The sequence below is a fragment of the Anomaloglossus baeobatrachus genome, chromosome 7, assembly GCF_048569485.1.
Source record: "Anomaloglossus baeobatrachus isolate aAnoBae1 chromosome 7, aAnoBae1.hap1, whole genome shotgun sequence".
NCBI lineage: Eukaryota > Metazoa > Chordata > Amphibia > Anura > Aromobatidae > Anomaloglossus > Anomaloglossus baeobatrachus.
The window spans coordinates 260990998-261061550 of record NC_134359.1 but is presented as its reverse complement, the minus strand read 5'-3'; the positions used below and the strand labels follow the sequence as shown (position 1 = coordinate 261061550).

Sequence of the window (70553 nt, the reverse complement as noted above, 5' to 3'; positions counted from 1 at the left end):
GTAAATTTCGATCACATAGAGGAAAAAAAATTGTCATTTCTTTTTCGCTCTATTGGGAGACCCAGACAATTGGGTGTATAGGCTATGCCTCCGGAGGCCGCACAAAGTACTACACTTAAAAGTGTTAGGCCCCTCCCCTTCTGCCTATACACCCCCCGTGCTCCCACGGGCTCCTCAGTTTTTTGCTTTGTGCGAAGGAGGTCAGACACACACAGCACAGCTCCACAGATTAGTCAGCAGCAGCTGCTGACTATGTCGGATGGAAGAAAAGTGGGCCCATATAGGGCCCCCAGCATGCTCCCTTCTCACCCCACTCTTGTCGGCGGTGTTGTTAAGGTTGAGGTATCCATTGCGGGTACGGAGGCTGGAGCCCACATGCTGCTTTCCTTCCCCATCCCCCTCTGGGCTCTGGGTGAAGTGGGATCTTACCGGTCTCCAGGCACTGAGACCGTGCTCCATCCACAACTCCTGTGGAGCCTGATGGATAGGAGCCGAGTATCGTTCAGGGACATGGCCCTGCATCTTGGAGGTACTCTGTATCCCTGTGGGGACCGCGCACGGCATCGCCTCAGCTTTGCTGGGTGTGCTAGTGCACCGGGGACCGCGGCGCTGACCGGGTCTATATGTGCCATTACACACTCAGCGTCGCTGAGTGTGTTTATATGTAAGGGCTACCGCACTAACCGCCGCTGCCATGGGACACTGCGGCGCGGCTGGGACTTGTAGTTCGCCGGGGACTTTCACGCCGGCCGCGCTTTTACGGCGGCCGCGTTTATTACTAGAGTCCCCGGCTTCCTTGCGGCCTAGTTTACTTTTCTCCCGCCCTCAGCCCTGACAGGCAGGGGGAAGGGCGGGACGCTGCACGGAGCGAGCAGCTCTGAGGGCTGGAGTATGATTTACATACTCCACCCCCCTCACTGTGCACGGTGTGAGCACCAGTTCGCGCTCTTTCTCGGCCACGCCCACAGCTCCCTCATCTCGTCAGGACGCCGCAGCCATTCCTGTCAGCTCCACCGACGCTGCAGAAGAGGGACAAGTCCTGGGAGACCCAGACACGGTCTCTTGTGGCCTCACAACCGCTTTAGGCGGCTGGTAAGCAGCACCTGTTGGTGCTAGCCCCATGGTGCTGTAGTGTATTGGTACATTATTTGTGTATCATATATACTTTACACTGTATGAGCACAGTGCATTCTGGCTATATACCCTTTTGTGTAACTCAAGGAAAACTATAGCATGGCGCCCACAAAAGGCAGGGGTGCCAAAACACAGGCTTATTATGCTGCCTGCGCCGCTTGTAAGACCCCACTACCGGCAGGTTCCACTGACCCTCATTGTGTGCAGTGTTCGACCCCTGTGCCACTTCTTCAGCCGGAGCCTATGCTAAGAGGGGCCCAGGGGGAGACACCTGTTGACACTGTCCAGGTGACGGGGACTGAGTTTGCTAAACTCTCTGAGACTATGGCTAAGATACTAGAAGCCTTGCAGTCCAGGCCGGTATCTCAGCAACGGGACCCTGTTGAATCGTTGTTCCCGGGCCTCCCTCAGTTGGACCAACAATGTCCTCCCGGGGTATCTCCTACATCCCAGTCTGAGGGTTCTGACTTAGACCCCAGCCCCAGATTGACTAAGCGTGCTCGCTTAGAATTTCCCTCGACATCATATTGTTTAGGGTCTCAGCGGGGGGAATCTTTGGTTGATGATGCGGAGACAGCTGATCAGGATTCTGATCCTGAGAGCGCTCTCAATCTTAATACTCCAGACGGGGACGCCATAGTGAACGATCTTATTGCGTCCATCCATCAGTTGCTGGATATTTCTCCCTCAGCCCCTCCGGCGGAGGAGTCAGCTTCTCAGCAGGAGAAAATTCGTTTCAGGTTTCCCAAGCGGACACAGAGTATGTTTCTAGACCACTCTGATTTCAGAGAGGCAATCCAGAATCACCATGCTTGTCCAGATAAGCGTTTTTCTAAGCGCCTTAAGGATACACGTTATCCTTTCCCCCCGGACGTGGTTAAAGGTTGGACTCAATGTCCCAAAGTGGATCCTCCAATCTCCAGACTGGCGGCTAGATCCATACTTGCAGTGGAAGGTGGGGCCTCGCTCAAAGATGCCACTGACAGGCAGATGGAGCTCTGGTTGAAATCCATCTATGAAGCTATCGGAGCTTCTTTTGCCCCAGCATTCGCAGCCGTATGGGCGCTGCAAGCTATCTCAGCAGGTCAAGCGCAAATTGAAGCAGCCACTTGCACGGCCGCGCCACAAGTGGCATCCATTACCACCCAGACCTCGGCATTTGCGTTTTACGCTATTAATGCTGTCCTGGACTCTGTGAGCCGTACGGCGGTGGCGACCGCCAATTCGGTGGTACTCCGCAGGGCCTTGTGGCTACGGGAATGGAAGGCAGATTCTGCTTCCAAAAAGCGCTTAACCAGTTTGCCAATTTCTGGCGACAGGCTGTTTGGCGAGCGTCTGGATGAAATCATCAAACAATCCAAGGGAAAGGATACATCCTTACCCCAGCCCAAACCGAACATACCCCAACAGAGGAGAGGGCAGGCGAGGTTTCGGTCCTTTCGGGGCGCGGGCAGGTCCCAATTCTCCTCGTCCAAAAGGTCTCAGAAAGAACAAAGGAACTCTGATGCATGGCGGTCTAAGTCACGTCCTAAAAAGAACATTGGAGGCACCGCTAACAAGGCGGCTTCCTCATGACTTTCGACCTCCTCTAGTAGCATCCTCGGTCGGTGGCAGGCTCTCCCGCTTTTGCGACGCCTGGCTGCCACAAATAAAAGACCGCTGGGTGAGAGACATTCTGTCTCACGGTTACAAGATAGAGTTCATCTCTCGTCCCCCGACTCGATTCTTCAGGTCTTCTCCGCCTCCCGAGAGAGCCGAGGCTCTTCTGCAGGCGCTGGGCACTCTGAAGGCAGAAGGAGTGGTGGTCCCTGTTCCTCTTCATCAACAGGGCCACGGTTTTTACTCCAACTTGTTTGTGGTCCCAAAGAAGGACGGGTCTTTCCGTCCTGTCCTAGACCTGAAACTTCTCAACAAACACGTAAAGACCAGGCGGTTCCGGATGGAATCCCTTCGCTCCATCATCGCCTCAATGTCCCAAGGAGATTTCCTTGCATCGATCGATATCAAAGATGCTTATCTCCACGTTCCGATTGCCCCAGAGCACCAGCGCTTCTTGCGCTTCGCCATAGGAAACGAACACCTGCAGTTCGTGGCACTGCCATTCGGCCTGGCAACAGCCCCACGGGTTTTCACCAAGGTTATGGCTACTGTAGTAGCGGTCCTCCATTCTCAGGGTCACTCGGTGATCCCGTACTTGGACGATCTGTTGATCAAGGCACCCTCTCAAGAGGCATGCCAACACAGCCTCGACGCTACCCTGGAGACTCTCCAGAGTTTCGGGTGGATCATCAATTTTCCAAAGTCAAATCTGACACCGGCCCAATCGCTCACATACCTTGGCATGGAGTTTCATACCCTCTCAGCGATAGTGAAGCTTCCGCTGATCAAGCAGCGGTCACTACAGACAGGGGTACAATCTCTCCTTCAAGGCCAGTCACACCCCTTGAGGCGCCTCATGCACTTCCTGGGGAAGATGGTGGCAGCAATGGAAGCAGTCCCTTTCGCGCAGTTTCACCTGCGTCCCCTTCAATGGGACATCCTACGCAAATGGGACAGGAAGCCGACGTCCCTCGACAGGACCGTCTCCCTCTCTCAGGCGACCAAAGCTTCCCTTCGGTGGTGGCTTCTTCCCACTTCATTATCGAAGGGGAAATCCTTCCTACCCCCATCCTGGGAGGTGGTCACGACGGACGCGAGTCTGTCAGGGTGGGGAGCGGTTTTTCTCCACCACAGGGCTCAGGGTACGTGGACCCAGCAAGAGTCCTCGCTTCAGATCAATGTTCTGGAAATTCGGGCAGTGTATCTTGCCCTGAAAGCGTTCCAGCAGTGGCTGGAAGGCAAGCAGATCCGAATTCAGTCGGACAATTCCACAGCGGTGGCATACATCAACCACCAAGGCGGCACACGCAGTCGACAAGCCTTCCAGGAAGTCCGGCGGATTTTGATGTGGGTGGAAGCCACGGCCTCCACCATATCCGCAGTTCACATTCCAGGCGTGGAAAACTGGGAAGCAGATTATCTCAGTCGCCAGGGCATGGACGCAGGGGAATGGTCCCTTCACCCGGACGTGTTTCAGGAGATCTGTTGCCGCTGGGGGGTGCCGGACGTCGACCTCATGGCGTCCCGGCACAACAACAAGGTACCAACGTTCATGGCACGGTCTCAAGATCCCAGAGCTCTGGCGGCAGACGCCTTAGTTCAGGATTGGTCGCAGTTTCAGCTCCCTTATGTGTTTCCTCCGCTGGCACTGTTGCCCAGAGTGTTACGCAAGATCAGGGCCGACTGCCGCCGCGCCATCCTCGTCGCTCCAGACTGGCCGAGGAGGTCGTGGTACCCGGATCTGTGGCATCTCACGGTCGGCCAACCGTGGGCACTACCAGACCGACCAGACTTGCTGTCTCAAGGGCCGTTTTTCCATCTGAATTCTGCGGCCCTCAACCTGACTGTGTGGCCATTGAGTCCTGGATCCTAGCGTCTTCAGGGTTATCTCAAAAAGTCATTGCCACTATGAGACAGGCTAGGAAACCAACGTCCGCCAAGATTTATCACAGGACGTGGAAAATTTTCCTGTCGTGGTGCTCTGCTCAGGGTTTTTCTCCCTGGCCATTTGCATTACCTACTTTTCTGTCCTTCCTTCAATCTGGACTGGAAAAGGGTTTGTCGCTCGGTTCCCTTAAGGGACAAGTTTCAGCGCTCTCTGTGTTTTTCCAGAAGCGCCTAGCTAGACTTCCACAGGTACGCACGTTCCTGCAGGGAGTTTGTCACATCGTTCCACCTTACAAGCGGCCGTTAGAACCCTGGGATCTAAACAGGGTGCTGATGGTTCTTCAGAAACCACCATTCGAGCCAATGAGAGATATCTCTCTCTCACGACTTTTGCAGAAAGTGGTTTTTCTAGTAGCAGTCACTTCTCTTCGGAGAGTGTCTGAGCTAGCAGCGTTGTCGTGCAAAGCCCCTTTTCTGGTTTTTCACCAGGACAAGGTGGTTCTACGTCCGGTTCCGGAATTTCTCCCTAAGGTGGTATCCCCCTTTCATCTCAATCAGGATATTTCCTTACCCTCTTTTTATCCTCATCCAGTTCACCAATGTGAAAAGGATTTGCACTTGTTAGATCTGGTGAGAGCACTCAGACTCTACATTTCTCGTACGGCGCCCCTGCGCCGCTCGGATGCACTCTTTGTCCTTGTCGCTGGCCAGCGTAAAGGGTCACAGGCTTCCAAATCAACCCTGGCTCGATGGATCAAGGAGCCAATTATCGAAGCTTACCGTTCGGCTGGGCTTCCGGTTCCCTCAGGGCTGAAGGCCCATTCTACCAGAGCCGTGGGAGCGTCCTGGGCTTTGAGGCACCAGGCTACGGCTCAATAGGTGTGTCAGGCGGCTACCTGGTCGAGCCTGCACACTTTCACGAAGCACTATCAGATGCATACCTATGCTGCGGCGGATGCCAGCCTAGGTAGACGAGTCCTTCAGGCGGCGGTTGCCCACCTGTAGGAAAGGGCCGTTTTACGGCTCTCTTACGAGGTATTATTTTACCCACCCAGGGACTGCTTTTGGACGTCCCAATTGTCTGGGTCTCCCAATAGAGCGACAAAGAAGAAGGGAATTTTGTTTACTTACCGTAAATTCCTTTTCTTCTAGCTCTAATTGGGAGACCCAGCACCCGCCCCTGTTTTTTTGTGTACACATGTTGTTCATGTTGAATGGTTTCAGTTCTCCGAGTTTTCCTTCGGATTGAAGTTACTTTAAACCAGTTTATAATTATTTTTCCTCCTTCTTGCTTTTGCACCAAAACTGAGGAGCCCGTGGGAGCACGGGGGGTGTATAGGCAGAAGGGGAGGGGCCTAACACTTTTAAGTGTAGTACTTTGTGCGGCCTCCGGAGGCATAGCCTATACACCCAATTGTCTGGGTCTCCCAATTAGAGCTAGAAGAAAAGGAATTTACGGTAAGTAAACAAAATTCCCTTCTTTGGCGACAGATTCTCTTTAATCCCCCTTTATAACCCTGGATATACTAGTACGTCATAGTCTGTGTCCCTTTTTGATGTGGGCTCACATACCGAGTGGAAAAAAAATCAAGAAGTGAGTGTCTCATATTTATTAGGCCTAGGGGCTAGTGTGAAAATTTAAATTTATTTTTTTTTTAATTCCAGATCATGATCTTAAATTATCAACATTCTCTCAAACCAAACACATTCAACATACAAACTTGACTTAAACAATAGATAATTTTCTTAAAACACAAAATGTCTTGTCATGGAAAAAGAAGCTCTCTAAATGGAATCTGTCAGCAGGTTTTTGCTACCTCATCTGAGAGCAGCATAATGAATACCCAGAGTTCAATGATGTATCACTTAGAGTACCATCTCACGTAGCGACGCACCCAACGATCCCACCAGAGATGCGACCTGGCAAGGATCATTGGTGCATCGCTACATGGTCGCTGGTGAGCTGTCAGTCATGCAGCTCTCACCAGCGACCAGCCACCAGCGACTCGTGTAACTATGCTGTGCTTGGTAACCAGGGTAAATATCGGGTAACTAAGCAAAGCGCTTTGCTTGGTTACCCGATATTTACCCTGGTTACCAGCGTACGCTGCTTACAGAGTCGGTGCTCGTTGGTCTCCCACCGTCAAACACGCCGATGTGTGCTGCACAGTGGGAGACCAACAAGCAAAAAATGAACCAGAACAGTCTGTAACAATCAGCGATTTCACAGCAGGGGCCAGGTCGCTGCTTAGTGTCACACACCGCAAGATCGCTGATGAGGTCACTGGAACGTCATAAAACCTGTGACTCAGCAGGGATCTCGCTATGTGAGAAGTACCCCTTAGCTTAAGGTACTGTCACACTAAGCAACATCGCTGCTGAGGCACGACTTGCTAGTGATGTTGCAGTGTGTGACATCCAGCAACAACCTGGCCCCTGCTGTGAGGTCGCTGGTTGTTGCTGAATGTCCTGGGCCATTTTTTAGTTGTTGTTCTCCCGCTGTGAAGTGCACATAGCTGTGTGTGACAGCGACAGAGCAACAACTGAATGTGCAGTGAGCAGGGAGCCGGCTTCTGCGGACGCTGGTAACCAATGTAAATATCGGGTAACCAAGAAGCCCTTATCTTGGTTACCCGATATTTACCTTCGTTACCAGCGTCCGCCGCTCTTCGCGGTCAGTGCCGGCTCCCTGCTCCCTGCACACGTAGCTGGAGTACACATCGGGTAATTAACCCGATGTGTACTGTGGCTATGTGTGCAGGGAGCAGGGAGCCGGCACTGGCAGTGTGAGAGCGGTGGACGCTGGTAACGAAGGTAAATATCGGGTAACCAAGGGAAGGGTTTCTTGGTTACCTGATGTTTACCATGGTTACCAGCGTCCACAGAAGACGGCTCCCTGCTGCCTGCACACGTAGCAGAGTACACATCGGGTAATTAACCCGATGTGTACTGTGGCTAGGTGTGCAGGGAGCCAGCGCTAAGCGGTGTGCGCTGGTAACCAAGGTAAATATCGGGTTGGTTACCCGATATTTACCTTAGTTACCAAGCGCAGCATGCTTCCACGTGTAGCGACGCTCCAGCGATCCCTGCCAGGTCAGGTTGCTGGTGGGATCGCTGGAGCGTCGCTTAGTGTGACATCTCACCAGCGACCTCCTAGTAACTTACCAGCGATCCCTTTCAGGTTGTATCGTTGTTGGGATCGCTGGTAAGTTGTTAAGTGTGACTGGGCCTTTAATGGCTGTTCTGACACAGTGAAAGGATTTTAGGTTTTGCATGTAGCAGAGCTCTGAGAGCTGCCCCCATCCACACCAGGCTCTCAGTCCACATTTCCACAGAAGTCCAGAAGACACACAGAAGACAGAAGTTGCTAATCACAGAGGGGGCGGAGTTTGACTACTACTGCTGAGACCCACTAATGATAAAGATAAGAGGCTTAAGCTAACAGTACAGGTGAACAAAAAAAAAAGACTGAGATAACAGACAGAATTATCTGTTTTAACACTTGCAGTATGTGGTCTTCAGGTCACATTGCAGAAATCTGCAGACAGAATCCCTTTAATGGCATGATTACCGGGGTTTGTTTGTTTGCTGTGCCGTAACCACAGGCCTGATTTTCCTCTTATTTTTTTCTATTAACATTTCCATATTACCTCTGCAGCCTAACCGAACATATTACCTGATGGACCCTAGCGGAAACGCACACAAGTGGTGCAAAAAAATCCAGGAAGTTTGGCGGCACAGATACCAGAATCACCAAAACAGCAGCATCTAGCGCCGTCTCTTCCACGTCTTCGCAAGCTTCCCTCGTGCTGCTAGAGTCCCTGATCCAACAGATGTGCTTTTACATAGCGGAGCAGAAGACAAAACCCTTCTCCACTCACCTCTCCTCCATCAGAAAGCGGAACACAAACATGAAGACAAACAAACACGTGGACAATAATGGAATCCAGGGTTTACCTCGCTTCTTCTCTGTGCTTCTGTTGAGTTACAACATGACATGCATATCGTTGCTGTGGTGATAATTATTATTTTTTTTTTTTATTTTTTATTTTTTTTTTTGCTTTTGTGCACACCAGCTCTATATCTTCTGCAACCTTAGTGGGTAGGCCTCGCTATGCCAGCTTAACGTACAGTCGGTAGAAAACAAAAAACAAACAAAAACACAAATCGTTGTACTCGTGCACATGTTGAGAATCTCATATACAGTAGACCGTGGGACCTTCATCTTGCCTATTTTTTTTAATTTTTTTTGGTTTTTTTTTGGCAGTGAGCTAGTCTGATCAGGGAGCTTTGTACAGTACGGAAACGATAAAATGCGCAGCCTTGGCTCGAAGCAAGGATCGTCTTTACTTCCGTTCATAGTGCGTTTCGATACGGTCGAGCACGTCGCTTCCAAACCTTCTCATCTTAGGTGGTACTTCTACTTTTTAGTATATGAACTGTGCGCCACACAGACTTTAGAAATAATGAGAAGCAGGGTAAAAAAAAAAAAAAAAAGTGTCGACCATAGCACTGAATATATCATCGTACATTTTATTTATACATATATATATATAGATAAATATAAAATTGTAAAGAAGAAAATCCTATATCCTAGATTTTATCTTCGGACTGAAAGTGCGTCCTGATGTAGCCGTAGCGCTCCCGACCAATCGAAAAGGGGATCTCGTCTGTCACCATGTGAAAAAAAACACTTTGTGGATTTTAGGAGGCCGGTCATTTTTGGGGGGGGTGGAGGGGGGGCTTATATGTATAATATAGGAATGCTACAGACTGTTCTGCTGACTACAGTAACCCACAGAGAGATGTTACCATGGAACGGCGCCCGTTCATTGGCTTTATGTGATATCTGCCTGCTGCTATTCAAACCCACATGTATATTATATTTCTGTTAATTCAAGGGATATATATATATATCTATATATACATATATCTATATATATATATATATATATATATATATATATATATATATATATATATATATATATATACACATATATATACATACACACACACACACACACACACACACACACACACACACACACATATATATATATATATATATATATATATATATATATATATATATATATATATATATATATATATAATGTGTGTGTATGTATATATATGTGTGTGTGTATATATATATATGTGTGTGTATATGTATGTATATATATATATATATATATATATATATATATATATATATAATTTATTTCATATTCTCGTAGAAACTGATCACTTAGACTTTTTAATTCTCTAAAAGGATTTACGGTACTTGTCACATCCCAAAATATCAGTTCATGAATCGCTTCCATTTAGGAGGTCAAAACATTTCTGTAAATAGGCAAAAAAAAAATGGAAACAAAATTTAATGTTGGTGGTGGCGGTAGATCAGTCGTCGTTTGTATGGAGTTTTAGACAGATGTGTGATATAGTATGGGTGCAGCTGGTGTGACTGGCGCATTAGAGGCTGCAATCTTCAGTCCTGGTCTTTTATTCTTTAAAGAGGTTGCATGAAGCTGGGGGAGAGGAACGAAGGTGTGTGAAGTTTTTCGGTGCCACGTGTGTGTGTATATTGGTTATTCTTGATATTTCAGCTTAGCCACATACAAAGTAAATAAGGCTGAGCTGCAGTACTTAAAGCAGCCAATAGGGGTAGTATGAAAATAGCGCCACTCCAGTGTATTGGCGGCTTCTGGTATTGCGGATAAGCTCCAATTTAAGTGAACAAGGCTTAGTTGCAGTACCTGAAGCAGCAAATAGGGGAAAACAGTGCCACTCTTGTATATTGGCGGCTTCTGGTATTGCAGCTGAGCTGCAGTTCCTTGAAGCAGCCAATAGGGGTAGTATGAAAATAGCGCCACTCCCTATGTATTGGTGGTTTCTTAAATTGGAGCTTAGCTGCAATGCCTATGAACAAGGCTGAGCTGAAGTACCTGCAGCAGCCTATAGGGGTAGTATGCAAACAGTGCCACTCTTGTGTATTGGCTGCCCCTGGTATTGGCACTCAGCTGCAGTACCTAAAGCAGCCAATAGGGGTTGTATGAACACAGTGCCACTTCTGTGTATTGGCTGATTCTGGTATTGCACCTAAGGCCCAGGTTAAGTGAGCAAAGCTGAGTTACAGTACCTGAAGCAGCCAATAGGGGTTGTGTGAAAATAGCGCCACTGCTGTGTATTGGCGGCTTCTGGTATTGCACCTAAGCTCCAGTTTGTGAACAAGGCTGAGCTGCAGTACCTGAAGCAGCCAATAGGGGTAGTATGAAAATAGCGCCACTCCTTTATATTGGCTGCCTCTGGTGTTGCAGCTAAGCTCCCATTTAAGTGAGCAAGGCTCAGTTGCAGTACCTGAAGCAGCCATTAGGTGTAGTATGAAAACAGCGCCACTCCTGTGTATTGGCTGCTTCAGGTATTGCGGCTAAGCTCCACCTTAAGCAAACAAGGCTGAGCTGCAGTAGCAGACAATGGACAGCAGTGTCGCCTTTTTCAATTATTAATCACATACATCCTATTTAAGGGTATAAACGTCTCGGTATAGAGGGGCAAAGATGGAAAAAGTAGTCTAAAGACCGGTTTTAGTCGATGGGTATCATGGATCAAATGCACAGCCGGCTGTGCTGGCTTTCCGTAATGTAAATCAATGAAAAGCCTGTCCCTGGGCTCCTTATATCCGTCTCTTCCCTGTTTTTTTGGAAAGGCCATTTATAGTGGTAATTCATCATCCATCATGGCCTAAGGATAAGGTCGGATTTTTGACACGAAAGTGATGAGGTCTCTACAGTACTTGGATACATTTTTGGCACCCAAATCCGAACGCTGGTTAATGTTGACATTACCCACAGCTAGACGCGTAGCTATTAGACTACTTTTTAGGATCTACCCGGAGCGCCGCGCTCCGTGATACTACGTCTGGTGACATTGACGCCTATGCTGCTCTACGGAACGCACACGCAACTTGCACAGTGACCTTATAAGACGATAGATAATTGTTCTAATTTTTTTTTTATTATTTTTTTTTTTATTGTTATTATATTCTGTGATGCAGCTAGTCTTCACGCCCGGGCGGGGGAGGGGGGACGGAGAAATAAAACGCTTCAATGACCACAGTTTAGGGGTTAACACAATGTCTGCTAATAACGCCTCGATTGGTGGCACTGCTGAAAATTAGTTACAGAATTTAAATAAAAAATTGTAAAAAATATTTCTTGATAGTAAGTTGGCTTTCCTTTCAGGTTGGTGGCAGTTTTTTTTTTTAGTTTTTTTTTTTTATTATTTTATTTTTTTTCTCTCCTTTTTCTGGTTTGTTGCTGACTGTAACTGTGATGTACAGGCTAAGCTTAAAATAAAAAAAAAATAAAAATAAAAAATCCTGAAAAAAAAAATATGATGAAAACAGATAATGCAATGATAGGATATTCACTTTTTTTTGTATTTTTATTCTTGTATAAGGTTATTTGCTGGCTAAATGTTTGGCCTCTAGTTCAGTCTGTGTTATTTAAATTCTAATATATGAATTATTTGGATTGAATTCATGTTCTGGGCCACGATGTTGTATGTATTGATGTACAGCCATGAATGTGAATAATTATTGTAAACTATATTTTACAACTTTTTTTTTTTTTTTTTTTTTTTTCCTGGCTTTATTATTATATAAATTTTCTATTTGGTCAATGATTTAATCATATTTCTCATAATTTAATGATTTATTTTAATTTTTTTTTTTTTTTTTGTTCTTTCCAAATATTTGTGCCCCTAGATGTAGTAACTGAATGAGAAATTTTTCACATATGCTCGATTTTAGTCTTGTAATAAAAAGCATGTAGGGTTATAGGTGTACATGTGGTCTGTTTCTTTATTTATTTATTGGGGGGGTAAGGTGGTCTTTTATGATCTCCGACCATAGATACTTATGAGGCTGTTGATTTCGGGTCAGGAGACAGTGCTGTCCATGCTCAGTTCATGAATGGCAGATATGTACGTCTGTCTTCCGTCTAGAAAGAAAAAAATAAGACGGCGGCACACGTATGACCTTCACGCTGTCCGGTTTCTCTTTTATTTTCCCTACAGACTCATTTCTTTGAATGGACCACTTTCATCCTTAAATTCAGACCAGATTAGCACCATAGAATGGAAATAAAGCCTTAATGTATGTTGTATGTTGTGGGTCATACACCGTATTTTCCAGATTATAAGATGCACTTTTTTTCCCCCAATGAGGGTGCGTCTTATAATCCAGATATGGCTTACCGGTGCAGCGGTGTTGAAGCGGGGGTCACAGGAGGTAGGGTCGGCGATACTGAGGGCTCGGAAGAGGGGGTGTCACTTTAGTGGTACAGCTCAGGAGGGTCACAGGATGGAGGGTTAGCGATACTGCAGGCTCGGGGGTTTTGTGGCGGCGGGCTCCAGTGGACTGCCAGCAGGTGACGAGGTGGACTTCAAGAAAATGGCTGCAGAGGCCAATATGCGCATGCGCCGCCTCCACGGCCATTTTCATGAAGTCCATTGTTTCAACTGCTAGTAATTCAATGGAGCCCGCAGCCCACCGGCAGATCAATGGTGCCTGCTGCCGCGACACCCCCTCCTCTGAGCCCGCAGCATCGCCGACCCTCAGTCCACTGACCCTCCTGAGCCGCGACACCCCCTCCAAGCCCGCAGCATCGCCGACCCTACCTGCTGTGACCCTTTGAGTCTGCAGGATTACCGACCCTCCATCCACTGATCCCCCTGAGCCACGACACCCCCTCCTCTAAACCCGCAGCATCGCCGACCCTCAGTCCACTGACCCTACCGAGGCCCGGCACCCTTTCCTCCGAGCCTGCAGCATCGCCGACCCCTGCCTCCTGTTACCCTTCGAGTCCGCAGGATTGCCAACCCTCCGTCCACTGACCCCCGAGCAACGACACTCCCTCTTCCAAGCCCGCAGTATTGCCGACCCTCTGTCCACTGAGCCCCGACAGCCCCTCCTCTGAGCCCGCAGCATCGCCAACCCTACCTCCTGTCACCCTTCGAGTCTGCAAGATTGGCAACCCTCCGTCCACTGATCCCCCTGAGCCACGACACCCCCTCCTCTGAACCCACAGCATCGCCAACCCTCCGTCCATTGACCCTACTGAGCCCTGGCATCCCCTCCTCAGAGCCCGCAGCATCGCCGACCCTGCATCCTGTGACCCTCCGAATTTTCGCTGACCCTACCTCCTGTGACCCTCATAAGCCACTCCACCGCCACTCCCCTCTGGTGAGCTAATAAGAGACCCCCCACCCCCCAAAAGAATAGTACTCAAAAGTAATAAGGGTTGACAAGTGCAAGGCGCTCACACAACCCTTAGGTCGCTTTCACACTTTGTTCCTCTCCCTGTTCAGTCGTCCAGTCGGGGCTTCTGACCGAACTCCCTGCAAAATGGGTTTCGGACACATGCGCCGACGGGACCAATGGCTATAATGGTGCAGATGGAGTCACCGTGTTCTCTGTTGTGCACCGTTTTCGGGAGTATACGCTTTCTGGAGGCGGACACCGATGCAGTCTACGAAGTCTTTGTGGTGTCCACCTCCAATAGGCGTATACGTCCGAAAATAGTGCACAATAGAGCACACGGTGACTTTATCTGCACCATTCGAGTCAGTGGCAGCATCAGCGCATGTGTCCAAAACACGTTTTGCTTTTGACGGAAGCCCTGACTGGACCAGTGAACGGTAAGAGGAACGCAGTGTGAAAGAGGCCTTATTGTTTTGGGTCTTTTGAGAGCGATTCTTTTTTTAGGGTAAAACAAAGAAAGGCGGAAACACTGGCACCATTCAGCGAGCTAACCGCTCAATCTTCCTATTTCAGGTTTATACACGCATTATACGGCTTGTAAATTTCTTAGCATTCTGGCCACGGTGCTCATTCTAAAAGACAACAATCCATACAGTCCATGTGAAAAGAGACGGAAGGCACTTACCAGATATGCGATAAAAAAAGCTGTTTTATTTGATCATCAAGTCAGGGGGGGAAAGGCGTGAGGGAGGTGGGTACACACAATCTGTCGGACGACTGCCGTTTCGCGTCTTTACAACCGACGTTTCCACGAGTCCATGATAATCCGCCGGACGACGGCCGTTTCACGTCTTTACAACCAACGCTTCCACGAGTCCATCATGGACTCGTTGAAGTGTTGGTTGTAAAGACGCGAAACGGCCGTCGTCTGACGGATTGTGTGTACCCACCTTCCTCACGCCTTTCCCCCTTACCTGATGGTCGAATAAAACAGCTTTTTTTTACCGCATATCTGGTGAGTGCCTTACGTCTTGGTTTACAATAAAAAAGTGAAGGTATAGGATGCTGTATGTACCTGGTTTGTCGTGTGTGAGGTATAGGTTGCTGTATGTACCTGGTGTCGTGTGTGAGGTATAGGATGCTGTATGTACCTGGTGTCGTGTATGAGGTATAGGATGCTGTATGTACCTGGTCTGCCGTGTATGAGGTATAGGATGCTGTATGTACCTGGTCTGTCATGTGTGAGGTATAGGATGCTGTATGTACCTGGTCTGTCGTGTGTGAGGTATAGGATGCTGTATGTACCTGGTGTCGTGTGTGAGGTATAGGATGCTGTATGTACCTGGTGTCGTGTATGAGGTATAGGATGCTGTGTGTATGAGGTATAGGATGCTGTATGTACCTGGTCTGTCATGTGTGAGGTATAGGATGCTGTGTGTATGAGGTATAGGATGCTGTATGTACCTGGTCTGCCGTGTGTGAGGTATAGGATGCTGTATGTACCTGATTTGTCATGTGTGAGGTATAGGTTGCTGCATGTACCTGGTGTGTCGTGTGTGAGGTATAGGTTGCTGTATGTACCTGATCTGTAGTGTGTATGAGGTATAGGATGCTGTATGTATCTGGTGTTTCACGTGTGAGGTATAGGTTGCTGCATGTACCTGGTGTGTCGTGTGTGAGGTATAGGTTGCTGCATGTACCTGGTGTGTCGTGTGTGAGGTATAGGATGCTGTATGTACCTGGTGTGTCATGTGTGAGGTATAGGTTGCTGCATGTACCTGGTGTGTCGTGTGTGAGGTATAGGATGCTGCATGTACCTGGTGTGTAGTGTGTGAGGTATAGGATGCTGCATGTACCTGGTGTGTCGTGTGTGAGGTATAGGTTGCTGTATGTATGTGGTGTGTTGTGTGTGAGGTATAGGATGCTGTATGTACCTGGTGTGTCGTGTATGAGGTATAGGATGCTGTATGTATCTAGTCTGTCGTGTGAGGTATAGGATGCTGTATGTACCTGATCTGTAGTGTGTATGAGGTATAGGATGCTGTATGTACCTGGTCTGTAGTGTGTATGAGGTATAGGATGCTGTATGTATCTGGTCTGTCATGTGTGAGGTATAGGATGCTGTATGTACCTGATTTGTAGTGTGTATGAGGTATAGGATGCTGTATGTACCTGATTTGTAGTGTGTATGAGGTATAGGATGCTGTATGTATCTGGTGTTTCACGTGTGAGGTATAGGATGTTGTATGTACCTGGTCTGTCGTGTGTGAGGTATAGGATGCTGTATGTACCTGGTCTGCTGTGTGTGAGGTATAGGATGCTGTATGTACCTGGTCTGCCGTGTGTGAGGTATAGGATGCTGTATGTACCTGGTCTGCCGTGTGTGAGGTATAGGATGCTGTATGTACCTGGTCTGCCGTGTGTGAGGTATAGGATGCTGTATGTACCTGGTCTGCCGTGTGTGAGGTATAGGATGCTGTATGTACCTGGTCTGCCGTGTGTGAGGTATAGGATGCTGTATGTACCTGGTCTGCCGTGTGTGAGGTATAGGATGCTGTATGTACCTGGTCTGCCGTGTGTGAGGTATAGGATGCTGTATGTACCTGGTCTGCCGTGTGTGAGGTATAGGATGCTGTATGTACCTGGTCTGCCGTGTGTGAGGTATAGGATGCTGTATGTACCTGGTCTGCCGTGTGTGAGGTATAGGATGCTGTATGTACCTGGTCTGCCGTGTGTGAGGTATAGGATGCTGTATGTACCTGGTCTGCCGTGTGTGAGGTATAGGATGCTGTATGTACCTGGTCTGCCGTGTGTGAGGTATAGGATGCTGTATGTACCTGGTCTGCCGTGTGTGAGGTATAGGATGCTGTATGTACCTGATCTGTAGTGTGTATGAGGTATAGGATGCTGTATGTATCTGGTGTTTCACGTGTGAGGTATAGGTTGCTGTATGTACCTGGTGTGTCGTGTGTGAGGTATAGGTTGCTGTATGTACCTGGTGTGTCGTGTGTGAGGTATAGGTTGCTGCATGTACCTGGTGTGTCGTGTGTGAGGTATAGGATGCTGTATGTACCTGATCTGTAGTGTGTATGAGGTATAGGATGCTGTATGTATCTGGTGTTTCACGTGTGAGGTATAGGTTGCTGTATGTATCTGGTGTTTCACGTGTGAGGTATAGGTTGCTGTATGTACCTGGTGTGTCGTGTGTGAGGTATAGGTTGCTGCATGTACCTGGTGTGTCGTGTGTGAGGTATAGGTTGCTGCATGTACCTGGTGTGTCGTGTGTGAGGTATAGGTTGCTGCATGTACCTGGTGTGTCGTGTGTGAGGTATAGGTTGCTGCATGTACCTGGTGTGTCGTGTGTGAGGTATAGGTTGCTGCATGTACCTGGTGTGTCGTGTGTGAGGTATAGGTTGCTGCATGTACCTGGTGTGTCGTGTGTGAGGTATAGGTTGCTGCATGTACCTGGTGTGTCGTGTGTGAGGTATAGGTTGCTGCATGTACCTGGTGTGTCGTGTGTGAGGTATAGGTTGCTGCATGTACCTGGTGTGTCGTGTGTGAGGTATAGGTTGCTGCATGTACCTGGTGTGTCGTGTGTGAGGTATAGGTTGCTGCATGTACCTGGTGTGTCGTGTGTGAGGTATAGGTTGCTGCATGTACCTGGTGTGTCGTGTGTGAGGTATAGGTTGCTGCATGTACCTGGTGTGTCGTGTGTGAGGTATAGGTTGCTGCATGTACCTGGTGTGTCGTGTGTGAGGTATAGGTTGCTGCATGTACCTGGTGTGTCGTGTGTGAGGTATAGGTTGCTGCATGTACCTGGTGTGTCGTGTGTGAGGTATAGGTTGCTGCATGTACCTGGTGTGTCGTGTGTGAGGTATAGGTTGCTGCATGTACCTGGTGTGTCGTGTGTGAGGTATAGGTTGCTGCATGTACCTGGTGTGTCGTGTGTGAGGTATAGGTTGCTGCATGTACCTGGTGTGTCGTGTGTGAGGTATAGGTTGCTGCATGTACCTGGTGTGTCGTGTGTGAGGTATAGGTTGCTGCATGTACCTGGTGTGTCGTGTGTGAGGTATAGGTTGCTGCATGTACCTGGTGTGTCGTGTGTGAGGTATAGGTTGCTGCATGTACCTGGTGTGTCGTGTGTGAGGTATAGGTTGCTGCATGTACCTGGTGTGTCGTGTGTGAGGTATAGGTTGCTGCATGTACCTGGTGTTTCACGTGTGAGGTATAGGTTGCTGCATGTACCTGGTGTTTCACGTGTGAGGTATAGGATGCTGCATGTACCTGGTGTTTCACGTGTGAGGTATAGGATGCTGTATGTACCTGGTCTGCCGCGTGTGAGGTATAGGATGCTGCATGTACCTGGTGTTTCACGTGTGAGGTATAGGATGCTGTATGTACCTGGTCTGCCGCGTGTGAGGTATAGGATGCTGCATGTACCTGGTCTGCCGCGTGTGAGGTATAGGATGCTGCATGTACCTGGTCTGCCGCGTGTGAGGTATAGGATGCTGCATGTACCTGGTCTGCCGCGTGTGAGGTATAGGATGCTGCATGTACCTGGTCTGCCGCGTGTGAGGTATAGGATGCTGCATGTACCTGGTCTGCCGCGTGTGAGGTATAGGATGCTGCATGTACCTGGTCTGCCGCGTGTGAGGTATAGGATGCTGCATGTACCTGGTCTGCCGCGTGTGAGGTATAGGACTGGGCCGTTCATTTCAGAACAGTTTAGGGCCGTTCATGTAGCTCCAGTTAAATCACCGGCGGCCGCGGCTTGTCTTGTAGCTCAGGATGTGGCCGCGTGCCCTGCCGCACGTGTCACCTCTGACATGCGTGTGATAGGTTAGCCATCACTGATGTAACTGAAAAATCTACTTCTGGCTTCTCAGCCTGCAATACAGGTCAAGATTACCAAATCCTCCCATGCATCTCAGTACAGGTAGTGGCTCTATGGTAGAGCTGCATCTTATGGACACTGAGTTCATGAGTTCTAGGCCCTGCTGGAAAGCCAGAATTTAATTTATGCACTGAGAGGAGGAGCCGGGACAAGGGAAGTGACAAGCGGGACTGCGAGAGAGAGCCCTCAAATCGGGACAGTTCTGCTGAATCCGGGACAGTTGGAGGTATGTACTGTTTGGACTTCTTGTAGCTTTATACATAAACATGGGACACCCGTGCAGTCTTTGGTGTGGACTTCCTCTTCTAAGAGCAATGAATATATGAAGTTCGCAGCTTCACTGTGGACGCGTTATTATTACCCGTTTTCTACACGTACCAGTGTTTACTTCCGGTCAGTGTAACGCTGAATACTGCCCCCTCCCTGCGCTGATGTCACTTCCACTTCCGGTATAGCGTCATCAACGCGCCCAGCCCGAAGGAGGGGGAAGCTATTAAAAGCCGGACACTTCCGGGGCTGTCAGTGGCAGGCTGCGGACGGATATGGCGGAGAACAGTTGCGAGTTGGTGAACGGCTCCGGAGCGGCGGTTTGTCGGCGGTGTACGGCAGTGACGACCCCGGGAGAGAGGGGCAGCACACCAGGAGGCGTGTCCAAGTGGGTCCGGCTCAATGTGGGGGGGACGTGTTTCCTGACCACACGGCAGACCCTCTGCAGGGACCCCAAATCCTTCCTGTACCGGTTATGTCAGGCGGATCCAGACCTGGACTCTGATAAGGTTTGTACACGGGCAGGGGGCATGTTGGGGTGATTATACACCCTTTATTGGCCGGTGCTGGGGGCATCTGGGTGCTGAATGCCAGTGGGACGCTGGTGACAGAGCTAAGCTGCCCTCAGGAGCCTTATTGAGTAGTGCAAGTGGTTCTGAGTCGTCCTGGAATATCCCGGGGTTCAGGTCACTTCTATACACTTGGCTTTGGCACCAAACCATGTATAATCCACGCTAAACCTTAAAGGAATTGTCCACCTTTTTATGCAGAAGTTTTCTGTATTTTTTTTTTCCAACCATTGTTCTTATTTGGTTGCAAGAATCACCTTTACAATTGTGTTCTATTAATTACCTGCTTTACTGGCTGCAGAATGAGTTAACGGAGAATCTGTCAGTGAGCTCAGCTTGCTCGTTCCGACTGGTCTGTGTGTGTTTGTATATGTGTATACATGTATGTGTGTATGTATATATATGTGTGTATGTATATATGTGTGTATGTATATATGTGTGTATGTATATATGTGTGTATGTATATATGTGTGTATGTATATATGTGTGTGTGTGTGTGTATGTATGTGTGTATATATATATGTGTGTGTGTATATGTATGTATGTATATATATATATATTATATTCTGATGACCACAGGCCACAAAAGTGCAGTTTTTGAAGGAATCCGAGTGCAAAAATTACTTTTAAGTGTATGCAATAACAAGATTCTTCAATCCTCTATCTAGTTGGCTATTACTGTGGGTGTTCCTAATGTGCCTAATTTCCAGACTTATGCCTCCATCTTGGTGACGATAGTGGAGTACGTCTTTTTGGGTGATCTCCCACCCTTGTCTGGCAAGTGTGAGGACAGTGTGGGGCTGCTGCCTGTCATTTATGGAGCTGTCCGCCTATGATCTGTCTTCTTGATGGGTGTAATTTGCACTGTATTTATCCATTGCTTTAGCAACGTGATTTTTTTTTTTTTAGGACAATTTCTTTATTGCACACCTTTGCACTGCAGTCTTGTGGTGGCTCAGTGGTTAGCACTGCAGTCTTGTGGTGGCTCAGTGGTTAGCACTGCAGTCTTTCAGCGCTGGGGTCCTGGGTTCAAATCCCACCAAGGACACAATCTGCAAGGAGTTTGTATGTTCTCCCCGTGTTTGCAGGGGTTTCCTCTGGGTTCTCTGGTTTCCTCCCACACTCCAAAGACATACTGATTGGGAATTTAGATTGAGCCCCAATGGGGACTGTTGCCAATGTATGTAAAGCGCTGTGGAGTGTGTGTGTGTGTGTGTGTGTGTGTGTGTGTGTGTGTGTGTGTGTGTGTGTGTGTGTGAGATCTGGAAGTGTTGCATTGTGCCGCATTGCGTTCGGTTTATGCCGGATGCGGCATATTTAGCCCATGCGGCGGCCGGATGGAACGTTGCCTGGCACGTTTTTTGTGCGGCAAAAAAACCGCATTGCGCCGGATTTGGCGTGATGCGGCGCAATTTACAATGCAGGCCTATGGATGCCGGATGCGGGTTTTTTTGCACTGCGCATGCTCAGTATCAAGCCGCATCTGTCAAAAAATGGACGGGCCGCATGGAAAAACTTATGCAACTGATCCGTTTTTTTCGCGCATCCGTTGCATAGGTTTTTGAGCCGCACTGCAAACACCGGATGTGTGAAAGCAGCCTTAGCCCTGCCATGCCCTGTACTTGTAACCAGCGGTCAGTTGGGTGGGTGCGATTTGTGTACGGAGTGTAATGGAAGACAGTGGTGAAGTCTTCCAGAAAAAAATTCCAAAAATTCCAAGGCACCAAGAAGCTCCTATCCGTTTATAAATATATAATAATAATCTTTATTACTATAGCGCCAACATATTCCGCAGCGCTTTACAATTCAGGAGGCTCATATACATATACATATCATATACATATACAAACAAGTAACCATTATAGAAGATACAATATTTAAAGGGAAAAATGGCAACTCTGCTCGTGAGCTTACAATCTACAATGAGATGGGAGGGGCAAGGTACAAGTGCTTATTTACAATGACAATCCAGCCATCTCATGGGGGATAGATAATGGCTTCCTGGACCAGTTGGCCAGAGCCTTGAGATGCATTTGGGTGCCATGGAGTTTGACGTGGGGTTATGTTCTGAGAAGTTGTAGAGGGATTAGGTGAAATTAGTTTGGCTAGGGAGTGTGATAGGCCGCCCTAAAAAGATGCGTTTTTAGGGTGCGCCTGAAGCTGAGTAAGTTGTGATTTGTCCTAACTTCTTGGGGTAGAGCGTTCCAGAGGATTGGTGCAGCTCGGAAGAAGTCTTGGATCCGGGAGTGGGAGGTTCGAATTAGTGTGGATGTTAATCTTTTTTTGTTCCTGCATACAGAAGGTAAAAGTGCAAAAAAATCCCCCACTTTTTCCTTCTGTATGCTGGCAGGAGCTTCTTGGCGCCTTGGAATTTTTTGGATTCTTTACAAAGTTGCAGCATGACTGGTGGAGTGATGCATGGGATACTGTTCTTCCAGAAAAAAAAAAATCCTAGAGCTCCCCATTGACTATTACTCCAGTCGTGCCTATCTGGGCATCCAACTGCTGGTTAGGAGTACTCGATAGTACATGATAGTACTCGCTCATATAGTGTTGACGGCGTAGCCACTTGGTCACCTGAGGCCACTGGTTTCCAGTGAGGGGCCTGATGCTTGTGACCTGATTACCTCTTGTCAGTGGAGACAACCAAAGCACAGGGGTTGGAGTGAGAAGTAACACTTATTTTACAGTGATCTTTCCTTTTACACGAGATCCTTCTAAAGGAATCTTCCCGGATCTGGGTTATGGCATAGTGCTGATATCTGACCTGACCCTTAGGCTATGTGCGCACGTTGCGTCCTTGCAGAAATAAACGCATCCTCTGACAGAATTTGACAATGTCAAATTTGGCTTTGACCGGAAAAATTGCATGTGTTTTTTTTTTCTTGCGTTTTGACCGCGTTTTACAGGCTTTTTCAGTGCTTAAAATGGGATGAGCTTTCAATACAAAGACACTACTAAATAAAGTTTAAACATTCAAATACTGGAATAAAAGGAAAAAAAATGCTTTAAATCATACATTATAATAATGATTTTCAAAAAAGATTGAGATTTAATATTTAAGTTGAAAATAAATTTTTCTTATTGTTTGACTTTTTTTTTTCTTTTTTTTATTTGATTTTTTTTAAGTTGGGTTGCATGTGAGGGCTAAAGGAAACCTCTTGACCTCACTATGCCAAAAACGCATGCTTAAATTTTGACAAAAAAAGCAAGCGGTTTGCATCAAAAAATGCATGTAAAACGCTTGGATTTTGATTTTGGATGCATTTTCACAACGGTCATTGACTTCAATGTTGGGTAAACGCTCAAAACAATTGACATGTTACTTCTTGAAACGCAGAGATTTTGACAAATTTTTGGCACAAGACGCTGCATTTTTGGACGCGTAGTGCGCACAAAATATGCCTATTTCCCATAGACTTTGCCTGGAAATCAAAACGCATGCATTTTTGCATTAAAACACTGCGGAAACGCATGAAAAAACTCAACGTAAAAGGAATCTGTTACCAGGTTTCTGCTGCCCCACCTGAGAGCAGCATAATATAGAGACCCGGATTCCAGTGATGGGTCACTTACTGAGCTGTTTGCTGTCATTTTAATGAGATCTTATTTTTTTGTTTTTTTTTTTTCTGCAGATCTAGCAGTTATACAAAGCTCATACAGCTGGTTACCTGGCAGCATCTAATGATCTACTTCCTAAACAGTGATTTTATAAAAGCTACACTGTGCATCCCAGTAAGTGACACATCACTGGAATCAGGGTCTCTGTCTCTGCACTACGCTGTTCTCAGATTAGATAGCAAATACCTGGAGACAGATTCCCTTTAACCAATCCTGAGTGCACTGCATCTCATTTACTGTTTAGAGAAACTGCAGAATATTCCAATTCACCGGTGATGCACAGATTTTGCCCCCACAGATCTTAGAAATGGAGCGGCAGAGATGCGGCCTCCCCTGTACAGCGCCTCTGTCACTTGTTTGTGGCGCACAGCCCCATTTGAGCCATTAGGTGGATTCTGCCGTTGCTTGCAAAATCGGGGCCCGGGTCGCCCTATACAGCGGCTGAGGGCTCACACGTCTGTGCAGTTTGGTTTGATATCGGCTCACAATGCACAGACTGGCCGCGGCTCTCCCGCCCCAGGGTGCAACAGTTTCATATGTCTATGAAATTGCAACAGCCAGTCTGTGCATTGACCGGACATAAGACTGAATTGTACAGATGTGTGAAAGAGACACAATCTCTCTACGGTCTCTTTATTCTTGGACAATTCTGTAGTTTGGAGAGACCGTAGGGTTGGGGTCTCTGCAGCGGGGGTGGGGAGACATGAAATGGGTGCAGCGCAGCTCCAACTTCATATTTGCAAAAAGTATCTCTAAAGTTTCTCTAGTTTTGTGTCCTATTTGGTACAAGGTTCTAAAAATAAAAAAAGCTCCTTCCTCACGCACTGTAACAGCTTCTAGCAGCGACCTTGGGGTGACGCTGAGTGGAGGAATGCGGAGAACCACCGCGGTATCGGAACAGGCGCGCACAACTACAGATCTCCCTGGATCCGCATCTGTCCGAATCGCAGGAAGAAAGCGCAGGGCAAGTCCATGTGTAACATGTCAGGGTATGAATTGTGAAGAATCGCACCCCACCCTGCCGTGTATCACACCCAGTCATGAGCACTCCATTCACAGCAGAAATGATATAATCCTGCATCATAGAAGAACTACAGGGGGTGCTTACAGGTAATCTCATTTTATTATCAAGGCCATTCAATGGCTGCTTAAAGGGAACTTGGCATCAGGATTTACTCCTAAGAGATATTGGGGATAATAGAGGCCTTCTAAAAGTCTTATTCTGAGGCTGATAGTGTGGCTAAGTGTGTGTTTAATCCTCCGCGCTTTCTCTGCCTAGGAGTAGTGGACTAGTCCAGGACAGCCATCATTGCTAATCCTCACTGGTTGAATGCCCACAGCAGTGTGTACAGGGAGGAGGATGACTACTTTTCCCTTCTGCTCTCCCTGCACACACTAGGACGCCAGTCACACCGCTGTGGGCATGCTACCAGCGAGCAGCAGCATTGACAGATGGCAATCCTGGTCTGGTCAGCTACCTCATTTGCTGTATCGTGTAGGCACCAAACCTGTGTAGGCACCAAACCTGTGTAGGCACCAAACCTGTGTAGGCACCAAACCTGTGTAGGCACCAAACCTGTGTAGGCACCAAACCTGTGTAGGCACCAAACCTGTGTAGGCACCAAACCTGTGTAGGCACCAAACCTGTGTAGGCACCAAACCTGTGTAGGCACCAAACCTGTGTAGGCACCAAACCTGTGTAGGCACCTTTGCTGTTCGGCTCCATAGCTTTTTACATTTTGCCACTGATGGAGCTGATAGCTAGAATCCCCATTGATTAGCTGCTATCAGACCCCATCAATATAAAATACTGAACAACCCCTTTAATTCCCCCTCCTGTCAATATACCCGATTCGGAAACTATAGCAACTCTTCTCTGGCTGAATGTGAGGGAACCCTACATAGTGTCACAGAACGGTTCTGTGCCTTGGTTCACATGGGTATCGCAGTCTAAGCTGTGATGTCTGGATCGGCCTCAACTCCTCTCCTGACCTGATCTCCACATCCTCATAGGTATATATGAGGTATGTGAATGTGTGAATCTAGCCTAGAGGTGGCCATACATGTTCAGTAGCTTTTTGCCTGAAATGTCCACCCATCATTGATGTGTATGCTGCTCACAGGCGAGCATTCTCTGACCGAGGTGTGCACACTTGACATACGCTCCATTCATTGTCTGATTGCCGGGGAAAGTGCTCGGGTATATCTGACAGGACACAATGGTTGGGTATACTGAAATCCCACAGCCCAAGCAACAGCTTCCATCCTGGAAGGAGTGTCCGCTCTCATACACACGGCACGTTTTCTGTGCATAGTAGTCAGTTTTATTTTTTGTACTAGTGTACATAGTATATGTATGGTGTATTCTTTCACAAAGTAAAAGACAAATTTTGTTTTCTTAGTCACATAAATGACATAATCTTGAGAGTTCACAATTTGTTTAACCAGAAAGTGAAGACCTGAGTGCGCTTTTAAAGTTGTGATTGAGTAAAGTATAATCATGGGATAGGTCGGGGGATCCGCTAAGAGTGCAAGGAGGATGAGGCGACTCTGGGAATACGATACTTAGACCATGCATATGGCTGACTTACAAGCCATTAGGCTCTCCGCACAAAGTGCACGTGAATAATTTATCCTGATCAATATTCCTGTATAATGTGCATGAGTGGAAATGCAGAGCTTGTGTGTGGGGCTTCACAGTGGCTGCTGCTTTGGCTAGTAGAGCAGTTACATATTTATCCAATAGGCACTGATCGCCCCTAAGCATCTGCCACCAAGGGGGAGCATCTGAGGAAAAAGGGGTCACCAGCTAAGGATCTGCTAAAGTATACAGTGTGTCCACCCATATCCTGTCCACGGCCATTAACTTGAGAACGGCAGCAGCTATAGGCATAGAAGTGGTGTCTAGGTATAGTAAAGTAGCCATGCGCTACGCAATGAAACCACCTATAGCGCCACCTGGTGGAAAACAACGGAGATAGCATTTTTATCTCGAACGAGAGAGAGCAAAAAAGTGAATTACAAAGTTGTAGGGCATCATCAATTCAATACGAATCGACACCTTGCATACAGAAATGCTATGATTAGAACGTGTAAAACTCACAAGGCTGCGGACGTGAAGCGATACCTCATGGAGACCTTCCTACAAGTCATTGGGTATGGTGGCTGCATGGAGTGGCCTCCACGCTCACCTGACCTGACCCCATTGGACTTCTTTCTGTGAGGTCACATCAAACAGCAGGTGTATGTGACCCCTCCACCAACATTGCAGGACCTACGACGACGTATCACAGATGCTTGTGCAAACGTGTCACCTACCATATTTTCACAACGTGCAGCAAGATACAGTATGCTGTGCAGAGTCCAGATGTGCATTGCAACTGACGGGGGACACTCCGAGCATCAGTTAAATGAGCGCCATATGCGTAGCCAGCATTCAATGTTTTGAGGGGGTCATGGGTTTCATATTATAGCATTTCTGTATGCAAGGTGTCAATTCGTATTGAATTGATGACGCCCTACAACTTTGTAATTCACTTTTTTTTTTTCTCTCGTTCCGTTTTCGAGATAAAAATGCTAACTCCGTTGTTTTCCACCAGGTGGCGCTATAGGTGGTTTCATTGCGTAGCGCATGGCTACTTTACTTTACCTAGACACCACTTCTATGCCTATAGCTGCTGCTGTTCTCAAGTTAATGGCGGTGGACAGGATATGGGTGGACACACTGTATAATGTAGGTTTTGGTGGTCTAGTATCATATTCGTGGCTCTCTGCCGGTGCTCCCTGATTAGTGGCTTGGGCTATTGGCATTTCGCTCCCTTGCTATACGGGGGATTGCTTTTGGCATTTTCCTTTCTCTTCACTTCTGCGTACATATTTGGCTGCATATGAACTGAGTTGCGGAAACCCATTCATGCATGTGTGACTCTGGGTATGTTTTGGTACAGAATCTATCCCATCTGACCCATGTGAACATGTCCATGTTTGGCCCTACACAATCTATTGTCTTTGTAGGTCATAAGTCTCTTAAAGGTTACTTACTCCTTGTCCAGTGTCTTCAAGAAATTGCTCTCGAGGGCCACGATTTTGATATTGCATTTGGAGACACTGACAAGCTACACATCTCGTTGTGGAGTCTTTTTTTAAAGGGGTTGTCCACTACTTTTAACCTAGATGGCCGATCTCTAGGATAGGTAATCGATGTCTGATCAGCAAGGTTTCGACACCCGTCACCCCTGCCGATCAGCTTGTCTGGGTGCTGGAGTTGCTGTGTCAACTGATAGTGGCCATGGCTGGGTTGTGCACATCCATCACCTATTGACTTGAGTGGGAGGCCGATGTGCAGTATCTGGCCCTGGTCGTTATCAGAAAACTGAGTAGCTCTGGCGCTGAGCACAGAGAACTGATTGGGGCGTGTACTGGGTGTCGGACCCTTTGTAATCAGATATAGATGACCTATCCTGACGACAGGCCATCAATGTTAGAGCAGTGGACACACTCTGGTTGAAATGTATGACTAAGGCCCGTTTTATGTCAGTTAAAAACAGACGCTCTTCACTGTCGTATAAAACACGCACATGTCCCTCTGTGATTCACGGCACACGTGGGTTGTCTATGTGCCCTCCGGGCTCTGTTCTCTGTGATTGCACATAGATTAACTCGCCTGTGCCTGCTCCGTAGTGCTTAACGCTCCTGCGGTGCAGCATCTGGCCAGCGCTGACCCCGTAGCAGCTGCTTCCGGGTCGGCTGTGTCGTGCATTCATGAATATGCACGACAGTAATGAGCCAACTCAGAAGCAGCAGGCTGCACAGAGAATCGCTGGAGCCGGGTGAGTATAAAATGATTATTTTATATGCATGTTTTTGTTTTTTGTTTTTTTTCTGGTACGTGTTTCACGGATCACACCATAGTGTGGTCCGTTGGACATCAGTGAGGCCAGAACAAAACGGACATTTCTTCGTGCGGCAATCATGGAGACACATTCAGTGAAAAATCACTGTGTGCGCAGATCCATTGATTATAATGGGTCTGCGTATGCCAATGATTTTGGTACGTATAAAAAAAAAGCACAAACTTACCAGAATCACTGACATGTGAAACGGGCCTAAAGGGAACCGGTCACCTTTTTCCCTTAGAGCTGCAGCCACCACCGGTGAGCTCTTATATACAGCATTCCAGAATATTGTATATAACAGCCCAGGCCGCTGTAGAAAAACACCTTTATAATACTCACCTAGGGGGCCGTCAGGTCCAATAGGTGTCGCTGGTCTTGGGTCCGGTGCTTCCGGTCTTCTTGTGATCACTGTCCAGCCCTATCTGCATGATGCATTTTGCATCATTCACAGGGAGGCGCTATTGCACTAATGCGCATACGCACTTTGAGGTGCCCTGCTGAGAGCAAAGTATTGTAAAGCGCAGACACGAGAAAAGGTCAGACCGCATGCGCACTACAGAACTTTAATCTGCCATCAGCCGGGTAGATGAAGGCGCAGATGTGCAGGAGAGCAATGGAGGGGTCTATGCGAATGGCAACAGACGCATCATGCACACTGAGCTGAGAAGGACAGTGATTGCGAGGAGAGAGGAGGCACCAGACAGACCAGCGGTGCCCATCGGACCGGACCACCCCCTAGGGGAGTATTATAAAGGTGTTTTTTACATTCTACACAGCGACCTGGGCTCTTGTATACAGTATTCTGGAATGCTATATATGAGCTCACTGGTGTTGGCCGCAGCTTGTAAGGGAAAAACCTGGTGACAGGATCCCTTTAAAATCGTCTGAGATTCTGCTTTAAAACCAGTGTGCTTCATTTTGCAGCTTTAGTGGGCCTCTCCTTTTAAAAGTAGGTCTCCATCAGAATAGGTCAGATTGTCTATTGACATGAACTCAGACACCTGGATCTTCATAATGAAAGTCAAGTCTTTTACATGTAGGATGGAAATGTCTGTTTTGGGAAATATATTAGTTTAGATATGCAAAGTCAAGAGTCTCCCCTTTTGCATATTTCCGACGTGGAGATATATTTGAGATGCGCTGCTTTGATTGAATATGCAGTATTTTTGGATCGTCTCCTTTTGTGCAAAGGCAAATTGGCTCCATTGATTTGCCTTTTCAGAGTATTCTGATTCCGAGCCGAAAAGCGATCTTATTTATAGCGTGTGCCGTTTCTATATCCAGTTGTGCATGAGCCCATACAATAGTCTTTTCCAATCGCCACGACAGCACCCTTTATACCCTCTCGTGGGTGCTGTCGTGGACTCCGGAAAATCCCATTACCGGTAAGTAATTTAGTCTTTTCCATTTGCCACGACAGTACCCACGAGAGGGTGTAAAGGGTGCTGTTGTGGACTCTGGAAAATCCCATTACCGGTAAGTAATTTAGTCTTTTCAATTTGCCACGACAGTACCCACGAGAGGGTGTAAAGGGTGCTGTCGTGGACTCTGGAAAATCCCATTACCGGTAAGTAATTTAGTCTTTCATATTAAATGCAACTACTGATTTACACGATGTGGAGAGCCTACCAGATCTCTAATTATCACCATCAATGGGAATAGTCTTAGGAGTCCTTTTTAGGAGTTGATCGCTTTGTAAAGGGGGGGTCACACCCCTGGCAAAATATGTCCAGGAATCGTTCAGCTACATATGGCACACATTACGCCAGAGCAGCCTGGGCCAAGCAATAAGGATCTGTGATCAGATTTCAGTGTATAAAGTGCATTACCGAATATCCCCAGAATTCCTGTAATCTAGTGGGTACAAAGGTTTTCAACAATTGGGTCTTTTAATGGAGTAACTGCTGAGTAGGGGATAATGGACTGGACTTTCAGCCTCTCCCACTACCTCCTCATCCCACTCTCTGTTGGTGTCCCCCCAAGGTTTACTTGTTGGACCCCTGCTGTTCTCAATCTACATCTTCAGCCTGGGACATCTGAGTCTGACAGCTTTCAGTATCCTCTACACTGATATGGCAGATCTACCTCTCTAGACCTGACATAACCTTCTTACTAACCAAAATCCCACAATGTCTTTCATCCTTCTTTTCTGCTCAATTTCTAAAAACGGAACATGGACAAAACAGAATTCATCATCTTTCCCCCATCTCACTCTACCACTCCATCTAACCTATCCATCAAAGTCTATGGCTGCTCACTCTCCCCCCGCACGTGTGGTCACTGCCTGGTGATAACCCTTGACTCTGCTCTCTTCTTCAAGTCACATATACAAGCCCATTCCACCTTCTGATTACTCAAACTCCTAAATATTTCCCAGATCCATACATTCCTAGTGCATGTCCTTATCTCCCGGCTTGACTACTGGAACCTCCTGCTCTTTGGTCTCCCTTCTCACACTCCTACAATCTACCCTAACTACGCTGCCTGGCTAATCCACCTCTTCCCCTGCTATTCCCCAGCCTCTCCTCTCTGCCAATCTCCACTGGCTTCCCATTACCCAAAGAATCTGTTTTAAAACTCTAGCCATGACCTACAAAGCCATCCACAACCTGTCTCATCCATACATCTGTGACCTAGTCTCCCGGTACCTACCTGCACGTAACCTCAGATCCTCACAAGATCTTATTCTCTGCTCTTATTGCCTCCTCCCACAATTGCATACAAGATTTCTCCCGTGTGTCCCCCATACTCTGAGACGCTCTACCCCAGCATATCAGACTCTCACCCACCGTGGAAACCTTCAAAAGGAACCTGAAGACCCAACTCTTCCATCAAGCCTACAGTGACCCTCAGTCCACTATACCGCTGCATGACCAGCTGTACACTCACCTACTGTATCTTCACCCATACCTTGCAGACTGTGAGCCCTCGTGGGCAGCGTACTCTCCTCCTGTACCAGTCTGTGCCTTGTATTGTACTTGGTTTTTTCATGTATACCTTTTTCACATGTAAAGCGCCATGGAATAAATGGTGTAGTGATGACTAAGACTATAACGACTAGCATGGAGGCGGGCCGGCGGCCCGGCTTGGAGGCGGGCCGGCGGCCTAAATAGGAAGTGTAATGTTCACCGAAGCTAAATATTTTTAGTTTTTGGAGCCTGGTAGGTCATCCATATGCTTCGCGTGCTTCTTGTGGCTTCAGTGGGCCTTTTCTCTAGGTTCCTGAACTTTAGTGTTATGACCTCTCTAGATATAGAAGTTTTAGTAAAGCTTAGAAGTGATGTGCATCCGTGTGGCTCAGCTGGTGGCTGCTGCACAATATCTGTGTTTGTCAGGCTTCTTCTCACAGAACATGGTGATTATTCTGGAGTAGATGCCTACGAGGTACACAGGGGAAACGCCGTGTCTCGGGAATACTTGATTTATTTAGATGCCCTTAGCAAGATGTTAGCAGCCGCTAAATGAAAATAATTACATGACCGCATCTGTTCTGGACTAATTTCCTAGCACGTTAGATGCTCGTGTATCATGTGCATATAGAGCGCACACGAGATGGGACCCGATATTCAGCAGTTCGTTAGATGTGATGTGTGATCTCTGCCCTTATCACATTGATAACAGATCACGCGGCTAGATTCCGCTCTGTGATTAGGGCGTTTCTCCTTTTTTAGGCCTTTAATTCTTAGGTCACCTAAGTTCTTTTCCGCCATTATTGGCTTCTGGGAGAGCTGGATGATAGCCGGTGTGGCCTCCTTGATTCCTGAATGACCCATTCTGCTTTAGCTCTCCTAAAATCTCAAGAAAATGGCATACCCAAACCGTGCAATCTCTGCTTCATCTGTTATTCCTGGAAACGTGTGAATAAATTGATTACTTCACATTACCAATCATTGTCAGGGAATGGAATTAAATAATGCCAATGTAATCTGAGCTTTTAATCAGTACTTCCCTTTCAGTAGAACGCCATATTGCTGAGCGAGCTCAAAGTTCTGCAGTCATTTGGGGAATTGCTATTTATGCGTGTGCTGTCTGATATGCAGCTGAATTGAGGTGCACATCCAACATTGGGCAGGAGCTAAGCTGATTCATATGGCTTTTCATTAAAATTCAATGGCCTTGACTGCTTTTTATGCTTGGTAGTCCAGTGGGCGGTCCTAAATAGTGATTGACAGCCTTGCACGAGTGCATGGAGAGATCTGCCAGTCACTGATTAGGACCATCCTTTTTTTTCCTATAAAATTACGGTGTATATACCTCTCTGCTCAGCTCCTCCTGTATATCAGACTGCCTGCAGAATAGTCATTGTTCTACGTGACCTAATTTCTAATTTTGTCCATTATATCCAAGGCTATATCCAGGCTTTAAAGGGAACCTGTCAGCAGAAATTTCCCCTAAAACCTAACAGATTCCCCCTCTGCAGCTCCTGGGCTGCATTCTAGAAAGGTCCCTGTTATTATTGGGCCCCCTTTCTGACCAAAAAAAGTTTATAAAGAGGTACCTTTTTGGCTTTGGATTCTATAAATGTGACACGGGGGCGGGCAGCCTGATGGCCGTTATTCTGCCCCCTGGTCCTGTATGCCGCCCCCATCGCTGATTTCCATACTTTTGGACGCCGCCCACTGCTCCAGCCATCCCCACGCATGCCCAGTGCCAGTCTCACGGGACTGAGCAGTGTGACCGCTGGTGACGTGTGCGCAGGCAAGTGATTATGGGCGGGACTCTGACTGTTATCAGCAAGTACCCGCCCATAATCTCGTGAGCGCACAAACCTCACCAGCGGTCACACTGTGCTCAGTGTAGATGCTAGACTGTATGGGCTGCTTCCAGGGATGACGTCCCTTTGTCACGTGATAGGGGCGTGTTCAAAATACTATCACGTGACAAAAGGGACGTCATCCCTGGAAGCAGCCCATACAGTCTAGCATCTACACTGAGCACAGTGTGACCGCTGGTGAGGTTTGTGCGCTCACGAGATTATGGGCGGGTACTTGCTGATAACAGTCACAGTCCCGCCCATAATCACTTGTCTGCGCACACGTCACCAGCGGTCACACTGCTCAGTCCCGTGAGACTGGCACTGGGCATGCGCGGGGATGGCTGGAGCAGTGGGCGGCGTCCAAAAGTATGGAAATCAGCGATGGGGGCGGCATACAGGACCAGGGGGCAGAATAACGGCCATCAGGCTGCCCGCCCCCGTGTCACATTTATAGAATCCAAAGCCAAAAAGGTACCTCTTTATAAACTTTTTTTTTTTTTTGGTCAGAAAGGGGGCCCAATAATAACAGGGACCTTTCTAGAATGCAGCCCAGGAGCTGCAGAGGGGGAATCTGTTAGGTTTTAGGGGAAATTTCTGCTGACAGGTTCCCTTTAACACTCAGTCCTAACTTCTGGCAGATATGGAGCAATTTTCCCTTTCCAGGTTTTTAATATAAAAAGTAAATCCATGATTAGTATAAAAAGACAAATAAAAAAAATTAAATAATAAATTAAATAAATAAAAATTAAATAAAAAAATAAATAAAAATTCCCATACTGGCCCACCAGAGTCCCACTTACCTACACTCTTCCATTCCTGCCAAGCTGAAAGTCTCCTGGCCTCCCGGCTCAAACAAGTGACCGCTGCTTCCAGTTAGTGGTCGCTGAATGCCTGCTGCCATTGCTTGGCATCCTTTGCTAGAAAAGGAAGCTCAGGGGAGTCCAAAACAAAGACAAATTCACAGCAAAAAAAAAGCAAGTGGGGTGTGGTGTTTTTTGTTTTGTTTTTTTTTGTTTTTTTGGGGGTTTTTGTTTGAGGGGGGGGGGAGATTGTTAACCTGCCCAGGGCACAGAATCAAATGCACTTACAGGATGCAGCAAAACTTCTTAAAGATGGAGGCAACAGGTGCAAAACACTGATGGAGCATTCCACTCACACACTGCCGCTCCATTGAGGGTGAAATTGCTTGGTGTTAAAATTGCACACAAGTGGCTTGTATAGGGCGCCATTCACACGTGTAGGTGCACAGTGTCTGGCTTACAACCTATTGATGACACCCGTACTATTAGACTAGGCAGGCTGCCCAGCACTATATAAGCGCACCACACAGAGCCCAGCATCATGTAAAAAATGTGCATAGAATATGAAATATATATTATACATTATAATCATATTTTATTTTAATTAGTTTTTTGGGAGGTTAAGTATTTTTTATATTTAATATAATATATATTTTTTATTGTTTAATATATTATATTTATTACACAAGCACGCAACCCAAACCTCAAGTGTCCTAAAAAGTCCAAAACCAAACGGCAATGGCAGAATTGTGGTGGTTTTTTTTTGTTTTTTTTTTTTTTTTTACCATTGTTTGGTTAGATGAGTGGTGTTAATTCAAGTCTACAACTCTCCTCTCAAAAAAAAGCAAGCCCCCCCCCCAGCTATGTTAAAGGAAAAGTAAAAAGTTGCGTCCTTTGGAAAAAGGTGAAGGTGAGGGAAACTGTGTGAAATGGCTCTATTAATTCTGCAGGATCATGCGTCAAACTTGCACAAAAATAGTGGATAACGCCGTGAGTACCGTACATGTTAATGGTGAACAGAGGGGGTCACTCATTTAAAGGCCTACAAGCTGCGGCCACCACCACCGGGCTCCTATATACAGCATTCTAACATGCTGTATATAAGAGCCCAGGCCGCTGTGACCACATAAACACTTACCTACAGCAGCACGCATGGTGATCCCGAGATACTGGAGATCGACTGGGGTGCCATCTGTGAGGGAGTGGTTTGCGGAGATGGTCATCATTCACAAGATGGAGTCCCTAATGGCAGAAACCAATGACTCAGTGGATACATTTCTTAGGATCTGGACCCCCTGGACCCTGGCTCTTGATTCCCTAGTATTTCAGAACCTTATTGGTAACTCATAACCTGGGTTACGTTAGTCCAATGTAGCGGTCCGAGTACTGGGGAAGTAATCCCTACCATGCCTTCCCCTCCCTCTTTCTACTGCTCCCCCCCCCCCCCCCTTTTCTTCTCCCTATCTTTCCCTCTTACTACTTTCTTTTCTTTCTGGTTCTAGCTAAATCTTCTAAAATTTTTTATGGCAGTGGCCTCATTTTGGTTGAGGCGTATTTCTTCTTTGGAAGGAGACTGTTCGTATTATCAAATATGGTTACATGTCCTCTGCGTGCCTTATGGTAGTTAGTAAGGGAGGATGTATTAGTTAGGACGTGGCTTATATTTTTCTGTAAGTTGACACGTAGTAATCACTTATTTGAATCTTTTTTTTTTTTTTTTTCTGTAAATTGTCTTCACTTTAATAAAAGATTAAACATAATAATTAAACGGTTGCTGCTGTGGATGTGGCTCAGATGGGTGTCTTCGTCCTCCGGTGCCAGCGCCGCCTCTTTCGGCCATGTTTGTCGCCGCTTCTGTCGTTCTTCTGAAGCCGCAGTGCATGACGCATCTGTAATACACTCACCGGCATTCCGGTCCTGAGCAAGGCAGATCAAAGTATTGTGCGCTTGCGCAGGACCGGCGGGTGTGTATGATGTAGATGTGGCTTCAGAAGGAGGACGAAGATGGCCAAAAGAGGCGGCGCCGGCACTAGAGGACGAAGACTCCCATCTGTGCCACATCCACCGCAGCGACTGGTTTAGGTAAGTATCATAAAGTGTTTATGTTCTACACTGCGGCCTGGGCTCTTATAGAAAACATGTTAGAATACTGTATATAAGAGCCCAGTGGTGGTGGCTGCAGCTTATAGGCCGAAAAACCGGTGACCGGTTCCCTTTTAAGGGCTGACGGCAGTGTACAAAGCCTGTGGCTCCGCGGGCGCTCGCTGGATTCGTCAGGGGTGTTGTACCTGTGACACCCAGATATGAATACCCTCCATGCGCCCATCTGTATAGGATTTGTACACCCTATCAGTGGATGCACAATCACTTGTAGCCATAAAGGAGCCACCACTCTCCCCCTCATCACTGTATTGCAATGTCATTTGCATTGATGATCTATGGCCTGATAAGTGACTATAGGAGGAGTCTGCAGACTATAGCATTACCACACGTGCTGCACTATGACCTAATCCGCTTTCCCGTCTTGCAAATGATGTTTCCATTCAATTATACAGCACTTCCCTGTATTCACTATTCAAAGAGCCTGGAAACATGGAGATTTGCATGTCTGAACGTGTCTATTATGTAAATGTTCTATTTCTTCTGCCCGGGTCCCACATGTTGAGCGTCTCGGGTGTTTTATAGCTTTGGCTCTTCCTTATGATACTTTGATGTTACTTCCCCATTGATGTGATAATAAACTGATGTCTTGTGTCTAATCTGCTTTTCAGGATGAAACCGGTGCCTATTTAATAGACAGAGACCCCACATACTTCGGTCCAGTATTGAATTATTTGAGGCATGGGAAACTAGTCATCAATAAAGATCTAGCAGAGGAAGGTGAGTCCTGAAGCCGTACCCACGCTGTGTATTGGGGGCCTACACTGGTAGAACATTCAGTGGAGGACACTATCTTTATTTGACACATGATTATCCTCGATAGCATGAGGCCACATCAAAACGTCAGTACCAGGGGTCTAAACTGTCCTTGCCATTTTGGAAAGAAGTCCAAAAAGCAACATATGATCCCACCCTGAAGGATCTGGAACGTCTTGGCAGGACATCTGCGAGGTTGATGGGTAGGGCCGGCCAATTTGGGCCTGTCCCTCCTCATTACTTAGTGATGCATCAAGACGATACGGCACCGGATAGGCTCTGACCGTCCATGTAGCTGCAGTTGTAACTATCCTCCCTGCAGATGCCTCCCATGATTGCTCCTAAAGTCGGAGAACCTGTTGGTCCTGGTTGTTTTCTTAGGTGTGACCGTTTCATGTGAGCGGCTCCTGTGACTGACAGAGGAGCCGATCAGTCACGTCCGGCTGTAATCTCCTACATTACACATCAATGGTACTTGATACTTTTCAGAATGTTGCAGCAAACGACACTTTAAACAGAACTTCTACAACTTTTCAGATACATATGGGTTTTTTTTTGTGTATATGACATATTTTCTTTCTTTTGCAGGTGTTCTTGAAGAAGCAGAGTTCTACAATATCACATCATTAATTAAACTGGTAAAGGATAGAATAAGGGAAAGGGACAGTAAAACCTCACAGGTAAGGCAGGTCTGTGGGTACTCGGCCTTGGTTACTCATGAGTGTCTGTCTGCCATTAGTGGCACTGACTCATCGGAGCCTGCCCCTTTCGGATGTTGGCGCCCTAATCCTGATTTCCCTTAGATCCCAGCGCCTCACGTCGGAGGCTCCCAGTCTGTCATGAATGATATCCTTATCCCATAATGATTCCTGAGGACTCAGGTTGTCTTGATGAGATGACTTGAGATGAACAGATCAGGCAAAACTTGATTTTAGCTGTTAGTGTTTTTGGTTTTTGTCCCCAGGAAATTTGGTTCATGGAGAAGTTATTGTATGCAAATTGATGGTGCCTCATTATGCTTTAAGCTCCATCCAGATCCTAGAGTATAATAAGACGTAATGTGTAAAAAAAAAAACCAAAAAAAAAAACCCATACTTTTCAGTTCATAAGACGTACCCCAAATTTGGAGGGGGGGGGGGTTATGGGGTCTGTTTTTTTAGAATATGGTGGTGTCTTACCGGAGGGTAGTGGTGGAGCGGGATCACAGGAGGCATGGGTGGCGGTGGAGCAGGGCGATGCTGCGGACGGTGCAGCAGGTGTCCCATATGCTGGCCCAGAAATTGTCAGCGGTGGCGGCTGTGCTGGGGCAGCTATGCGGGGCAGGGTGGTGCGACGAGCGTCAGACACTGTCGCGGTACGGGCTTCAAAGAAATGGCAACCGGAGTCGGCGCATGCGCAGATTGAGCTCTCGGCTCAATGACAAGCCAAGATCTCATCTACACATGCGCCGCCTCCGGGCGCCATTTCCCCTAAGTCTGCTGCTGGGAGATCAGTGGACCGGAGGCGGTGCGTGGACAGATGAGATCTTGAGCAGAGAGCTAAATCGGCACATGTGTTGGCTCCGGGCACCATTATTTGAAACTCTCCCCTGCCTCCTGCTACCCCTCTACTCCACAACCTGATAATTACATTTGAATTTTAAGACTCACCCCTCACTTTCTCCCAAATTTTTGTGACATAGTGCGTCTTATAATCCAAAAAGTATGGTATATATTTAAATACTTGGCTGTGCTCCCCTCTGGACCATCAGCTCCTCAGTCACCTGTCCGGTCCATGTCTCTTGATCTCTCACCACTTACGCTGAAATTCCCTGTTCTTTCACTCTGAGCTGGGATTTTAAAGCTCCGATGAGGCTCGGGAGGGTTCTGCACCAGGTCATGGGGTCTCCTTGCATGTGCAGAACACAGCAGAGCCGTGGGGATCATAGCATTCAACGAAGAACCAGACTGGCGACAGTGAGGAGCGGAGGAAACTGAAGTGCGAGTAGAAGGGTTTTTCTCTTTTGGGTGTTTTTTCTTTTTGGGTTTTTCTTTCTTTTGGGGTGTTTTTTTTCTCTTTTGGTGTTTTTTTGTTTTTGTTTTTTAATTTCAATTCCTTCTCAAATTTGTCATCTTTAGAGGTGACCTCTTTAACCCTCAACTGGTGAGGTGGGATTTTTGTCACGTAATTGGTGATATGGGGCTTCCTATACCCCACTGTTTAGAAACCTCTATTTTTTTTACAGAAAATGCAAAGATCTCGTTTGTTTCAATCCGTTTTCTTATTGGCGATTGATTACACATGAGTATATCAAATTTTTGACACCCTCAAGTATCGGAAAACCTTGATTCCTAAAAGCATTTTTCAATGAATGTCAGCTGCACAAAATATCCCTGGGGTGTTGCAAACCCCACCTCACCAGTTGAGGGTTAAAGGCCTAGCCTAAAAAACTGAGACTACATACCCCCAGATGAGCAGTGACTATGGCATCTTCTGTACAGGGCTGCAGAGTATTTCAGCATTTTATAAAGGTTATAAGAATAGCTGCATCTGTTTTTTGTGGTGTTGGAAAGGGAAATACGGAGTCCTGGACTGATTTGCAAAGTGACCGTAACGTTTTCCCCCCTTGGCTAATCGCTGCTCCTGGACTTGGGATCAGCCGGTGATGAGCACGTTGCATCGGGGGATATTTTTAGCTCCGGCAGTGACTTTTGTATTTAAGTGTAAGGTCAGATTGGGATATGGGTCAGTCCCAAGCAAGAGAGCTGGGCTTGTGCCAGCGACGCCTACAAGCCAGCAGATAGTGACTTCTGCTGATGGACTTTAGTGGTGGTTGTTTTGGGAGAGGTGGAAAAAGTGAAATTCTGCATACCGGGTTACTCTCCTCATTGTTAGGACATTTGTATTCATCAGACTGGGAAGTTATATGCAGAATAAGTGACTATTACATAATGGAGTACAGTGCTTAAAGGGGTATTCAATCTGGGTACGTGAATGCCATGATTGAGGGCACAGTGGTCTGGGTGTTGGCGTATGACGAACCTGTGAGTATGGGATTACGCCTTATAGTCCTATGATAAAATTTGTATTTTCACTTTTTTGGGATTGAGTACCACCCTCCATTGCTGCCGCACCACAGATTCTGGAACAGTTTTTTTCTTTCTTTGCCCCTCCGTTCAAAAGTTATGCCCCTGAGTAATTTTATATTTTACTTTCAGCCAACTGGGCGTATATTGCACAACTTTTCTTCTGGTGTTTTGCATTTTGTCCTCTGCTGGCCAATCAAAACATGGCCGCGCCCTCCAGATTTTTGGTATACGCCCAGTTGGTTGAATGGAGAAAATGTGTATCTTTATTACCTGGGGGATAACTTTGGTTGAGCAGCTAAATTAAAGACCTTTCCAGATACGGTAGTAGCCCCAATTAATTGGGTATTACTGAGATTAAAGGGTTATTCAGGACTTGTGTATGGAGCGCTGTACAGGGACCACCTATAACATGAAGCAGAGGGATCGCCAGCAGCAGATGGCATTTTCTGGTCAACAGATCAGTGGCCTCGGCTCTCAGAGGGTGTCCCTGCCCATGTCAGGCAAAGTGCCAGCTGCTCCCCAACTGGGGTGACCCAGCTGTCAATCAGCATGGCATCCACAGAGCCGAAAAGATGCTCTTGCTCATGACTTTAATGGTAACCACAGAATCGCCATCACCGTTCTGAGCCTGCAGAAATAGTCGTCAAGCAGAACAGGCAGGTAGTCAGCAACTACCTATTCGTTCTTGGCTCCGTATGCAAAATTAGTTAGTCCTGGATAACCCTTTTAAGTTAAAAATCCAGTGAAACGCGCACCAAACACCAGGATTTTCCTATATAACCTAAAGCCAGTGCTATACTGGCACGATCAGGCTGATTCTCTACATATCTTTAGTTATCAGCTTGGTCATATAGGTTTTATAACACAAGCAAGTAAAGTTGTAAAATGAGCAGCTTTTTGAATGGCAGCAGCTGCCGATCAGCTGATGGCTGGGGTTGGTATTCATAGTGATTCCTGCCCCCCTGCCGGTCCGTCCTTCCTGTTTATGCTAATTCTATTATAGAATTGTTTTACTAAGTGACTAAAAGAATCTGTGCTGATGTCATATTAATGTCACCAAAAGGGCCGGGGCCTCAGCCAACAGAAAAATGTTTCTTCCTGGTATCAGCTATGTTGGCTGAGGCCCCGCCCATTCTGGTCACATTGATATGACATCAGCACAGATGCTTTTAGTCACTTAGTAAAACGATTCTATAATAGAATTAGCATAAATAACAGATATGGGGAGGAACAAGCATGGGGTCGAGAATCACTATGAAAACCCACCCCAGCATCAGCTGATTGGCAGCTGCTGGCATTCAAAAAGCTGTAAATTTCGCAAACTTGCTTTTTTCAAAACCTATACATCCTAGCTGACAACTAAAGGTATGTATAGAATCAGCCTGATAGTGCCAGTATAGCACTGGTTTTAGGTTACATCGGAAAATCCTGGTGATTGATGCACTTTAAGACTGTTTTAGGTAATTTATAGGATTGGTCGTTCCCAAGTATCAACCCATGTAAACATGCTAGCAATCACCCGGCAAAAGAACCTGCCGATATTTACTGATTCAGCTGATGGTGAAGTGTTTTATGGAGGAGGTCCCTGATGGTTAGGAGGGAAGAGGATCTGGCATGTCTGATTTTGGACAACTATCCCTCCTTTTGCCTTCCCCCTCTACATCTGAGATGAGGCTACTAGAGATGTGTGGCAGCTCCTTTTTAGAGGAAACAGCCGAGGGAGCGCTCCGGTGTATATAGGAAAGTTGGGCGAGACCGGGCAAACCAGCTTTCAGCCGACAGCTATCTAAGGTGTATGTAACAAAGACTGTTGCACTCTGTAATCCTAAGGTGTGTAACAATAAATCTAGAATTGGAGACATGCACTATTATGTAAAAATTGAGATACTTGGCACACAAAAATGGCCAGTTTTATGTTAGTTTTCTTAATGTTTCATGCTCAGTTTGCACCTGTTCACATTGGACAGTTGGGAGGTGCCATCAGTCTTTTTTTTTTTTTTTTTTTTAATTTTTTTTTTTTATAACCATTTCATGCTTGGTATGCACCTGTTTACATTAGGAAGTTAGGAATTGCCACCAGCCTTTCTTAGATTATAAGGTGTATGTTAGGGCCCTGCAGCCCCAACCTCCTCCAAATAGACTTCTAATCTGCTCTATACATTTAGGAGAGTGCAGTGCTTTAGTGTACGCATCCAACCTCTAATATCAAAGGCTATGCTCATGCCAACCAGCCTACACTTCTACCTGTGCTTCCCCTTGCGTTTGATGGGCGCTTGACCTGTGCTTCCCCTTGCGTTTGATGGGCGCTTGACCTGTGCTTCCCCTTGCGTTTGATGGGCGCTTGACCGGTGCTTCCCCTTGCGTTTGATGGGCGCTTGACCGGTGCTTCCCCTTGCGTTTGATGGGCGCTTGACCGGTGCTTCCCCTTGCGTTTGATGGGCGCTTGACCGGTGCTTCCCCTTGCGTTTGATGGGCGCTTGACCGGTGCTTCCCCTTGCGTTTGATGGGCGCTTGACCGGTGCTTCCCCTTGCGTTTGATGGGCGCTTGACCGGTGCTTCCCCTTGCGTTTGATGGGCGCTTGACCGGTGCTTCCCCTTGCGTTTGATGGGCGCTTGACCGGTGCTTCCCCTTGCGTTTGATGGGCGCTTGACCGGTGCTTCCCCTTGCGTTTGATGGGCGCTTGACCGGTGCTTCCCCTTGCGTTTGATGGGCGCTTGACCGGTGCTTCCCCTTGCGTTTGATGGGCGCTTGACCGGTGCTTCCCCTTGCGTTTGATGGGCGCTTGACCGGTGCTTCCCCTTGCGTTTGATGGGCGCTTGACCGGTGCTTCCCCTTGCGTTTGATGGGCGCTTGACCGGTGCTTCCCCTTGCGTTTGATGGGCGCTTGACCGGTGCTTCCCCTTGCGTTTGATGGGCGCTTGACCGGTGCTTCCCCTTGCGTTTGATGGGCGCTTGACCGGTGCTTCCCCTTGCGTTTGATGGGCGCTTGACCGGTGCTTCCCCTTGCGTTTGATGGGCGCTTGACCGGTGCTTCCCCTTGCGTTTGATGGGCGCTTGACCGGTGCTTCCCCTTGCGTTTGATGGGCGCTTGACCGGTGCTTCCCCTTGCGTTTGATGGGCGCTTGACCGGTGCTTCCCCTTGCGTTTGATGGGCGCTTGACCGGTGCTTCCCCTTGCGTTTGATGGGCGCTTGACCGGTGCTTCCCCTTGCGTTTGATGGGCGCTTGACCGGTGCTTCCCCTTGCGTTTGATGGGCGCTTGACCGGTGCTTCCCCTTGCGTTTGATGGGCGCTTGACCGGTGCTTCCCCTTGCGTTTGATGGGCGCTTGACCGGTGCTTCCCCTTGCGTTTGATGGGCGCTTGACCGGTGCTTCCCCTTGCGTTTGATGGGCGCTTGACCGGTGCTTCCCCTTGCGTTTGATGGGCGCTTGACCGGTGCTTCCCCTTGCGTTTGATATATTTTAGTGGTGGGAGGGAAGTAAAATCTGGCTAAATTTAATATTTAAATATTTCTTCTCCCACTGTCCTCCTTCTTGGTTGGAGGCCCTATCCGCCGTGTTCCTTTCCTCTCTTCAGCCCCTTCTTGTTTTGGCGCTTTGACTCGTAGCATCAACAATTTGTTCTACGGCTGCTGGCATTTCAGTAAACGCCGGGAAGGAAAATGCACAAAATGTTCCATAAAAGGAAGTCCTCCGCTGCCGCAGATACCGGACAACGCTAACAAAGTGCCCTCAGTGTATGCTTTATCTCCGCAAGAACAGACAAAACACTCATTGAGCTCAGATCATTTACGTCACCCAGATAATGAATCTCAGATCTCGCCTCGGCCGTTATTTCTGACAGCCTCTACATCTCACATTTCTACAGTCATTCCCCCTTCACACAGAGGAGGATACTTTGTGCCCTGGGATTGTGAGAGGGGAAGGAAAGTCTGCAGAAGTTACATGTGGAGTAAGCGCTGGATACCTGGCCAGGAAAGCTCATAAGCTAATTAGTGCTAAATGAGGGTCAAGGAAAAGCCCTGGGTGTAGGGCATGATGCGTATGTGCACTGATCGCCTTAATTCTGCATAGGCACAGCATATCGAAATCTCCGGCTTTTACAGACAAAGGGCTGTAGGGATACAATTTACGAATAGAAGACTTGACTGATCCTTGGAGGTGTTAAAGGGGTTGTCCACTTCTTTTACAATGATTGCCTAGCCTTAGGATAGGTCATCAATGTCTGATTGGCCAGGATCCGGCCTGCCGATCAGCTCTTTTCGGTCCTGGCAGCAGCAGACAATACTCGGTTCCGGAGCTGCTCAGTCTTCTGATACTGGCCGGATACTACAAATCCACCTCTTGTTGATTAGAATGGGAGGCGGATGTGCAGTACCCGGCCGCGGTATTATCAGAAGACGGAGCAGTGCCGGAACTAAGAATTTCCTGCTGCCGCGACTGAACAGCCCGGGGGTGCCGGGTGTTGGACCCCGGCCGATCAGACATTGACCTCTCCGAAGGATAGGCAATCAGTATAAAAGTAGTGGACAATCCTTTCAAAGTACCGTTGAAAGCGGCCATTTTTCCCTACCTGTCAATGCTTTGGGTCTAATAGAATTATTTTTCAACCCTACAAATGAACACTAAACAACCAAAAATATTGCACAAAATAATCTATACCAGCCCTCCATTAATTTCCTGCTTTCTTCTGGTATAATTTTAATCTAATTCCAATTAAAATGTAAAATATTTCAGCCTTTTAAAAAGGTGTCCAAATGAAATCAGCCCTTACAATTTTAGTATTTGACTGTTAAACCAGCTGCAGCAGGAGCCTCCCCCCTCAGGACGTTACAAAGATGCCCCATTCATTATACTAAAGGTGATGAAAATGGATGATTCAACTATGATTGTTTTGACGAGTATAATTGAACTATTTTATCTGATTAATGGAATTGTCATCTGTAATAGTCACCCATGCTATAATGGTTAACTTCTTCAATGGCATTACCCGGCCTTAAGTGATGCAGTCATTTCAGGTTGGGTATTGTGATCTGATCATGGCCCATATATCAGACACATGACCCTGATGTTCTAATTATTTGTTATAGAAGTACTTGTAGCTTTTGAGGAATATTCCTCCTGCTGTAGTCTGGACCGCCCCCTTACTGCCATAGAACACTATGAAGGAGGCGGTCCAGACTACACAGCTGAACAGTGATGCTTAATTTATATTTTGTAATTTATTTATTTTTTTTCCCTCCTTTTTATGAAGGTGCCAGTTAAACATGTTTACAGAGTACTTCAATGTCAAGAGGAAGAGCTTACCCAAATGGTGTCCACGATGTCAGACGGCTGGAAATTTGAGCAGGTGAGCTGATTAGGATAAATGCACCATTGTCGGGATGTGATTGGGACCCACCTGTCCAGAAAATCGTGCTTCATTTTCAGTGGACTGACTTTAGGGGAATTGCTTTAGGTATAATCGCGCCTAGATTTGTGCTGGTAACACGAATCTGAGCAATACAATAAGTGCAGATAAAATGGCACAGCAATTACACGTACACAGCGCTATACTAGCATCGTCCAGCCTCGTGACTGTGCATTTGCTCTGGTTGCAGTTTGTCAGCGTAGGTTCCATGTATGGATGCGGGCGGGATCACCAGTCAGAGTTTCTTCTCATTGTTTCAAGGGAAGTGAAAGTGGAGGAGACCAACCTCCAGAAATGCAGCGGCGAGGTGTGTCCCATTCTGCACACTATTCCCCCCTCCCTCCCCCCTTCTTTGCACCTCCTCTCCTGAATATTTCCTTTCTGCTCCCCCCTGCTACATATACATATGCATGGCCTTGAATACAGCACCATGGGAATACTGCCCACCGTCTGTCTCGCAGAACCCACTGATTACCTAATTTGTGGCTCGGGTATGGCGTCTTCTTCTCAGCTGATCTTTTGCTTACTTGAATATGCATTGCCTTCTTACTTGGTTACCTTGTTTAAAGTATTAACGTTACTTCTAAGTTTTTGTATCTGCCTCCCGTTTCCTCTTGTGAGACTGAAAGATGTCCATTTGGTAGAAAAATTAAGGTGGTGATCACACCGGGAGCATCGGATAATGGATTTTTCCTTCGAGATTTTATCAAATCTCATTCATTCTGCGGGAATTTGCAGTGCACATTTTAAATCTGTAAAATCTGATGTGCTGCCTTGTATAGTCTATGGTGAATCTGCATTTAAGGCGTGCAGCTTTTTGATGCAAAATCTGCAGTGGAAAAATTTAAACTGTATGTTCCCTTCATTTATGGCTCAAATTTTTTTTTTTTTTTTTTTTAAAGATTAATATCACAAATACTATGAACATATTTGGTCTCTTGAAATCAAACGCACAACCTGTTTGAGTGGAGGCAGCAGCTAAAGCCATGAGCCACGGCCTACATTACGTGTGAATATATCCATACAACTGTAGTTTAGTAGAGGTTTTTTTTTCTTCCGTTTAATGGAGTTTGTTTTAAAACTGGCTTTATTTTTATTTTTTTTCTCTTCTTCCTCCAAAATGTCTAACTTCTTGTAAGCTAGTACTGTAATATTGTCCTAAATACCATGATTAATAACTTCTCCATTCTCCTGGTATCCAAGCCTGGCCTTCTCTTTACATGTTAAGTTCCTAAAAGTATGGCTCACAAGTTGGCCTGTCCAGTGGGTCAGTGGATAAATAGATTTTAGATAAACAGCCCTGTTACACTGCCTTCCCAACAATATCCATATATTGTATCTCCAGAGCTAAAACAGGAGTCCTTGCCCCCTTTTGTATAATACAGAAGACCGATATTGAAACAAACGGTGGCCGTGTAATATTATGTTTCACGTGGGAGAAGCTGCAGGATAATTTTATGACACTCAAGATTCCACCTCTTTTATAAATGCATATCCAGACCTAGGGTGACCTCTAAAGGTCACCCGGAGTCCAGCCCTCAAGTGATATTCTGTTGTAAAAGTGTTTAATGGCCAAACTGGGTTTTTTTTTTTAGTTTTGCAAAAAGACATTTGGAAAAACAGCACTTGCCTAATGTGCACAAAAATAATCCGGCATAAAAATATGCAATGATGAGGAAATGGCACAAGATGGGTATCCTATACCTGGAGCTGCTACACTGGGGAGCTTGGTCTCTGCTGACTTTCTGCTGTGATCTACTCACTATACACATGACTGCTACAGCCCATTACTGACCTCAGGTGATGTGGGCAAGTGCAGAGTTCCCACTGAGGTAATGGACTGCACATCATGGCTGCAGGCAGTGATCTGATGCCAGCAGGACAGAATATGCCCGTACTCCTGTAGTGGAAGAAAGATTGGATGTGTGAGGTCTCCTTTTTCGGATGAGGTTGCCCCCTGGACACTTGGTCTCCTTTTTCGGATGAGGTTGCCCCCTGGACACTTGGTCTCCTTTTTCGGATGAGGTTGCCCCCTGGACACTTGGTCTCCTTTTTCGGATGAGGTTGTCCCCTGGACACTTGGTCTCCTTTTTCGGATGAGGTTGTCCCCTGGACACTTGGTCTCCTTTTTCGGATGAGGTTGTCCCCTGGACACTTGGTCTCCTTTTTCGGATGAGGTTGTCCCCTGGACACTTGGTCTCCTTTTTCGGATGAGGTTGCCCCCTGGACACTTGGTCTCCTTTTTCGGATGAGGTTGCCCCCTGGACACTTGGTCTCCTTTTTCGGATGAGGTTGCCCCCTGGACACTTGGTCTCCTTTTTCGGATGAGGTTGCCCCCTGGACACTTGGTCTCCTTTTTCGGATTAGGTTGTCTCCTGGACACTTGGTCTCCTTTTTCGGATTAGGTTGTCTCCTGGACACTTGAGGTCTCTTGTCGGCCGCATGAGGTTGTCCTCCGTCATCCACGCAGATACATTAATCTCTTATACGATTAAACAATCTAATCAAGTGAAATGTGTAATGCTACGTCCTGCGGGGAGGGGTGGCTGTTGCTGAACTTTACAGTTGCATTTATGTTCTTCCAGTAACATCTTTAATTGCATACTTTTATTTGTTTGCGGCTGATTTTTCTTTTGCTTAATTTGTTTTCTCTTGAAGCTCGTCAGCATTGGTTCTTCCTATAACTATGGAAATGAAGATCAAGCGGAGTTCTTGTGCGTGGTCTCTAAAGAGTTGCACAACACGCCTTACGGCACTGCTAGTGAACCTAGTGAAAAGGCAAAGGTAAGTTGTGCCCTTAAGGGGGGAGGTGGGGGGGGGGGGGTACGCTTGTTACACATTGAGATAGAAAGTGAAAACTTTCAGCTCACAAAGTTTCGGGACTGTGTGGAGTGCCTGCTTTCCATTGGAGAGGCAGGTCCGAACTCAGAAGCCAAGGGAAGGAGGAGGAACCCAGCACCGATTCCAGTATGATAAAATCTCAATCTTTTTATTGGGTCATATTAAGTTATGAAAGTACAAAAAAAATTCCATGATGACACCGAAGAATGGATACTTGACGCGTTTCGGACTCAGAAAATACAGTCCTTAATCATAAGCTTATGATTAAGGACTGTTTTTATTTTCTGAGTCTGAAACGCGTCAAGTAACCATTCTTTGGTGTCGTCATGGAATTTTTTTTGTACTTTCATAACTTTTTTTTAAAATGACCTAAGTTTTTTGGATTTGATCATACTGGAATCGGTGCTGGGTTCCCCCCCCCCCTTTCCTCCTTCCCTTGGCTTATTACACATTAAGGCATACCAATAAAGGCCCAACACTTACATTGACCACTTCTTAGTATAGGTCATTAATATCAGATTTTTGGTGTACGGCATCTGTCACCCTCTACAAACCGCTGTGTGCAGGGAATGGTTTATAGAGCCATAATATATCTGATCCATACACCGTGTAGTGGTCAATCTCTGGCTCTGCGCATGTATAGGGGCCAAGCTGCAGCGGCGTACAGCCAGTACACTGTATATAGCACTGGTGCTGCACACTATATCCCGCACCATGGGATCTTAGGTCCTCAATATCTCTGGGGGGGTTCCTATCAACTCCTCACAATCTAGTATACACCCCAATGTTTTCTTCGCTCTGTACGAGGCTCCTCTTTTTTCCTATTCACAGCTTTGTTTTTATCACTCACGTATCAGTGTTAGGAAAATAGACATTTGGAATATTTTTCTAATTTTTTCAAACTGACCTCTCTACATCACCTGCGATGTGGAGACACCTTGTCTTTGGGAGACGAGGTGTCCAGCACCCCCATTTACCCATTCACTACTTTATCATGGAATTCGGTGGAAGGGCTACTTGGGATAGCTGAGGGTTCTCGTGACAAAGGTTTTGTGGGAAAACCACATAACTCCTTACTACTTTGGCCTTTTAAGGATTGTTATCAAGCAGGCTCAGGAGCTGAGCCTGCTTGATAAGACAGATGCTGCCTATGTTAGATGACAGGAGCTAGCTCGGATTATTACAATTTATTTAAATGCCACTTTTAATTGCAAATAGCAGCATTTAATTTACGTCACAAGCTCCAATCATCCCCCCCCCTGTGGCAAGATCACAGGTAACAGACTGCCATGGTCGCCTGGCCCTGCTGATGGCCTTATAATTGCCATCTCTGGCATTAAATCTTAAACCTCAACATTTAGCATTGTCATGTCTGATTATAACTACCTATCAAAGCATAAAATTATTTAAACCATATGTTAAATGCCGAAAAGAGGAGAAATAAAATGAACGCCAGAATTTTTGTTATATATTTTAACTGCAGCATTTTCCCTGAAATGCAATAAGGATCAAAATGTAATTTTCACCCCATAAAAAAAAATTACATCTATTAAATTGATCAACAGAAGAATCCAAAGTTATGGTGATGGAAAAAATAATAAATATTTTATTCAAATAAATGAAAAAAATTGTTTAATTATATATAATAAAAAAAATATTTGATTTTTATTAAAATAAAATATAGTATTTAAGTATAAATATTTTTGTGTATAGATATTTTATTATAAAAAAATTATATTTAAATAATTTGATTATAAAATATAAATATATATTTAAAGATATTATACAAATATATTACATTCAAATTTAGATTTATATTATACAATTAATAAATATATTCAAAAATATATTTAAATATTTTAATAAAACATAGATTTAAATCTATTATAAATATATTTAAATCTATTATAATCAATAGTGTATATAGATATTTGTTATTATAAAAAATAGACTAATTTTTTTTATTATTATTATAATATAAAAAAAATATATATATTTTTTTTTCTTTACACTCAAAGTCCTCCTGTTATGGGGGTATAATAAGTTATGGTTCTTGGTGCAAAAGGTGGGGGATCCAAAGCCTAAAAAATGTTGGGTCTTAAGGGTTTAGGAAGAACTGTCTGTGCTGCTGGTGGGGAAAATGTATAATAATAATGTACAAATGGCTTCTTGTGTAATGGATGGTGGATAGCAGCAATAGGAAAAGCTACTGTTGGGACATTTTCCTTGCAGTTTCCTTTTTTTGGTTGCTTTTTATAATTGGTCCTTGGAAAATGGCCAATGCAGGTGTGGTTCTGTCCCACCCAAAGGTCCAGGTTGGGTCCAGTATAGCTCATGCTCTGCAGGCACACGTTGCGCTCAATGCATCCACTCCTGGGACATTTTGTGCTTTCCGCCTTTCTGTTCTTTTGTTTGCACTTACAAGTTTTCATTTTCGCTCCTTTTCTTTGCTCGTGCATGCTGCATGCTGAAATACAGAGTGAGGACGAAGAGACGGATTACGATATGAATGACTCAGATTAAGTTATAACTGACTGGTGAGCCCTAGCTTTCCTGACTCCCCTCTACTCCTGATCCTTCACCAACATCCCAGTATATGTCCCCCTCCTTCTCTAGACTCGCGATGCACCATTGGTGTAAAGGGAGGCCGTCTATACACTCCTGTCCTGCCTTGTCAGCCTCCACACTTTATGTATAGACCCTGATCTGCCTTCAGGCATCCTAAGGATTAAGCATATTAAAGGATCATTTTGCTTTGCCGGTGTCTCACATGTTGAATGCAGCGGACACGAGATTATTGCTGCTCCTCCTGCTAGCACTGAGACGATTACCTTTATTAGAATTAGTGCATCAGACCAACACAACGTGAGCCATGAGAAAGCCCCAAGATCTACTATATGCTTAGTGACACTCTCCTCGTGGTGGCTGGGGCCTAGGTCTGCTGCTCTGCTATTCCCAGCACTCTCAACTATGGGATCACTGGAACCAGTTCAGCCATGGGCATTGTAGATGCTTCTATTATCCTTGAAGCACTCATTATACACCCTAGAAAAGAGACAACAGATGACCCAAGTGGCTCCTTATTTTTAGATTTCAGGAGTGTTAAAGGGAACCTGTCACCAAATTTGTCCCCTCTAAGCTGCGGCCATCACCAGCGGGCTCTTATATACAGCATTCTGGAATGCTGTATATAAGAGCCCAGGCCGTTCTGTATAATGTAAAGAGGCGGTCCGGTCCAATGGGTGTCACTGCTCTCGGTCCGGTGCCTTCTCTGCGGCGATCAGTCCTCCCTTTGAGGCCCATGTGCATAACGCGTGTCATGTCATCCACACAGGCTGACAGGGAGGATCAAAGTATTGTAGGGCGCATGCGCGGGTGGTCTTTACCCTTTCCTCACGCCTGCGCATTATAGTAGTTTGATCTGCCCTGAGCTGGGCAGAGAAGTGCGCATGCGCAAGACCGAAATGCCTGGGCTGGATAGGAGGACCGAGATCACAGCAGAGAGGAGGCATGTGACCGGACTGCCCCCTTGATGATTAGAAGTGTTTTACGTTCTACATAGCAGTCTGGGCTCTTATATACAGCATTCTAGAATACTGTATATAGGAGCCTACTGGTGGTGGCTGCAGCTTAGTCTCCAAATGATGTGACCGATTCCCTTTAATTCAGAACGGTTAGCAGTCAGTAAGGGGTTAATATATCCTGGAGTGTTAAAACAGATTCTCTCTTCACAAGGCTGCTTTTATTTAAATATGGATGCATTTTATATGTATTTTTAATTGACTATTAGCTTTTAGTGTGTGCGTGGAATATTTCAGCGGAATGACAGGAAAGCAGATGTTTTCAGAAATATCTATTATCTGTAGATCTAACCCATTGCAAAGCTGCCGACACTCAAACCGATGCTCACTTTTGTTTTCCTCTCAATGGATTAAAAAACAGAGCTCCTGTAATACAAGAAACATTACAAAATCCCTGCATAGGTAAAGAATCTGTCACCAGGTTTTTGCCACTTAATCTGAGAGCAGCAGAACGTAGGGGCAGAGATCCTGATTCTAGCAATGGGTCACTTACTGGGTTGCTTAGTGTAGTTTTGATAATCTACTGCTGATTAAACAGTAACTATCATTACGGGACTACTTGGTGTGCTGCAGGTAGTCCAGCATATTCATGAGCTATGTATAACTGCTAGATCTGCAGCAGAGAAAACATTGATTTTTATCAAAATGACAAAAAGCTCAGTAAGTTACACATTGGTTAAAGCAGGGTCTGTCTATTTTTTTTTCTCAGATGGGTAGGAAAAACCTGGGGACAGATTCCCTTTAAAGAGAATCTGTCAGCAGATTTTTGGTACCTCATCTGAGAGCAGCATGATGAGGGCAAAGAGATCCTGAGTTCAACAGTGTCACCTAGATTACTTGCTGCAGCTGTTTTGATAGTGAAATATTTTAGACTTGGCATGTAGCAGAGCTCAGAGCTACCTACACCAGGCTTTGTGTGCATTTCCATAGACAGAAGCTCCTTATTAGGGGGGGTGGACTACAACTTGGGAGCTGCTGAGACCCACTAATGATGAAGATAACAGGCTTAAGCTAATGTTGCAGGTAAATAAAAAAAAAAAGACTGAGCTAAAACAGATTGTACCCCAGCCTCTTAACACTTGCAGCCATATTCAGCTTACATTGCAGAAATCTGCTGACCGTCCCTTTAAAAGTTTGCTTCATACTGTTACCACTAGGGGGAGCTAACTGCATACTGACTAATACTGTATCGAATAGGGTCTTATGCTCCCTCTAGTGTTGACCACAAGCAATTTTAGTGTTTGGGTGATCTTTTCTGGGGGTTGTAGTGGTCTTTTCTGTTCCCTCCATAAGATTAGCAGGCCTGTTGTGCACAATCCTATTGCAGATGTAAGCACAGTGCAAGTGATAAGTGCTAAATTAGACACGTCAGTAAATTGTTATCCTGTATTATAATCTACTGTCTAGGGAGTATTTACACTGTTTACCTCATGCACCTGAGGCACGGATGAAACTGTCTCAATCCTGGAAAGATGTCATACACGACTGCGAGAGATTGTAATAAGGATTGTGGCCCAAATCTAGTGACTGATTCCCCACCCCCGCCATGGTGGTTAACAAGGCACAGTCCATGACGTGCTTATCTCCTATGCCGGAGATAAATTTAGGATCACTAAGACCAGTACCGCTCGCGAGAGCAGGAATTGATTCCCATACCGCTCGCGAGAGCAGGAATTGATTTCCTGTAGGAAGGGATTGTCTGAGCATGTGCAACCTGTAGACATGGCTGTTGCACATGCTCACTAGCACTTTTATCAATACGGGGTGAGGGGAGAAAAAAGTGAGTGTTATGAATAGGGCTGGCTATGCACAAGACAAGAGAATAGCCTAAAGTACCACTATTTCTGCAAGGCCCTTTTATTTTTAGTTTTGGCGTATGTGCACATGTCTTTTTCAGGTGAGTCCACTCTGAATTGTGCTTGGAGACCCTTTTAAAAGAATAAGCATATGTATTCCTATGTAAAGAGGAAAAGAATTCTGGAGAGTAAATTTCATGGCAGTAAAAGACACAACTAAAAAAACTAAAAAAAACTTTGGAAACCATCTTCAGTAGACTTTTCAGCAAAAAGTCAGCGTTACCCTTGAAAAAGGCGCTATGTGCACATAGTTTTGGACGGTTCCTGTAAATGTCCGTAGCTTCCTGTAGACCAGTTTTTAGCGCTCCTGTGCTCCTTTGTGTGCTACCTCCATATTGGTCCGCTGCTCCCATGTTTCACTGTCTGTACCTAATATTGTCTTTCAGATCTTGCAAGAAAGAGGCTCCCGAATGTGAAGCGTTTTGAGAGAAGAGATATATATTTTTTGTTTTTTATATATATAATTTTATTCCAAGCGATGATCCGGCAGAGAATCTCCACTGTAAGGAGCCACCACAAAGTCTACGATTATCGGGCCGCCATGAAGAACCTGTACTGTACTTGTGGTGGACGCTTCAGTGTTTCGTTTGGGGACTGTGTTGAAGAGGACCTCTGACATGGGTTTATTATGTTTCTTCCCTTCTCCTTGTTTTTTTTTTTTTGTTTTTTGGGGTTTTTTTTCCCCTTACATTATTTTAGAACCTTTCGTACATCGGTGGTATTAACATCCTTACACTTTTGTACTTCAACACTACATAGGGTTTTTTCCATCATGTTTGGTCTCTGACTAAAACTTTTTAGCCAGTCACTTCCTCCACGTCAAATAAAAAAAAAAATGCCTAAAGCTTTTTCTTTGGTCGATCCACCCATAGTTTATCAGAAAAGGGAACGTGGAGCATGTCACATGTTATCTGCACTGGTCTATTGCTGCAAAAGGTTTCTTCCATAGAAACTCTACTTCTTCCTTGGCAAAAACTTATAAAATATATATATATTTTTTTTTTTCCTATTTCAATGTATATTATCTTTCTAGCAGATTGCATCTTGGCATATGGCATGTTTAGTTATGGTTTATAAAACTTTAATAGAAGCAAACTAATGTGTTTTTTTATCTTAATTTTTTTAATATTTAAAATATATTACACACGTACAGATACCGTATTTTTCGGTTTATAAGGAGCACCCCAAATTTAAAAAGGGGGAAAAAAAGAATAAAAAAATAAGGAACGTTTTATAATCCGGTGTCTTACTGGGGAAAGGGGGTCACCGGAGGCAGGAGCAATGCTGTGGGGGGCCCAGATGCTCTGTGCGGGGGCTGCTCTGTCAGGCACAGGCCATTCTGAAGATATTGGCAGTGCGGGCTTCAAAGAAATGGCAGCCGGAGTCTGCGTGTGCGCAGATGAGAGCTTGAGCCACGAGCTCCATCTGTACACGCGCCGACTCTGGGTGCCATTATTTGAAGTCCTCACCACCGACATCTTCAGAATGGCCCATGCCTCTCTGCCCACAACCCTGACACAGAGCAGTGCCCGTAGCACACCACATAGCATTGCCCCTGCCTCCTTTGACGCCTCTTTACCACCCCCTGCTAAGCTACATTCGGGTTTTAAGACTCACTCCTCATTTTGGGTGTGTAATAATTTGTGATTTTAAAGGAGTTGTCCGCTAATCTAACATTGATGGGCTAGTCTTAAAATAAGTAATCAATGTCTGATCAGCTGGGGGTCTGATACCCCGCACCCTTGCCGATCAGCTATTCTTGGCGGTGGCAGCCGGAGCTGCTCAGTCTTCTGATAGTGGTCGTGGCCGGGTACTTCTCATCTGCCTCCTATGGATTAGAATGGGAGGCAGATGTGCACTACCTGACCACTATCAGAAGACGGAGCAGCTCTGGAACGGTGCATTTCCGGCTGCCGCTGCGACCGAGAATAGCTGATCGGCAGGGGTGCCAAGTGTTGGACCCTGACAATCAAACATTGATGGCTTAGCCTTAGGATATGTCATCAATGTAAAAGTAGTGGGCAACCCCTTTAAGATGGCGATGTAGGGAAATTTGAGATTTTCATTGAATACACGTCCTCTGCCCATAAATCAGCTGACTAGATCCCGTTGTGATCCCTTAGATCTGCTGCTCAGCTTGGGACTCATGTATTGTTCTTCCAGACCAGTTATTTTCCTTCAATATCTTGTCTCCTCTCCATTTTTACTCCTGGAGTGTGCACCATGAAAGAGCCTGAAATATTAAAAAATAAAAAAAATAATGCAGCCATAATCTATTTTCCTCACTTGTAAAATACTTTCTACATAAAGGGCTGTAGTCCTAAAACGTCTCCTAACACACAACCCTCAAAAAATAAATATACTGTATATGTTTAAGAATTCTGTTTACTTCAGATTTTTTATATATTATATATTATATATTTAATCAAAAGCAACTAACAAGATGCCTACCATCACTGTGAGTTAATGTGTACATAAAGGAAAGGTGGAATGGGAGCTTCCTTGCTCGTCCCTCAGCCCCAATTTATTTTGGCCCTATCAGATATACCCAAAGTGTTTAGATGTGTTACTATATTGACAACACATTGGCACATAGGCCTCTGCTGCCTGTAGCAACCACAGTTCTGCTTTCATTTTTTTTTTTTTTTAAACTACTGAGGTAAAATGAAAGCAGAATGCTGATTTGTTGCTATTGGCAGTTTGGGCTTCATTTACCCAGAGCAACCAATCAGAGCTTGGCTTTCATTTTACCAGACCAATTTCAGGGATTAAAGCTGAGGGCTGATTGGTTGCTATAGACAGCAAGGCCATGTTTGTTTGTTTTTTTTCTGCAGTGGTGAAAACACATTCTTCATCATGGCAAAATAGTCTTATTGTGTTTTGTGTTATTTTTTGTTTCTTCATATGAATGAGCAATCAGTATATGTAAACAGATATAAATCAATACTCCTGGCAGTATGACAAAATAAAGGCGTTCAACTTATAAGTTGCATTTGCCCACAGATAGGGTTTATAATGAGGTCACAGTCCCCCCCCCCCCCCCCCCCTTCCTTGATGCACTTTTTGCCAAAAACTGACAGCATTGTTTACGCAGCCTTCAGATCTTTTAAAATGGCAGATAATCTTTCCATATAAGCCTTGTGAGACCGTATAGCACTCAGATGTTTGGTTCTTGTAACAAGGAGTTGAGTTGCAGCCATCCGAGCATCCAAGTAACGAGTATAATTGACGAGAATTGGGGACTCCGAGCATTTTTCTGGGAAATCTTCTAGAAAAATGCTACTTTCTCATGGTCTTCCATTATACTCTTTACTCAAGCTGTGCCCATCAGAGTCCAACTCCTTTTTAAGAGTACAGAGCATAGCAGTGCTCGCTTACCACTAGTTACGAGTACTGAGCATGGTAGTGCTCGCTTATCGTTGGTTATGAGTACCGAGCATGGTAGTGCCTGCTCATTGTTTGTAACTAATACAGAGAACCTGAGCATGGTAGTGCTCACTCATCACCAAATATGAGCATTTTAAAAGTCCAACCAAACTATTGAAATTGTTATTTCAATATCGGTCTTAACTTTGAGAGGATTATATAGTCCTTTTCAGGCCTGAGTTTTTCATATGCATGGTGGGAACAAGTACAAGCTTGGATGTGAGTGTCAGGACTAAGGTGCATGGTTCTCATAACCGTTTTAGATCTTTCTAAGCCCAATTTCACATATCATCTGACTTTCATGGTCTGAAGTCTGGATTGACCATGGGTCTGCTGCCTCAATCTCCAGACTGCCACGTCCAGCTGGTTTCCCACATCCGACCTTGACCTTTCTCGTGGTGCACCATTACCCTGCTTTTTGTTAATCGGTGCCTCTCCTTATACAGTCCAGATAAATAGCAAGAACCTGCAGGGCTGTGGAGTCGGTAAGCCAAACCTTCGACTCCGACTCCGACTCCTCAAATTCTCTTGCTCCGACTCCGGCTCCGACTCCGACTCCGGCTCCGACTCCGACTCCTACATATATTGCTTATAGTTAGGTGAAAAATTTATTGTAGTACATGAATATGTGTATGTGAACATCAGACATTTAATAATTTTTATGATACAATAATCAAGATATTTGGATAGAACATAAAATATATTTATTGGAATACAACTTTAGAACACAAACTGTAATAAATTGTAAATATGTAATACACTATGTAATATACAGTAGATTACATATATATCTTGTGTGTGTGTATATACACTGTATATATATATATTATATATATTACATATTTACAATTTATTAGTTTTTTTGTGTTCTAAAGTTGTATTCCAATAAATATTTTATGTTCTATCCAAATATCTTGATTATTGTATCATAAAAACAATTAAATGTCTGATGTTCACATTGTACTACAATAAATTTTTCACTTAAATATAAGCATTATACTAAATGTTGTTATTTAGTAAAATATTCAGCACATTCTGCATTGCACTCCTGTCCCCAATTTATTATATATTTTAGGAGTCGGAGTCGGTGCATTTTATACCGACTCCGACTCCACCAAAATGAGCTCCGACTACGACTCCACGACTCCGACTCCGACTCCACAGCCCTGAGAACCTGTGTCCCTCGCCCATACAGTACCGATATTGTGTATGCCAAGATCTGTGCACTGCTAAAGCAAGATAATATAAGCCTAGGCATCTCCACTAATCCTTGTTTTGTATTATTTTTTTTTTTTACCCTCTTTGGTAGATGTATATATTTGGTCTCTTTTTTTACTTTCCATGTTTCGAAAAGGGCTAATATAATCTCTTCTGAATTATACTGTATATTAAAACTAATGCAGTACGCAAAGGGCTAATCTGTAACTACTTTCTTTCTTGCTACATTGCAAAGCAACTTGTCGCTGTGGTCCTTTTTGTCTTGTGCCGCGTGGGAGCCGGATGCCAATTGGCGCCAATCGGTTCTAGAAACTGGCGCATGGGATTGTGCTAAAACTCCCAAGCAATCACAGGGTACCGGTGGCCTATTACAGCGTTGGTGACTGGTGGGCTAAGTCAGCAGCTATTTTTTATTTAATTTGCTTTTTTTTTGTGTACCAGTTTACATCAGTGGCCACCATGAGGACGCGTGCATGTATTATGTGGCACGTTATTATATTGCACTGAACCCGGACTATATTCTGTGCACATTACTATTGAACCACACTGACAATCTACTAAGTGCAGTTTGTTTCCTTACACTTATTATCATCCACTAATGGATTTTTGTGCTTTTCTCCCCTTTTTACCTAGTGATCTATAGTTCCATCTACTATCCTGTTCTGTGGGTATTTTTGCAGGCATGTCCTGAAAGCCTCTAGCTGTGAACTGATCCTGTTAAGTCCAGTGCATCCTCTCTACTCCTCAATAATTCAATGGCTTTTCAGTGTTTGTCACATTAAACTGGTTGTAATCTTCATCACTTGGGAAATACATCAGGACTATCCGAACTAAACGTCTGGTGTACGATTTTGCTATGAAATGCCTCGATTTAAGCATCTGGTTCATTAATACGCCTCCATGTACAGGTCCCGTCATTATGCTTATTGTGCTTTAGTCCAATCCTTTTGACTTTGTTGCACCATTTCTGATTAGTAAATGTATATGGTGTCTAGTTTTTAAAAGTTGGTCAAGCAAGGGCCACGTTTCGTTGCATATTGTTGGAAAAATCCAGCACAGGGCATTCTAGGAGTCAAAGGGATAGAAGATCTAGTCAAAGTATTTTATCATGTATGGCTTAAAGGGGTAGTCCACTTAATCTAGTTTTCCTTTTAAAGCAAGTCTCATTCCTGGCACTGAAACTTATACTTTTATCATGTATAGCCACCCAAATGTGGCAGCACGGAGAGAGCCCCCTACCTTACCTGTCCGGTGGAGGTGTGCTGCCGGCTTGAAACTATGGTGATGAGCGGGCACTACCATGCTCGGGGGCTCGGTATTCGTAACTAGTGATGAGTGAGCACTACCATGCTCGATACTTGTAACAGAGTTAGGCTGGAAACACATCTATGCGAGTAAAATCGGTCCGACTGGGCTGAAAAAAACTCGGCTGATTTTAGTTCACGTTAGGTCCGAGTGCAACGCAAGTGCGATGCTTTTTCTGAATAAATTATTGATTTTGCTCGCGTGTGCGATGTGTGTGTGTGTGTCGCGTTTGCGATGCTAGTTTCCTGCAACATCTTTACTAGATAAAAGTGATTACACATGTGTCAGTTAATTTACCTTTGGGAATGTGATGTCACATTAATCTGTTGAATATTTAATGAGCATAGTTCCTGCCACACTCGCAAATGTGAACGCTGGTGCGCGCGCACGTGTGTGTGATCCTTCTTTTAATCTGCTTCCATAGGGAATCATTGAGAAAAATGGTTCGAGAAACTCGCAAAAAAGCAGCATGCTGGGTTTTTTGTTTGTTTTTTTTTTTTGTTTTTTTTTTTCTCAGTCCGATTTGGAATGAGAAAAAAAAATCGCAGATGAGAGCTGAATCATTCACTAACATGTGTCCGATTCCAATTTGAGATTTTCTCGCATTGCACTACTGTGAGAAACTCGCAAGTGAGAATCAGCCCTTAGACACTCAGATGGGGGATACTTGAAGACCAGAGTATAATGGAAGTCAGTAGGAAACTCAAAGCATTTTTCTGGAAGAATTCCCCATTGACTTCTATTATACTCGGGAACTCGATTCGAGCCTGTCCGAGCATTTACAGACTATGGTAGTGCCTGCTCAGCACTAGTTACAAGTACCGAGCATGGTAGTGCTCGCTCATCGCTAGTCCTGATACCAACAAACTGCTGTCCTGCTTTAGACAAAGTGGAATTGGATCTGATAGTCTAGCGTTTATATTGGACAGTATAGCGTTGCTTTTTGGTTCACCTGGGTAATGTTAATTTTAACTTTTTTTTTTTTTTTTTTTTTTTTTTTTTTTTTTTTAGCTCTTCTGATAGTGCCCAACAAAGTTACACTAAGGTTGCTGTTCCAGTAACTGCAGTCTTCGACATACTAAATAATAGCTGAGGTCTTGCAATAGGGCAACAGTGAAGGTTTCAGGGCTGGTTCCCAGAGTAAGAATTCTGTTCCTTTTTCGGTTTTGCTTAAATGGGGGAGAAAATCCTGTTTGTCATTACAAAGTCTTGAAGGAATGAAAGTACAGTGTCTAAAAATAAAGATATATGGCCCATTAGAAATCCAGTAACTGGAGCTATTGATCTGTGTTTGGCATCGGAGCCATTGACAACCTAAAATCTTAAATTGGCTGTTACCCAACATCTTTGTTTTCTAATTCTCGGTCAAGTCTTGAAAAAAAGACCAATGTCTCTCTTTCACTAACATGATTTAAGAAACCCCAAACTTTATGCTTAGGTGAATGCAGCAAATACATTATGTTTTAGTCATAGAAGTGGAGCTTTTGCTGGGATCAGTCACGGTCACTCAAGTTCAGGTATTTTTTTATTTTTTTTTATTTTTTTACTTTGTCCTGACCCTAGCATTGTAATTGGTTACACCTCAGGTCCTTCACCAGCGTTTCTCTGCTGAGCTCTGCCTATTATGGTCACATGATGGTGACATCAGCACAGGTCCCTCACCACCACTTCTCCAATGCTGAGCTCCGGAGCTCAACATTGTGAAAGATCTGTGCTGATGTCACCACCACTTCTCAAATCATGTGACTATTATGGGTGGAGCTCAGCAGAGAAGCGCTGGTGAAGGACCTTTGGTGTTCTCAATTACAATGTGGGGGGTATGACTAAGTTAAAAAAAGAATCATGTCTGCACTTGAGGCTCCACCTCATAACTGACACCTAAGCATATAGGTTTTTTGTTTTATTAAACCATGTTAGTGATGCACATTCCATCATTTAAAATACATTGCGGCGGTTTATTAAAAAAATCAGGTCCTCTTTACAAGTCTTAAAGTTTAATATTGCGCAGAATCTGTATGTCTTGTAAGGTGTCCTGTTCTGGAGCTTGTATAGGCAAGTTGGTTAATTTTGATCTATATACATTAGACATGTTCAACTGTTCTTAAAGGGAACCAAACCTCAGGATTTTGGTATATAAGGTGCAGCCAGTGCAGTACTGGCACTATCTGGCACATTGTGTACATACCACTAGTGGGCAGCTTGGATGTGTAAGCTGTAAAATCCAAGTTTATAAAGTTTGAAAATTCATTGTTTTTGATTGACATGTGCACCTCTGCTGCTAATGTCCAGGCGGGTTATGCATGTGGATCCCCCCCTGCCTGTTCCTCCCTCTCACTGGCCGTATGTGAATTTCTAATCAGTTACATGGTGTCGGAGTTAGCGCTTGCTCATAGCGCTAATCTTCGGCGCTGTGTTTCTGAAGCCCATAGTATTATTGTGCATGAGAGGGCGGCGCATGCGCCCTCGCTTCTTCAGATCTGTTGTGACTGCGGGAGTGCGCTCGCGGTCACAACAGGAATGGAGAACAGCTGATCTTACCCCAATTAGCTGCAGCAGACTATATCGTAGCAGACGTCTGCTGCAGCTAATCAGGGTAAGATCAGCTGTTCTCCAGTCCTGTTGTGACTGCGCGCTTCCAACAGATCTGAAGAAGCGAGGGCGCATGCGCAACCCTCTCATGCACAATAATACTGTGGGCTTCAAAAACACGGCGCCGGAGATGAGCGCTATGCACAGGCGCTAACTCGGCCGCCGTGTAACTGAAGATTAAAATTTACATACAGCCAGAGGGAGGGAGGAACAGGCTGGGGGCCGGAAATCCACGTGCATAACCTGCCCGGGCACTAGCAGCGAGGTGTGCACGTCAATCAAAAACATGATGATTTTTCAAACTTTATAAACATGGATTTCACAGCCTACACATTGGAGCTGCCCACTAATGGTATGTACAGCCTGTGCCAGTACTGCACTGGCTGCACCTTTTTATATAGGAAAATGCTGATGTTTGGTTCCCTTTAATAACCCATTTTGCATACTGGCAGTGTAGGAGGCTTCCACCTTCCTTTATGTGGATGTAACTTTTGTATATTGTACAAAGTTTCTCTATTTTATTAGTCAAAGAATGCTGCAAACTCAACATGGGGAAATAAAGTGTGTGAAAGTCCAGTGTCTTGTATTCCTGCCGCAGACTGGTTCTTTCTACACGGTCAGCATTGGAACAATGCGCCGCATCGATCTATAATTGTTAAGCGTTCCGCACTGACTAGGTATGGGATGTCTATTATATGTATATTATTGCTTGCAACTCAAACATCAAACCAATAAATAGTTCTTACTTTCAGTATCTTCTGTTTTTTATGTAATTGGAGATTACAATACAACAAGTCAACTACTTGTGAAGGCATAAAAAAAAATGCCTCAAAATTGCGGTAAAAACAGTGTGTGGTTTCTTTCGCCAAACGATGTAAATTTTGGTGCAAACATTTCTGTAACCAAATACTGTGTATGTAGGATTAGGCTATGGAGGCAGGGACTGAAGATCATAATCTGCTGGTTCTATAGAACTTTGAGTATTGACTGTCCTTTACTAGCAATAGTAGAAGCGTCTGTAGTCCTTAAAGGGAACCTGTCAGCAGAAATTTTGCGTGAAACCTAAGTTTCCCCCTCTGCAGCTCCTGGGCTGCATTCTAGCACGGTTCCTGTACTTTGTGGCCCCTTTTAGACCAAATTAAATACTTTATAAAGTTGTACCTTTTTGGTATGTAAATCTTCTAAATTATCCATGGAGAGCGGGCTGGCTGGTGTCTGTTACTGTCTTTCCTGCCGACTTATGCTGTCCCCCAATGCTCCATTTCATACCTCCAGAGCGCTCCACAGTGTGCCTGAAGTCCCACGCATGCGCCGTGCAACTGTACCTGGACTGTGCACAGTGTGACCGCTGGTGACATTTGCGCAGGCACAAGATTATGCGTGGCGCTGTGATTGTCATCAGCAAGTGCCTGCCCTTTCCCCTCTGCCTTCAGCATTCTGCGCAAGCACTGGCCAGACGACCCGACGTCACTTCTTGTAACCGGTGGTGTCCTGCTCCACTCCTCCCATCTATTTCCTGCTCCAGGGCAAGATGGGAAAGAGGTGACGTCGGGGGTCATCTGGCCAGTGCTTGCGCAGAACGCTGGAGGCAGAGGGGAAAGGGCGGGCATGAGATTTTGGGCGGGCACTTGCTGATGACAATCACAGTGCCGCGCATAATCTTGTGCCTGCACAAACGTCACCAGCGGTCACACTGTGCACACAGTGCACAGTCCTGGTACAGTCGCATGGCGCATGCGCGGGGCATTGGGCGGTGTCCTGGAGGTATGAAATGGGGTGTTGGGGGACGGTGTAAATCGGCAGGAGGGACAGTAATGGATACTAGCCAGCTCACCCCCACCATTTACATTTTATAAGATTTGCATACCAAAAGGTACAACTTTATAAAGTATTTAATTTGGTCTAAAAGGGGGCACAAAAACTCTAGGAACCTTGCTAGAATGCAGCCCAGGAGCTGCAGAAGGGGAAACTTTTAGGTTTAATGCAAAATTTCTGCTGCCAGGTTTCCTTTTAAAGATGGATGTTACCCTAAAATTGAGAGTTCTGAGGGTGAAGGAGGAAGAAGCAGATTCCGCTGGTAAAATGTTAATGTTACTTGTCTTCATATGTTTTGTTTTATTAATATAAAAGTGTTATCCTTTTTAAGCTACATCTTGTGTAGAATCCAAGAAACATATTTTAAAAGCCTTGAATTTTATCCAAGCTGCTCAGAAAATACATACGTTGCTAAGTTAGGACTTAAGTAAAAATTGCAGAATTGTGGTCCTGGTGTCCATAGCAAGTAATAGAATTTTCTAATCTATAGAAATGGCATTCAGTAAGCAGAATTGTTGTTTAGTACCTGCAAAGAGGATATAGCTACGGTAGGACAGTTGAGATTTACCCACATGCTGCCCTAACTCAACTTTGCTCATATATGAGCAACTGGCGTAAAGAATGGGAATATTCATGGATAGTGTCGGATTAGTGAGCCAAGGACCCATAACATTGTTCAGCTACTTGCAAATGTACCACCCCTGAGCAACTCAGGGCCTACACCCAAGGACCTGGAACACCAGTGCCAAGAACATCTGCACACACCAAAATCCCAGTTCCCACTACACACCAGGGGTAATTGGCTAGTCAGAAACTAGAGGGATGGCCACCTAGAAGATGGAGCCCGTCCAGGGGACTAGACAGCTTGGTGGGAGGAGACAGCAGTCAGTCAAGAGTAGAGAGTTAAGGAGGGAGATGTGCCTAGAGCTGGGTCAAGTAAAGGTGACCCGGGATATAGGAGAGTGGTCGCCAGGGTAGGTACACCTGAGCACCACTGGGACCGGAGCATAGGGTCCTAGGTCAGGCATCAGCTTCACGCGGCCTGGCAAAGACCTGCACAGTGAGGGGACCTTCACGGATCTCACTGTCCCACAGATTCGGGGGCACCAGCAGTAAAGCAAGGATCAAGGCTCGGAATAAGGACCGGCCCTACAGGGTCCACATTGCCCGCCGTATGCACAAGGAGACTGACAAAATGAGTCAGGCCCCAAACCAGCTCCAAGCTACGGGGATCCAACCACACTGAGGGGGCCGGGGACAGAGCAACAGAGTCATCAAACTGACACTGGAACTATAGACCCCTGAACCAGCTGTCTGAGGGTTCAACCGTGAGTAGAGACTGTTAACTACAACCACGGTGTGGCTTCCCTTCTTCGGCGACAGTCTCCACCAATACATCTCCCTGGGCTCAGCACTACCTGCGGAGGACCTTCCACCATAGCTGCCATTACCACCAGCCCTAGGAGTTACCAACTCAACAGCGTCGGTTACACCATCTTAACCGCAACCCGCAGGTGCTGTCACACCAATGACTTTAATCTCCCCTGTAAATACTCCCCATTAAAAAGCCCCCAGGGACTTGGCAATGGCCACCAAAATAACATCCCTCAGTTGTAAACCGCCTGGGACAGAGTACCCCATAACCCTGGGTGACGCACAAACACATTCAGCAAAAATATAAACGCAACACTTTTTGTATTTGTCCTGTTTCATGCGCTGAATGCAAAGATCTAAGACTTTTTATGTACGGTAAAGGGCTCCCCCCCAATTGTCCACCATATGGCTCTGTGCATTATCATGTTTCAACATGAGGTGATGGTCGTGGATGAGGCACAACAATGGCCTGAGGACCTCATCATGGTATCTCTGTGCATACCAAATGGCATTAATGAAATGCACCTGTGTTTCCTATCCACAATATACGCCTGTCCATACCACAACCCCACCACCACCATGGGCCACTCAATTCACAACGGAGACATCGGCAAACTGCTCGTCTACACTAGGCCAGAATCACACTTGCTAGTGGCTCGCGTGTAACTCGCACGAGTCTCTCATGGTAGAACCCGGCTTGGCCGCACACTATGCATACAGGAGCGTCTGAGCTGCATAGAGATACATGCAACCGACCCGCTCCTGTCAGGGGAGTGTGCGGCCAAGCCGGGTTCTACCACGATACCAATAATCATGCTGGCCAGCCAAAGGCACACCTGTGCAATAATCATGCTGGCCAGCCTGAGGCACACCTGTGCAATAATCATGCTGGCCAGCCTGAGGCACACCTGTGCAATAATCATGCTGGCCAGCCTGAGGCACACCTGTGCAATAATAATGCTGGCTAGCCTGAGGCACACCTGTGCAATAATCATGCTGGCCAGCCTAAGGTGCACCTGTGCAATAATCATACTGTCTAACCTGTGAGGTGGATTATCTCGGCAAATAAACACTCACTAACTCAGATTTAGACAAATTTGTGCGCAATCAGAGAAAAAAAAAAAGTCCTTTTGTACATTAGGAAGAGTCTTAGATCTTTGAGTTCAGCTCATGAAAAACGTCAGAGAAAAGCAAGGGTTTGTTTATATTTTTGTTCAGTGTATTACATTACACACTCACAAATATACCTATGCTTTATTATTACAATAATCACCTTTGTCAGTTTGGTAAATTAATTAGTTGGTGATTTTTCCATCTACATAGTGTGAATCGAGTGTGTTGTGTATAGAGAGATGTGGGTGAGGGAGCCACTTTTGAACAGGGCTTCGCTGGAGGGGATTTACTTGTTCCCCTATGGCCCAGTCTGAGCCTATTTACGGATGTATTTGATGCAACAAACACTTTAGATATTTTGATAAAGTGGCTGATGCCTTAAAGGGAACCAGTTGCCAGGCTTTCCCCACTATAAACTAAAGCCACCACCCTTAACTGCTCTATTACCACAGTCCATCGACCTGATCCCCCATATACAAGTGCTTCTCAGTAAATTGGAATATCCTCAAAAAGTTAATTTATTTCAGTAATTCAATACAAAAAGGGAAACGCATATATTATATAGTCATTACACACAGAGGGATCTATTTCTGTATATTGCATACAGTGTGTCCACCCATATCCTGTCCACCACCATTAACTTGAGAACGGCGGCAGCTATAGGCATAGAAGTGGTGTCTAGGTATAGTAAAGTAGCCATGCACTACGCAATGAAAGCACCTATAGCGCCACCTGGTGGAAAACAACGGAGGTAACATTTTTATCTCAAACGGAACGAGATAGAGGAAAAAAAAAAGAATTAAAAAAATTGTAGGGCATCATCAATTCAATACAAATCGACACATTGCATACAGAAATGCTATGATATGAAACCCATCACCCCCCCCCCCAAAAAAAAACATTGAATGCTGGTCACGCATATGGCGCTCATTTAACTTTGATGCTGAAAGTGGCCCCCGTCAGCTGCAATGCACATCTGGACTCTGCACAGCATACTGTATCTTGCGGCACGTTGTGCAATATGGTAGGTGACACGTTTGCACAAGCATCTGTGATACGTCGTCGTAGGTCCTGCAATGTTGGTGGAGGGGTCGCATACACCTGCTGTTTGATGTGACCTCACAGAAAGAAGTCCAATGGGGTCAGGTCAGGTGAGCGTGGAGGCCACTCCGCGCAGCCACCATACCCAATGACTTGTAGGAAGGTCTCCATGAGGTAGCGCTTCACGTCCGCAGCCTTGTGTGTTTTACACGTTCTAATCATAGCATTTCTGTATGCAAGGTGTCGATTCGTATTGAATTGATGATGCCCTACAACTTTGTAATTCACTTTTTTTCTCTATCTCGTTCCGTTTTTGAGATAAAAATGCTAACTCCGTTGTTTTCCACCAGGTGGCGCTATAGGTGGTTTCATTGCGTAGCGCCTGGCTACTTTACTATACCTAGACACCACTTCTATGCCTATAGCTGCCGCCATTCTCATGTTAATGGCGGTGGACAGGATATAGGTGGACACACTGTAGAGTCATTACACACAGAGGGATCTATTCCTATATATTATATAGAGTTATTACACACAAAGGGATCTATTTCAAGTGTTTATTTCTGTTAATATTGATGATTATGGCTTATGGAATGTGACAGTTGTAGCCCATGTCCTGGATATGTCTGTGTGTGGTGGCTCTTGAAGCACTGACTACAGCAGCGTCCACTCCCTGTGAATCTCCCCCAAATTTTTGAATGGCCTTTTAACAATCCTATCAAGGCTGCGGTTATCCCGGTTGCTTGTGCAACTTTTTCTACCACACTCTTTCCTTCCACTCAACTTTTCAATAATAAAACTTGAATACAGCACTGTGAACAACCAGCTTCTTTAGCAATGACTTTTTGTGCCTTAACCTCCTTGTGGAGTGTGTCAATGACTGCCATCTGGATATCTGTCAAGTTACCATGATTGTATAGACTACTGAACCAGACTAAGGGACCATTTTAAACACTTAGGAATCCTTTGCAGGTGTTTTGTGGTAATTATTCTAATTTTCTGAGATGACTTTTGGGTTTTCATTGACTGTAAGCCATAATCATCAACATTAACAGGAATAAACACTTGAAATGGATCACTTTGTGTGTAAAACTCTATATAATATATAGGAATAGATCCCTCTGTGTGTAATGACTCTATATAATATATAGGAGTAGATCCCTCTGTGTGTAATGACTATAATATATAGGAATAGATTCCTCTGTGTATAATGACTATATAATATGTAGGAATAGCTCCCTCTGTGTGTAATGACTCTATATAATATATAGGAATAGATCCCTCTGTGTCTAATGACTCTATATAATATATAGGAATAGATCCCTCTGTGTGTAATGACTATATAATATATAGGAATAGATCCTTCTGTGTCTAATGACTCTATATAATATATAGGAATAGATCCCTCTGTGTGTAATGACTCTATATAATATATAGGAATAAATCCCTCTGTGTGTAATGACTCTATATAATATATAGGAATAGATCCCTCTGTGTGTAATGACTATATAATATATAGGAATAGATCCCTCTGTGTGTAATGACTCTATATAATATATAGGAATAGATCCCTCTGTGTGTAATGACTCTATATAATATATAGGAATAGATCCCTCTGTGTGTAATGACTCTATATAATACATGTGTTTCCCTTTTTGTATTAAATTACTGAAATAAATTAACTTTTTGATGATATTCTAATTTATTGAGATGCACTTGTACAATGCAACGCGGTGCACTTGCAGCTGAATTTGATCCTGCCATAGTACAGCATCGGCCCCGCTATTGAATTGCTAGGTTCTGATGTAGAAACAGTGCCCCCTCCCTCTTTTAAATCCCTTAGATGCCTTTCTCGCTACTGACCACAGCATCTAAAGCAGAAACCAATCTCATCCGGATTGCTGAGCATTCCCACTCTTCACTGCTTTGTCATGTTTGCAGCTGAGATTGAGCAGCGTGAGAGAAGAGGGAACACTGGCAACACGGAATCAGGGTGAAGGCACAAATGGTGATAAAAATTGGAAAACCACCTCACCTGTTAAAGTGCTCCGGATCAACCCCCAACAACATGTCCATTCCAAAAATAAGATCCAGCTCTATTATAGGTTCTTTATTTGAACATTAAAAAATGCATACAAGGAGAGTAAAAAAACAAAAAAAGATCATATTGACTGTTTACGCGTTTCAAGGTGTTGCCCTCTTAATAACCTCGACACGCGTTAACTGTCAATATGGCTTTTTTTTTATATATATATATACTACAGTCCTTGTACACTGTCACGCTGTGTGTGGGGAGAGACACCCAGCAAGGGGACTCCTGGGAATAAGGGAGGCTGAAACACAAAGAGGGGGGTGGGGGGGAACCAGGGGCTTCTGCGCTGACCCTGACACTGGGGGGCACTGCGCTTGCCCTCAAACCACAGGTACCTATAAGGGTTAGTAGGTGTGGCCCGCCAATGTACCCCTGTCTCCTAGCCAGACTCTAGGACTAAATCCCACCACCCACCAATCCTCAGAGGGAAAAACAAACACAAAAATAATCAACAAAAGGGAAAAAAGGAAAAACAGCAACTTATCTTTAGAAGGAATCTTCAGAATATACAGCAACAGTAGTCTGAAGCCACATTCACTCCTGAGCAAGCAACTTCTCCAAGTGAAGAGTATAACCCACACTGGAGGAGTGAGACCCCCCAAGTTATAAAGGCCCTTAATTACCATCTGGAGGAAAGGCTCCTTCAACCCAGCAAGGAAGCAGAAAAAAAAACAACTAAATCAAGCCCTTAAAGGGACAGCGTCCATTCACGTCTGGACGATCGCCAAGCCCTTCTGCACCTGGTCCCAGCAGCAGCACCTGAAGGTCCAGACACATCCATGACATACACATTTTTTAATATTCAAATAAAATGAGCCTTTTATTGTACTGGATCGTCTTTTTTGGATTGGACAAGAAGCCACAGATCTAGCTTTTCTGGTCCTACGGAAATGAGGTGCGTTCTATTACAACATGAAAAGTGTCACGTCCCCACCGGAGCCCGCTCCTGCGATTTCTGCTCCGATCGCCAGACGACGCCATGTTTCCACCATGGATAGTGCTGGTGATGGGAGAGAAGTCGGTGCCCGTGGCTCTGCGGAGCACAGGCTCCGCTCATCCACTAGGCTGGGTTTCCCTGGAACCTGCAGTACCACTGGCTGACTGTAGGTGGCGTATGTCTTCCAGCTTAAGTTGCCAACGTTCACCTGCAGCCAATGGGAAGACACCACACTCTTCTTATTCCCCCTCCTGTCACATGACCACTGCCAGAGATAGTTCTGT

At 45.5% G+C, this 70553-nt stretch overlaps 2 protein-coding genes across 3 annotated transcripts in view; both read left to right on the top strand.

The window, feature by feature from the left end:
• The window catches only part of PDPK1 (3-phosphoinositide dependent protein kinase 1), a 104533-nt gene extending 94911 nt beyond the window's left edge, over positions 1-9622 (top strand). Inside the window, exon 14 of the mRNA XM_075319194.1 lies at positions 8279-9622. Within this exon, the coding sequence (XP_075175309.1) occupies positions 8279-8392 (114 nt within the window). The 3' untranslated portion in view covers positions 8393-9622. The remainder of the gene's footprint in view (positions 1-8278) is intronic.
• Positions 9623-19274: 9652 nt separating this feature from the next.
• Positions 19275-55738, top strand: LOC142245413 (BTB/POZ domain-containing protein KCTD5). 2 transcript variants are annotated; one of them, XM_075318093.1, is made up of 7 exons: positions 19275-19555; positions 36459-36567; positions 37192-37283; positions 44926-45021; positions 45272-45388; positions 47740-47865; positions 53746-55738. In XM_075318093.1, exons 1-7 carry the CDS (start codon positions 19322-19324, stop codon positions 53773-53775), a joined length of 804 nt encoding a protein of 267 aa, XP_075174208.1. In that variant the 5' UTR covers positions 19275-19321; the 3' UTR covers positions 53776-55738. The 2 variants fall into 2 exon arrangements, with proteins under 2 accessions (XP_075174208.1, XP_075174209.1); XM_075318094.1 differs by lacking the exon at positions 45272-45388 and having other exon boundaries at positions 19276-19555.
• Positions 55739-70553: the final 14815 nt, after the last annotated feature.

Bases quoted from the DNA above. Each gene is read 5' to 3' on its own strand.
- LOC142245413 (XM_075318093.1), top strand. From the start codon at position 19,322: ATGGCGGAGAACAGTTGCGAGTTGGTGAACGGCTCCGGAGCGGCGGTT. The intron at 37,284-44,925 runs GTAAGGCAGGTC...CTTTTTATGAAG, and splicing joins GGGACAGTAAAACCTCACAG to GTGCCAGTTAAACATGTTTA. The intron at 45,389-47,739 runs GTGTGTCCCATT...TTTCTCTTGAAG, and splicing joins TCCAGAAATGCAGCGGCGAG to CTCGTCAGCATTGGTTCTTC.